Genomic DNA, 72,089 nt, shown 5'->3' with positions numbered 1-72,089 from the left:
AGGCATGCAAAAGACGAAATTGTTAGCCAAGGAGTAAAGGATTATTGAATGTGACAAGTGACTGTAGAGAGATTTTTTATAGATTTTCCAGATCTATTTAGCAGATTTAAGGGTACAAATCAAGGGCAGAGTGGGAGAGAATAATGTAGATTTTTGGAGATGTGAAATTCATAAATTTCAAATGGAAGCCATGTGTCATTTTGTAATTTATTTTAAGGCTTATCTAGGGTTTCTCACCTCTCTTTTTGTTCTCTTTTCTTCTCATTTTTAGGGGTTCTAGATTTTGGCTCCAAGTGAGCATTGTAATGTTCTGTGCAGGGTAGGTATAAGACTTAGTTTACTTAGAAATTTTAGTTTTAGAATGTTATAAGCAAGTTTTTGATAACGGTAGCAAGATAATTTGAAGCTTAAAAATATGTTGTAGTGTCTCCTGGGTATATTTGGTTTCCTTTTAAATCAGAAGAACCAAGGGTTTGTATGATTTTTAACATACATTTGTTGTGATAAGTATTTGATTTGGAGGCTCAAGGAGCATGTTAAATTTTGTTGTCAAGTAAATGTTGAAGATCACTGTAATATTTCTAGGATCAATAAGAATGTTCCAACATGTTCATTTGGGTCTACATTATTGTAAAGCAATGATGTTCTGAAGATTACTAGTTTTGTGTAACATGTTGTTGTCATGAATGTATGCTTCATTTTCTACAATTAATGATGGATAAGGGGATGTCCAAAACCTTACTCTTGTACACAACATAAAGGGGGCATATGCTAAATTTGAAAATCAAGTATTTCTTTTATTTCCTTTCTTGTTTGTTGTTTGTTTTTCCTTTCTCTCCACTTCATACCAATGATAAATGAAGACTAAAGGGATGTGTTAGTCAAAGAAGTATTTGTGTGAAGACCCAACCATATTGTATGAAGTGTATTTTTGTATCATTAGTATTTGTCATAGAAAATAGTTGAAAGTGGTATGAACATAGGTATACCCACATTGGTCCTCCAGAGCCTAAAGTGCAGAAGGCTTCCATAGCCTTGTTCGTTGGCCATTGAGTCTAGTCATTTGTGGATAGAAATAGGGTCATTCTTAGGATTTTCTAGAATGTCAGTTGGAAAAACCAACAAGAGGTTGGGAGACATGACACTTGTCATCCTTGGAAGGATAATTGGCAAAGGAATCTCCAACAAATTCCAACAAGAGGGAAAGTGGAAAGAAGGGGAAGGACACGTGGCAAGGATGACATGTGTCTTCAAGAGAGAAGGGATGATGAATAGTGATGAACTACTAAGGTCCTAACCGGTACTGAGAGGGGGGGGTGAATCAATACACACAAAAACTGCTTCAACACTTTGACAAATCAAAACACAGATAACCAGTTGTCTTCACCACTGTACTTAACCATAGAAATACCAGTTAAATAGAAATACTTCAGACAACTAAACCGGTTAAACAAAAATACTGCAGACAACATTCAACAGAACTCAAATCTTGATGACTACTTCACCGATTAGTCATGCATGAGTCGTATCAATAATACCACAACCATTTAACACTGCATGCATATCTAACTTAATCAGAATCACACAATCATCACATGAAAAACTCACAACCCACAACACACATATTTTTCACATGGAAACCCAAATGGGAAAAACCACGGTGGGAATGAATACCCACAAGCTTGTTTGTGAAGCATAGTCCGGTTAAAGATTTTACAATAAAGGTTCTGTTAGGAACCGATCTTGTTAGGGATCACCCGGTTAAATGATGGCTATATACCATGTTAAAGGTTGAAACCTTGTTAAGAGTTACCTCGCTAGAGGATTTAAATAACTCAATGAACTTGAGCCACTTGGTTAGAGGATTTACAACAAAGCCTGTTAAAGCTACCCGGTCAAGGGATTTACCTTCTATTGAAATGGTTAGAAGACAACAGGTAAAACACTTTGATCTAATAACAACACTTCTTGCTAAGGCAGATCCTTTTCAGTTCCTCTCTTCAGCAATCACACTTTGCAGATTCCTCACTCTGGTTTGGCAAGTATCAAAGCTCCAACATGCTAACACAAACACAATTTTTGCCAACAACTACAATAACAAAACTCATCGACCTTATAGACAACAATTAGGTCGATAGCATAAACCCTAAACCCTAAACATTTTAGGTTTATAATTACAAGTAGTCCAATCCTGACCGTCAAATACATTACATAGAATGAAACGATCTAAAACAGATCTCAAGTCATTCTGCATCGTCCAATCTTCATCACATCTAGAAAATAGTAACCCATCACACGCTTTTCACATACCGCTAAGAAAAACGCACATTCCTGAGGTAGAAATTCAATGCATTTGATCTTCATGTGCAAGATCCTCAAAGAAATCCTTCACGTGCACACAACTGATGTGGCATCTTGATCCTTGTCCTTGTTATTAACTAACTCATCACAAAACATCATCGGTTGCACCACACAAGCCAAACCGGAAACCCTAGAGTTGAATTGAGACTAAGAACCGGTAGTCACATTTAGTGAACCCCGACACTGGTCCACTCATCTGGTTGGCCATAATCACTTCCGATCTTCATTCCAGTGCATACTGATTCACCTACTTGAGCACTTATTAACATCAATGACAACATACATTATCACCGCTTCATCATATGCCAACAATCTCCCCCTTTGGCATTGATGGCAATACTCAGTGTATCATTGCTCAGTATCTGCACCATTCTCAATAACATATACCGATTCAACATTTAACAACATATACCGGTTCAACTTAAAATATCACCTACCACCACCTGGACTGGTCAATGTGCACTTTGCACAATCACTTCTCACACTTGCATATTGTCCTTCAAACATATATCTTCTCCCCCATATATCTTCATCATCAGATATCTTCTCCCCCTTTGACAGCAATGCCAAAGTGGAGGCACAAGCTTCCAAGCTCCACTATGTTGCTCCCCCTATGGAGTAGCATCCTTCAACACATCAATCCTATAATATCTGATATGGTAATACCTGACTGATGTGGAGCACACAACTTTAGTTTACTTCATGAAGGGGCAGAACCCCTAATTCACCTCTCAAATGGGTAAATGTAGTCTTCGGTAATGGCTTAGTGAATATGTCTACTAGCTGCTCCTTACTGGAAACATGTTCTAACACAACCTCTTTATTCTGAACCTTTTCTCTCAAGAAATGATGCTTAATCTCAATGTTCTTGGTCCTAGCATGCAATACCAAATTTTTGGAAATGTTTATTGCACTTGTATTATCGCAAAAAATACTCACCAGTTCAGATATAGTCACTTTGAAGCCATCCAGTACATGCTTCATCTAGATTGCTTGAGTGCGGTTCATAAATGCTGCCACATACTCTGCTTCAGTTGTAGACTAGGAAATATAGGTTTGCTTCTTGCTCGTCCATGAGACTAGCCTTCCACCAAGGAAGAACGCCCTACCGGTTGTGCTCTTCCGGTTGTCCACATTACCTCCCCAATTTGCATCGGTAAACACTTTGAGATCAAAGTCGCCATTGTATGGATACCACAATCCATAATCAACTGTTCCTTTCAAATATCTAAGTGGGATTCTCTTTACCACAACCAAGTGGGATTCTCTTGGACTCTTCTAAAAATGAGCCACTGTGCCCACTACATGAGCAATATTCGGTCTATTGTGCACCACATAGTGCAATTTACCAATCATTGACCGGTACTCCTTCTCATCCACCAACATTGTATCATCCTCCTTTGTTAGTTTGCAGTCGGTCACCATCAACGTTCCAACCAGTTTGCTTTCCTCCATGCCAAAGGTCTTCAATAGCTCTTTGATATACTTGGACTGGGTAATGAAGATACCCTCTTTCATCTGCTGAATTTGTAGACCAATGAAAAACTTCATCTCTCTAATTAGAGACATCTCAAACTCCTTTTTCATCACATCTGCAAACGCATGACTCATATCATCATCTCCACCGAAGATTATATCATCTACAAATACTTCACTTATCAGAATCTGATCACCTTCAGATTTCGGGTAGATGTTTCTATCCTCACTTGTTCTCTGAAATCCTATCTTCACAAGATGAGAGTGTAACCGTTCGTACCATGCCCTTGGTTCCTGTTTCAATCCTTACAGGGCCTTGTGTAATCTGCACACCATGTCACTATCTTCTGACAAAGAAAACCCATATGGTTGCTCAATATACACTTCTTCCTCTAGGATTCCATTATAGAAGCCAAACTTCACATCCATCTGGTATACCTTAAATCCCTTGAATTCTTCAAATGCCAATAGCATTCAGACACCTTTTAGTCTAGCCATTGGGGCAAAGGTTTCTCCATAGTCTTATCCTTCTTCCTGAGCATATCCCTTGCATACAAGTCTTGCCTTGTTCCTTACCATTGTGCCTTCTTCATTCAGCTTATTCCTGAAGACCCATTTGGTACCTATGACATTCATGTGTTCCGATTTGGGTACTAAGGACCATGTTGTATTCTTCTCTATCTGGTCCAACTCCTCTTCCATTGACTTTATCTAGTCTTCATTGGTAAGTGCCTCTCTAGTGGTCTTAGGCTCAAATTATGAAATCATGCAAGAATTTTCTTTCACCTTTCTTCTTGTAAGTATCCCTTCATCTTTGTCTCCTATGATCTGCTTCGGATCACGATGCAGTCTTACATACATAGGAATGACTGCAGCTGGTTTAGCTTGCTTTTCCTCTTGTTTTTCCGCTTCATCTTCTTATCCACTGAAGCTTCTACCGGTACAGAAATACTGAGGTCTTTCAAGTGTTTGTCACTTGTTTCTTTCTTAACCAGTTCCCAGAAGGCTAAATCCGGTTCATCTTCTGTTTGATTGCTGACGGTTTCCTCAGGCTTCTCAGGGGATTCATCAACCTTGACATTGATACTCTCAACAATCTTTCTAGTCCTCCTATTGTAGCACTTGAGAGCTTTGCTTTTAGTGGAATATCCCAGAAATATTCCTTCATCACACTTAGCATCAAACTTGCTCAGGTGCTCACCTCTCCTGATATAGCATTTACTCCCAAACACTTTGAAATAAATCACATTGGGAGTTCTCCCATTCTAGTACTCATAGAGAGTTTTATCTTTACCTTTCTTAATGAGTACCCAGTTCATGGTATAGACTGCAGTGCTTGCCGTTTCTCTCCAAAATGTGTGAGCGATATTTTCTTGGATCAACATAGTTCTAGCCGCTTCAACCACAGTCCTGTTGTTTCTTTCTGCTATGTCATTCTGTTGTGTTGTCCTTGGGGCAAACAATTGCCTCTTAATATCATTTTCCTCGTAGTACTTATTGAATTCATCAAAAGTGAATTCACCTCCCTAATCGGTTCTTAGGTATTATATCCTTCTCCACCAATACTCTAAAGGCTTTGAACTTTCCTAATGCCTCAAACTTGTCTTTCAAGAATGTGACCCACATCATTCTTGAGCAATCATCGGTAAGAATCATGAAGTATCGATCTCCCTGAATACTTCTAGTTTTCATCGGAACACACAGATCGGTGTACACTAGATCAAGTAAGTTCTCTGCTGAAAAGGACTTACCTTTGAATGTTGAGGAAGACATCTTCCCAAGTTGGCATTCTCTGCATGAGGCATTCTCCAGTTTGTTTAGCAAAGGCAATCCTCTTACTGCCTTGATCGTACTAGCCTTTACAATATTGTCAAAATTCATATGACAAAGTCTCCTATGCCATATCCAACTATCATCAAATTTCACCATCAGGCACTGACTAATCTTGGCATTCAGCTACAATAGGTTTCCTCTGGTCTTCTTATCGGTGGCAATAAGTTCACAACTCTTTCCAATTATTCTACAGACTCCACATTTGAATTCCAGTACGAGTCCTCTATCGTTCAATTGAGCAACACTCAAAAGATTATGCTTAAGGCCTTCCACCCAGTAGACATCATCTCCACTGCTCTTTCCATTTAGTGAGATGGATCCTTTTCCTTTCAACATGCAAGGTACATCATTGCCAAACCGGGCAACACCACCATCATATTCTTCAAGAGACATAAACTTTCTCTGGTCACCGTTCATGTGGTGAGAACACCTGCTATCAATGATCCACTCATTAGAGTTGTCAATATATAAGACATGAGCTTTTTGGTTAGACAACTCTTCCTTGACAGCCACAAACACTGTGTCCTCATTCTCTTCATCCTCAGATTGCTCATCGGTAACACCTTCATCCACTACAACAAGACAATTTCTCCTACCTACTCCTTTATACTTCCTAAACCTCTCTAATTTATCCTTATTGTCATTGTTAGGACAATTAACAACTATATGTCCTATCTTATTAGAGGAAAAACACTTCAGAGGAAGCTTACCTCTGTATTTTTTGGTGCCTTTTGGAATTCTCTTGGCAAGAATAGCTTCAAACTCCATCAGAATCTCCTCATCGTCCATATCTCTGCTTGGCTTGGATTCATAATTGGTACTGACCTCTTTTCCTTTCCTGGTCGGTGCGGAGGAAACAGATGCTCTAAAGGTTGACTCAGTCTTCTGAACACTACCATCATAGCTATTCAATTCATATGCAGTCAACTTTGCAATAACAAAGTCTAAAGATATCTTGGTTTTGTCGATAGACCTTAGCTCCTTAATAGCGGCAACCCTGATTGCATAGACTGGTAAAAGTGATCTCAGAACTTTACTGACAACAGTGGCATCATCAATTATTCCAACTGTTCTCTTGATCTCTCCAACCACTATCTTGATTCTTATGCCATACTTCTAAATGGTCTCTCCTTCAACCATCCTCATATCTTCAAACTTTCCTCTAAGGCTTTCTTCCTTAGCCTGCTTGACATGTTCATCACCGCCATAAATGGATTCCATTTTGTCCCATACTTCTTTCGGATTGTCCTTATGTTGTACATCAATGAACTCTACATCGAACAAGCTACTAATAAGGGCTTCCATGACTTGCCCATTTTCTTGTATCTCTCTTTTATGATCATCGGTTAGAGTGCCAGTGGGGATTACATAGGCATTCTCAACATAGCTCCAGTATTGTGCACCCAAACTCCTGATATATATCTTCATCATGTCCTTCCATATTGTAAAGTTGTCCCTGTTGAACTTAGGACCTTCCCTCTTCATCATTAAAACAAGATCTTTTGCCTCAAGCTGTTAAGCTTATATCACCGAGGACATGGATGTGCTCTAATACCGATTGATGAATAATGATGAACTACTAAGGTCCTAACTGGTACTGAGAGGGGGGGGGTGAATCAGTACACACAAAAACTGCTTCAACACTTTGACAAATCAAAATACAGATAACCAGTTGTCTTCACCATTGTACTTAACCAAAGCAATACCGGTTAAATAGAAATACTTCAAACAGTTAAATTGGTTAAACAAAAATACTTCAGACAACATTCAACAGATCTCAAATCTTGCTGACTACTTCATCGATTAATCATGCATGAGTTGTATCAATAATACCACAACCATTTAACACTGCATGCATATCTAACTTAATCAGAATCACACAATCATCACATGAAAAACTCACAACCCATAACACACATATTTTTCACGTGGAAATCCAAATGGGAAAAACCATGATGGGAATGAATACCCACAAGCTTGTTTGTGAAATATTTTGAAGTCCGCTCTATTAGGAGCCTAGTCCAATTAAAGACTTTACAATAAAGGTTTTGTTAGGAATTGATCCTGTTAGGGATCACCTGGGTAAGGGATGACTATATACCATGTTAAAGGTTGAAACCCTGTTAAGAGTTACCTCGCTAGAGGATTTAAATAACTCAATGAACTTGATCCACCTGGTTAGAGGATTTACAACAAATCCTGTTAAAGCTACCCAGTCAAGGGATTTACCTTCTGTTGAAATGGTTAGAAGACAACAGGTAAAACAATCCGATCTGATAACAACACTTCTTGCTAAGGAAAATCCTTTTCAGTTCCTCTATTCTGCAATCACACTCTGCAAATTCCTCAATCTGGTTTGGCAAGTATCAAATCTCCAACATGCGGACACAAACACAACTTTTGCCAACAACTACAATAATAAAACTCATTGACCTTATAGACAACAATTAGGTTGGTAGCATAAACCCTAAACCCTAAACATTTTAGGTTTATAATTACAAGCAGTCAAATCCTAACCATCAAATACATTACATAGAATGAAACGATATAAAATAGATCTCAAGTCATTCTGCATCATCCAATCTTCACTGCATCTGGAAAATAGTAACCCATCATGCACTTTTCACATACCACTAAGAAAAATGCACATTCCCAAGGTAGACATTCAATGCATTCGATCTTCACGCGCAAGATCCTCAAAGAAATCCTTCACGTGCACACAGTTGACGTGGCATCTTGATCCTTATCCTTGTTCTTAACTAACTCATCACAAAACATCATTGGTTGCACCACACAAGCCAAATCAGAAACCCTAGAGCTAAACTAAGACTACCAACCGATAGTCACACTTAGTGAACCCCAACACCGGTCCACTCATCCGGTTGACCATAACCGCTTCCGATCTTCATTCCAATGCATACCGGTTCACCTGCTTGAGCACTTATTGACATCAATGACAACATACATTATTACCACTTCATCATATACCAACAATCTCCCCCTTTAACATTGATGGCAATACTCAGTGTATCATTGCTCAGTATATGCACCATTCTCAATAACATATACCGATTCAACATTTAACAACATATACCGGTTCAACTTAAAATATCACCTACCACCACCTGGACTAGTCAGTGTGCACTTTGCACAATCACTTCTCACACTTGCATATTGTCCTTCAAACATATATCTTCTCCCCCATATATCTTCATCATCAGATATCTTTTCTCCCTTTGACAACAATGCCAAAGTGGAGGCACAAGCTTCCAAGCTCCACTATGCTACTTCCCCTATGGAGTAGAATCCTTCAACACATCAATCCTATAAGATATGGCATGGTAATACCCGACTAATGTGGAGCACACAACTTTAGTTTACTTCATAAGGGGCAGAACCCCTAATTCACCTCTCAAATAGGTAAATATAGTCTTTGGTAAAGGCTTAGTGAATATGTCTACTAGCTGCTCCTTACTAGAAACATGTTCTAACACAACCTCTTTATTATGAACCTTTTCTCTCAAGAAATGATACTTAAGCTCAGTGTACTTGGTCCTAGCATGCAATACCATATTTTTGGAAATGTTTATTGCACTAGTATTATCGCTGAAAATACTCACTAGTTCAGATATAGTCACTTTGAAGCCATCCAGTACATGCTTAATCTAGATTGCCTGAGTGCAGTTCATAAATGCTGCCACATACTCCGCTTCAACTGTAGACTGGAAAATACAGCTCTGCTTCTTGCTCATCCATGATTCTAGCCTTCCACCAAGGAAGAATGCCCCACTGGTTGTGCTCTTTCAGTCGTCCACATTACCTGCCCAATTTGCATTGGTAAACACTTTGAGATCAAAGTCGCCATTGTATTGATACCACAATCCATAATCAAATGTTCCTTTTAGATATCTAAGAATTCTCTTTACCGCAACCAAGTGGGATTCTGTTGGACTCTTCTAAAATGGGCCACTATGCCCACTGCATGAGAAATATTCGGTTTGTTGTGCACCACATAGTGCAATTTACCGATCATTGACCTGTACTCCTTCTCATCCACCAACGTTGTATCATCCTCCTTTGTTAGTTTGCAACTGATCACCATCGACCTTCCAACCAGTTTTCTCTCCTGCATGCCAAAGATCTTCAATACCTCTTTGATAAACTTGGACTGGGTAATGAAGATACCCTCTTTCATCTGTTGAATCTGTAGACCAAAGAAAAACTTTATCTCTCTAATTAGAGACATCTCAAACTCCATTTTCATCACATCTACAAATGCATGACTCGTATCATCATCTCCACCAAATATTATATCATCTACAAATACTTCACTTATCAGAATCTGATCACTTTCGGATTTCTGGTAGATGTTGCTATCCTTACTTGTTCTCTGAAATCCTATATTCACAAGATGAGAGTGTAACTGTTCATACCATGCCTTTGGTGCCTATTTCAATCCATACAGGGCCTTTTGTAATTTGCACACCATGTCACTATCTTCTGACAAAGCAAACCCATCTGGTTGCTCAATATACACTTCTTCCTCCAGGATTCCATTCAAGAAGGCAAACTTCACATCCATCTGGTATACAACTAATCCCTTCAATGTTGCAAATTCCAATAGCATTCAAACATCTTCCAGTCTAGCCACTGGGGCAAAGGTTTATCCATAGTCTTCTCCTTCTTCCTGAGCATATCCCTTGCATACAAGTCTTGCCTTGTTCCTTACCAATGTGCCTTCTTCATTCAACTTATTCCTGAAGACCCATTTGGTACCTGTGACATTCTTGTGTTCCGATCTGGGTACTAAGGACCTTGTTGCATTCTTCTCTATTTGGTCCAACACCTTTTCCATTGCATTTTTCCAGTCTTCATCAGTAAGTGCCTCTCTAGTGGTCTTAGGCTCAAATTTTGAAATCATGCAAGAATTTGCTTTCACCTTTCTTCTTGTAAGTATCCCTACATCTTTGTCTCCTATGATATGCTTCGGATCATTATGCATTTTTACTTACCTAGGAATGACCGTAGCTGGTTCAACTTGGTTTTCCTCTTCTTTTTCCGCTTCATCTTCTTCTTCATCCACTGAAGCTTCTACCAGTACATAAACACTAAGGTCTTTCGAGTGTTTGTCACTTGTTTCTTTCTTAATCGGTTCCCAGGAGGCTAAACCTGGTTCATCTTCTGTTTGATTGTTGATGGTTTCCTCAGGCTTCTCAAGGGATTCATCAACCCTTACATTGATACTCTCAACAATCTTCTGAGTCCTCTTGTTGTAGCACTTGATAGCGTTGCTTTTAGTGGAATATCCTAGAAATATTCCTTCATCACACTTAGTATCAAACTTGCTCAGGTGCTCACCTCTCCTAATATAGCATTTACTCGCAAACACTTTGAAATAAATCACATTGGGAGTTCTCCCATTCCAGTACTCATAGGGGGTTTTGTCTTTACCTTTCTGAATGAGTACCTAATTCATGGTATAGACTGCAGTGCTCACCACTTCTCTCCAAAATGTGTGAGTGACATTTCTTTGGATCAACATAGTTTTGGCCGCTTCAACTGCAGTCCTATTGTTTCTTTCTACTATGTCATTCTATTGTGGTGTCCTTGGGGTAGACAATTGCCTCTTAATACCGTTCTCCTTGCAGTACTTATTGAATTCATCAAAAGTGAATTCACCTCCCTAATTGATTCTTAAGCATTCTATCCTTCTGACACTCTCCTTCTCTACCAATGCTCTAAAGGCTTTAAACTTTCCAAATGCCTCAGACTTGTCTTTCAAGAATGTGACCCACATCATTCTTGAGCAATCATCGGCAAGAATCATGAAGTACTGATCTCCCTGAATTCTTATAGTTTTCATCAGACCACACAAATCGGCGTGCACTAGATCAAGTAATTTCTCTGCTGAAAAGGACTTACCTTTGAATGTTGCAGAAGACATCTATCCAAGTTGGCATTCTCTACACAAGGCATTCTTCGGTTTGTTCAACAAAGGCAATCCTCTTACTGCCTTGATCTTACTAGACTTTACAATATTGTCAAAATTCATATGACAAAGTCTCCTATGCCATATCCAACTATCATCAAATTTCGCCATCACGCACTAACTAATATTGGCATTCAGCTGAAATAGGTTTCCTTTGGTCTACTTACCAGTAGCAATAAGTTCACCACTCTTTCCAATTATTCTACAGACTCCACCATTGAATTCTTGTATGAGTCCTTTGTTGTTCAGTTGAGCAACACTCAAAAGATTATACTTAAGGCCTTCCACCCAGTAGACATCATCCGCATTTCGCTTTCCATTTAGTGAGATGGATCCTTTTCCTTTCATCATGCAAGGTGCATCGTTTCCAAACCGAACAACACCACCATCATATTCTTCAAGAGACAGAAACTTTCTTCGGTCACCGGTCATGTGGTGAGAAAACCCGCTATCAATGATCCACTCATTAGAGTTGTCAATATGTGAGACAAGAGCTTTCTGGTCAAACAACTCTTCCTTGACAGCCACAAACACTATGTCCTCATTCTCTTCATCCTTAGATTCCTCATCTGTAACACCTTCATCCACTACAACAAGACAATTTCTCCTACCTACTCCTTTATACTTCCTAAACCTCTCTGGTTTATACTTATTGTCATTGTTAGGACAGTTAACAACTATATGTCCTATCTTATTGTAGGAAATACAGTTCAGAGGAAGCTTACCTCTGTATTTTCCGGTGCCTTTTAGAAGTCTCTTGGTGATGGGATGGTGTAAGGGATAGACTAGCCTAGTCTATGCTCTTGGATCCTTCCCTTGGATCACCTGGTATTCTCTTCACACCCTAGGGTCTCTAGGACTTCCCTTTCTTAAGGAATCCCCTGACCTTTCCCAATCCACCCACCAATGAGTTGCAATGTTGCTCCTAAGGTCTCACCTACTCATGAGACTCAAATCCCCTTACTATGGCTAATAAGGGCTAGGCTTGTTCCACACCTTCCAAGGTCTTAGAAAGGATAGGTCAGGTCTATTTCATGGTTTTTCCACCCATTCATGTGCCCCCAAGAGGTTTCAAGACTCCAACCCCTTACCGATTTCACTATTTTGTGTTTTTGCCTACAAAATAGGGCTACAAGGATTTTGACCAATTAGGCCTCCTAACCAGTCCTTTAGGGCTCCCTCTCACAAGCGATGCACAAACTATCCAAACTCCCAAAATGGACTACCATTCATTTGGCAAGGGCTCAAGGATTTCTCTGGTTTTGGGCCTCCAAGTGGTCGTACAATGCCTTGGGCGAATTTTGGGGTTTTTAATGGTTTTGTGAGGGTTTTATGGTCTGCCTGGGTCACAGTGTATGTTTTGTGTTTTAGCCACCTTGTCTAGATTGGTGGAGGCTCCTCCTTCACACCAGTGGTGCTTCACACACTCCTCTACACCTCCTCCAAAGGGTGCACTCTCCTCTAACCAACCTTGCTCTTCAAGACCTCTGCAACTTGACCCTTCCTAGCTGGGCACTGTCCAGTCTCGCCTAGGAGTGGGTCTTTGTATGGCCTCCTTGCATTTTCAAGGGCCCTGCTTGCATTGAACTATATTATAGGTTCTCTACTCTCATTCCCCATGGTTTCATGGTGATTCCACAATGGGGAATGGAGTTATGAGCCCATTTATTCAAACCAGTCCAAAACTGGACAATGAGAAGACAACTTACAAAATATTTACAAGCACACCACACTTACAAACAAAAACCTAAAATAAATGCTCAAAATGAGAGTAATTACACCATACAAGACACTCCATAGAGTTTTGCACGCAAATCAATCCATTAATGATCTTTCTTTTCTCCTTTTGTGCCGACTGGCAACAAAATTGCAATCTCAGTTAGTCAGTTTGCTTGGGTCCTACAATGTCTGACATCCAACCCATTAACTTAGGGTTTATAAATACTTATACTACCCTCTCCTTGGTCTATGTGCCCATATTAGGGTTGTCCACGCCAAACTAAGAATTTTGGCCTCATGGTGGAAAAGTTGCTTGACAACTTTTAAAAGTTGTCATGCAACTTTTGAGCAACTTTCCCAATGTTGCTTTTCTTGACTCCTAGACCCACATTGGGCCAACCTAAGGACTCCACCATGCTATGAGGGACCCCTAAACACCTCAAATGCACACATACCCCCTATTACCAAGAAAATCTCAATTTTTGTCTCATGACCCTAAGACCTCAACTAGGACCCTAACTAGGACCAATGAGCACATGGCTCTTTATTTTATATACAATGGCTTCAAAAGAAGCATAACACCAACAAAAAAAAGGAGGAAGAGCTTGGAAGGGTGCTTCTACACCATACTCCCCCTCTGCACACAACTAAGAAATAGAAGAAGAGATGAGAGCCGGGTCTATGCCAAGTGTCTTGAACCTGCTCTCTTCAACCCAGGTAGCTTCAGACTCGGGCTAATCTGCCCACTTCACCAAGTATTCCATGTAGACCTGGTGTCTGGTGGACTTCTTTACTCTGGATTCCAATACCTCCTCTGCTATAGGCTTCTTCACCTGTGGTAAGACATTAACATCTAGGTCCTGCAGCACCTTGGCTTGGTTCTCCTTTTGCCCTGCTATTTCACCCTTGTACATGATCAGGTCAGCTACATTAAAGACTAGTGATATAGCCAAATTTGAAGGTAAGTCAACCTTGTAAGAATTCTCCCCATACTTTGACATAATTCTACAAGGTCCTATCCTCTTCATTTGCAGTTTGGTAGGCTTACCACTTTGCATCCTAGCCTTGCTCAAATGGACCATCACAAAGTCACCCACCTTGAACTGAACCTCTCTCCTTCTCTCATCCATTTTGGCCTTCAGTTTTTGAGTGGATTCAAGGATGGCTTTCTTAACCTGCTCTTGGACTTCTTTGATAGTTTGAGTGAAGTCCTTTGCTTGCCCACTCTTCATCTCCAAAGTACCAAGGTCTCTCAAATCACATACTCCCCTTGGATGTCTACCATAGACAACCTCAAAAGGACTTCTACCAGTGGTCCTATTCACACTGTCATTATATACATACTCTACTTGTAGAATGACTAGATCCCATGTCTTCCCATACTCCTTAGTTAAACACCTCAACAAGTTGCCTAGCACCCTATTGATGACTTCAGTCTGACCATCAGTTTGTGGATGGTAAGCTAAGCTAAATGAGAGATTAGTTCCAAGTCTCCTCCATAATGTCTGCCAAAAATGGCCCATGAACTTGTTGTCCCTATCTGAAACAATGCTTAAAGGGAGTCCATGAATCCTAACAATCTCCTTAAAGAAGAGATGTGCAACATAGCTAGCATCATGTGTAGTCCTACATGGAATGAAATTACTCATCTTGGAAAATCTATCTACTACCACATAGATGTTGTCCATACCTATCTTTGTCTTGGGAAGTCCTACTACAAAGTCCATGCTTATGCATTCCCAAGGTCTATTAGGGACCGGAAATGGTTGATAGAGACCAGCATTGCTTGATCCTCCTTTTTCTCTTTGGCACACACCACATTGTTCTACATATCTTTTCACATCTCTTGGCAACTTTGGCCAATAGTAGTACCTCTGTACTAAATCCAAGGTTTTGTTGATTCCAAAGTGTCCACTTAAACTACCATTGTGTTTCTCTTGGATGAGGTTTTCCCTCATGGATCCTCTTGGTACACACAACTAATTACCTTTGAACAAGAGACCATTTTGGAGTAATCTGCATACTCACCATGGAAATGATTCTCAAACTCCTTGCAAACCTTGTAAGCTAACAAGAAGTCTTCATCTCCTTCATAGAGGTCCTAGAAACCTTCTATTCCTATGCTCTGCAACTGTAGTTCTTGAACTATCAACAACTTCCTGCATAATGCATCTGCCACCTTGTTGAGTTGCCCCTTCTTATGCTTCATGGTGAAGCTGAAGGATTGGAGGTATTCCATCCATTTCAAATGCCTATTGCTGAGCTTCTCTTGAGTGTTAATGTAACTCAATGCCTGGTTGTTTGTGAACACCACAAATTCCTTTGGAAGTAGGTAATGCCTCCATTTTTTTAGAGACTGCACTAATGCATACAACTCTAGGTCATAGGCTGAGTACTTCTTCTTTGCTTCATTAAGCTTCTCACTAAAAAATGCCACAGGTCTTCCCTCTTGACTCAATACACCCCCTACTGCAATTCCACTTGCATCACACTCCAATGTGAATAGCTTTTCAAAATTAGGTAGGAGAAGGATAGGTTTTGTGGCTACTTCCTGCTTCAACAATTGAAATGCTTTGTCAGCCTACTCAATCCACCTAAACTTAGTTTTAAGGCCTCCTTTAATGGTGTCAAGGACTGGTGCACATATGCCACTGAAATTCCTCACAAACTTCCTATAGAATTGGGCTAAACCATGGAAAATCCTAACTTTAGTCCCTATTTTAGGTGCAGGCCAATTCAAGATTGCCTCCACTTTGCTTGGATCCATCTTCAAGGTTCCTTTAGACACCACAAATCCTAAGTAGACCAACTCTTTCTTCAAGAAGTCACACTTCTCTAGGTTGATGGATAACTTCTCGTCATGCAACCTCTCTAAGACTAACCTCAAATGCTCAAGGTGCTCCTCTTTGGTTCTGCTATAGATGAGTATGTCATCTAGGTACACCACCACAAATTTGCTTGTGAAATCTTTCAACACCTCATTCATCAACCTCATGAAGGTTCTTGGAGCATTTGTGAGTCCAAATGGCATCCCAAGCCATTCATACAACCCTTCTGTGGTCTTGAAAGCAGTCTTCCACTCATCACCCTCCTTGATCCTAATATGGTGATAACCACTTTTAAGGTCCAATTTGGTGAAATACATAGCACCTCCTAAACAGTCCATCAAATCCTCTATTCTAGGAATAGGAAACCTATAACTTATGGTGATCCTATTAATTGCTCTTGAGTCAGTGCAAAGCCTCCACTTGCCTCCCTGCTTTGATGCTAGCACTACCGGGACTGCACATGGGCTGATGCTCTTCTTAATCAGTCCTTGTTCCAATAACTCCTGTATTTGCCTTGCTACCTCCTTGTTTTGGTCAGGTGTGAGTTTATATGCATCTTTGGTAGGTAGGGATGCTCTGGGAACAAATTCTATTTGATGACTTATAGACCTTCTTGGTGGGAGTGTTGCAGGTGCTCCATCACTTGCTATGTCCTAATACTCTTGCAACATTTGCTTCACCTCCTTGGGTACTTCTGCCTGCAACTTGTCTTCTTCCTCCTTTGGTTTCACAAAGATGGCACACTTCACTATCTCCTCCTCATGTAGCAAGTTTAAGAACTCTTTACCAGTAGCCAATAGGACACTAGGTGTTCTTGAAGTTCCCTCTTCATTCTCTGTCAAGGACTGAATCTTGAAGGTCTTGCTATCCTTCTTGAATGATATGTAGTTCTCCTCTCCATCATAGATCACCTTCCTATCAAATTGCCAGGGTCTTCCTAGCAGCAGATGACAAGCATCCATAGGCAACACATCACAAAGGATCTTATCCTTATATCTTCTAATAGAAAACTCTACCCAAGTCTGTTCTTTGACAAGCACACTTTGTCCTTTGTTCAACCAAGTCACCTTGTAAGGGCTAGTGTGGGGTATTCTTGTGGGTTTCAACTTCCTAACTGCCTCTTCTGATATGATGTTGTCAGTTGAGCCTGAATCAACTATCACCTTGCACACTTTACCAAGAACTTTGCATCTCACCCTAAAGAATGCTCTCCTATGTTTGGGTTCCTCCTTAACCAGCTGTCTGATCAAAATCCTATTGAACATCAGATTCTCACCAATTTCTGATTCAATCTGATCCACATCTGGTGTCTTGCTGCTTGAAGAGTCTTCATGAGCATAAGAAACCCTCTTTCCACTGTTTGATGAGGTAGGCTTGTTAGGGCATCTATATGTCAGGTGTCCCAATTGTCCACAGTTGTAACACTTCATAGTTGCAAAGTAGGAGTTACCTCTGCCGGTACCTCTACCCCTACTTGGACCACCTTGTGCACCTCTTCCTCTAGAATGGCCCCCTCTAAGATTGGTTTCACTGCCATGTTCAGTCAACTTGGCTTTTCCTTGGTTCCTCTGCTCATTTGACTTGCTTTGGTAACCACCACGGTGATTCATTTGGTCTCTACCTCTGCCTCTACCCCTGTTATTGGAGTCTCCTTTCCTTTTGTTCCTCTCTTCTACCTTGACAGCAAGTTGATGACATTTTTGAACAGTAGTAGGAGTCCATAGGCTTATCTCCTCTTGAATGTTCCACTTTAGGCCGCTTAGATACCTAGCCACCTTAATAGATTCATCTTCTTGGACTTTGGATCTAAGACAAAGTTTTTGAAATTCTTCGGTGTAGGAGGTCACATCAAGGTCTTTTTTCTTCAAACCCTATCTCTTCTTATGAAGTTGGACTTCATAATCCTCTGGTAAGTAGTTCTCCTTGATCTTACTCATCGTGGCCTTCCAATTGGCAATAGGTAGCTTCCCCATGCTAACTCTCTCTTCTTGCAGGTACTTCCACCATGTCAAAGTTGCTCCCCTTAATCTTGATTTGGCAACTTTAACCTTTTGAGCCTCTGTCACTCCCTCACACTCAAAGTGGTTTTCCATGCCCTCAATCCATTCCATGACAGTGTCAATGTCCATCCTTCCACTGAAATGTGGCAATCCTTCAAAAGCTTTGGTGTTCAAAGCCTTGATAGCCTTTACAAATGGTTCTTCATTAAACAAGGGATCTAGTTCAGGTATAATGTCATCTATGTTAATGGTTTTCTTTCCCTTATCCTTGGTGTCTTCACCCCAAGGTCCTTGTGTCCTCTGATCTACCACTTCCTGCAGTTTATCCCTTATCTCACTCATAGCTTCTTCAAGGAGTCTATTCTTCTCCTTATGTTCTTCTACCTCTCTAGCCAGCTCTGCATTAGTGACCATTCTGCTCTCCCCTACTGATTCACCAGTATATAGAGACATACACAGTCCAACAAATCTTTAACTCGCTCTGATACCAATATGATGGGATGGTGTAAGGGATAGACTAGCCTAGTCTATGCTCTTGGATCCTTCCCTTGGATCACCTGGTGTTCTCTTCACACCCTAGGGTCTCTAGGACTTCCCTTGCTTGAGGAATCCCCTGACCTTGCCCAATCCACCCACCAATGAGTTGCAATGCTGCTCCTAATGTCTCACCTACTCATGAGACTCAAATCCCCTTACTATGGCTAATAAGGGCTAGGCTTGTTCCACACCTTCCAAGGTCTTAGAAAGGATAGGTCAGGTCTATTTCATGGTTTTTCCACCCATTCATGTGCCCCCAAGAGGTTTCAAGACTCCAACCCTTACCGATTTCACTATTTTGTGTTTTTGCCTACAAAATAGGGCTACAAGGATTTTGACCAATTAGGCCTCCTAACTGGTCCTTTAGGGCTCCCTCTCACAAGCGATGCACAAACTATCCAAACTCCCAAAATGGACTACCATTCATTTGGCAAGGGCTCAATGATTTCTCTGGTTTTGGGCCTCCAAGTGGTCGTACAATGTCTTGGGCGAATTTTGGGGTTTTTAAGGGTTTTGTGAGGGTTTTATGGTTTGCCTGGGTCACAGTGTATGTTTTGTGTTTTAGCCACCTTGTCTGGATTGGTGGAGGCTCCTCCTTCACACAAATGGTGCTTCACACACTCCTCTACACCTCCTCCAAAGGGTGCACTCTCCTCTGACCAACCTTGCTCTTCAAGACCTCTGCAACTTGACCCTTCCTAGCCAGGCACTATCTAGTCTCGCCTAGGAGTGGGTCTTTGTATGGCCTCCTTGCATTTTCAAGGGCCCTTCTTGCATTGAACTATAGTACAGGTTCTCTACTCTCATTCCCCATGGTTTCATGGTGCTTCCACAATGGGGAATGGAGTTATGAGCCCATTTATTCAAACCAGTCCAAAACTGGACAGTGAGAAGACAACTTACAAAATATTTACAAGCACACCACACTTACAAACCAAAACCTAAACTAAATGCTAAAAATGAGAGTAATTACACCATACAAGATACTCCATAGAGTTTTGCATGCAAATCAATCCATTAATGATCTTTCTTTTCTCCTTTTGTGCCGACTGGCAACAAAATTGCAGTCTCAGTCAGTCAGTTTGCTTGGGTCGTACAATGTCTGACATCCAACCCATTAACTTAGGGTTTGGAAATACTTATACTACCCTCTCCTCGGTTTGTGTGCCCATATTAGGGTTGTCCACGCCAAACTAAGAATTTTGGCCTCATGGTGGAAAAGTTGCTTGACAACTTTTAAAAGTTGTCATGCAACTTTTGAGCAACTTTCCCAATGTTGCTTTTCTTGACTCCTAGACCCACATTGGGCCAACCTAAGGACTCCACCATGCTATGAGGGACCCCTAAACATCTCAAATGCACACATACCCCCTATTACCAAGAAAATCTCAATTTTTGACTCATGACCCTAAGACCTCAACTAGGACCCTAACTAGGACCAATGAGCACATGGCTCTTTATTTTATATACAATGGCTTCAAAAGAAGCATAACACCAACAAAACAAAGAAGGAGGAAGAGCTTGGAAGGGTGCTCCTGTACCACTTGGCAAGAAGAGCTTCAAACTCCATTAGAATCTCCTCATCATCCATATCTCTGCTTGGCTTGGATTCATAACGGGTATTGACCTCTTTTCCTTTCCTGGTCGGTGCGAAGGAAACAGATGCTCTAAAGGTTGACTCGGTCTTCTGAACACTACCATCATAGCTATTCAATTCATATGCAGTCAACTTTGCAATAATAGAGTCTAAAGATACCTTGGTTTTGTCGATAGACCTTAGCTCCTGAATAGCGACAACCCTGATTGCATAGACTAGTAAAAGTGATCTCAAAACTTTACTGACAATAGTGGCATCATCAATTGTTCCACTAGTTCTCTTGATCTCTCCAATCACTCTCTTGATTCTTATGCCATAATGTTGAATGGTCTCTCCTTCAACCATCCTCATATCTTCAAACTTTCCTCTAAGGCTTTCTTCCTTAGCCTGCTTGACATGTTCATCACCGCCATAAATGGATTCCATTTTGTCCCATACTTCTTTCAGATTTTCCTTATCTTGTACAATGAACTCTACATCGGACAAGCTACTAATAAGAGCTTCCATGACTTGCCCATTTTATTGTATCTCTCTTTTTTGATCATCGGTTAGAGTGCTAGTGGGGATTACATAGGCATTCTCAACATAGCTCCAATGTTGTGCACCCAAACTCCTAATATATATCTTCATCCTGTCCTTCCATATTGTAAAGTTGTCCCTATTGGACTTAGGACCTTCCCTCTTCATCATTAAAACAAGATCTTTTGCCTCAAGTGGTTAAGCTTATATCACCGAGGACCTGGATGTGCTTTGATACCAATTGATGAATAATGATGAACTACTAAGGTCCTAAGCGGTACTGAGAGGGAGGGGGGGTGAATCAGTACACACAAAAACTGCTTCAACACTTTGACAAATCAAAACACAGATAACCGATTGTCTTCACCACTGTACTTAACCATAGCAATACCGGTTAAACAGAAATACTTCAGACAGCTAAACCAGTTAAACAAAAATACTTCAGACAACATTTAACAGATCTCAAATCTTGATGACTACTTCACCGATTAATCATGCATGAGTTGTATCAATAATACCACAACCATTTAACACTGCATGCATATCTAACTTAATCAAAATCACACAAACATCACATGAAAAAATCACAACCCATAGCACACATAGTTTTCATGTGGAAACCCAAATGGGAAAACCCACGGTGGGAATGAATACCCACAAGCTTGTTTGTGAACTCTTTTGAAGTCCACTCTGTTAGGAGCCTAGTCCGGTTAAAGACTTTACAATAAAGGTTCTATTAGGAACCAATCCTGTTAGGGATCACTCGGTTAAGGGATGGCTATATTCCCTGTTAAAGTTTGAAACCCTGTTAAGAGTTACCTCGCTAGAGGATTTAAATAACTCAATGAACTTGAGCCACCTGGTTAGAGGATTTACAACAAAGCCTGTTAAAGCTACCCGGTCAAGGGATTTACCTTCTATTGAAATGGTTAGAAGACAACAGGTAAAACACTCTGATCTGATAACAACACTTCTTGCTAAGTCAGATCCTTTTCAGTTCCTCTCTTCTACAATCACACTCTGCAGATTCCTCACTCTGGTTTCGCAAGTATCAAATCTCCAACATGCGGACACAAACACAACTTTTGCCAACAACTACAATAACAAAACTCATCGACCTTATAGACAACAATTAGGTCGGTAACATAAACCCTAAATCTGAAACATTTTATGTTTATAATTACAAGCAGTCCAATCCTGATCGTCAAATACATTACATAGAATGAAACGATCTAAAAGAGATCTCAATTCATTCTGCATTGTCCAATCTTCATCGCATCTGGAAAACAGTAACCCATCATGCGCTTTTCACATACTACTAAGAAAAATGCACATTCGTGAGGTAGACATTCAATGCATTTGATCTTCACGCACAAGATCCTCCAAGAAATCCTTCATGTGCACACAGTTGACGTGGCATCTTGATCCTTATCCTTTTTCTTAACTAACTCATCACAAAACATCATTGGTTGCACCGCACAAGCCAAACTGGAAACCCTAGAGTTGAACTGAGACTACCAACCAGTAGTCGCACTTAGTGAACCCCGACACCGGTCCACTCATCCAGTTGACCATAACCGCTTCCAGTCTTCATTCTAGTGCATACCGATTCTCCTGCTTGAGCACTTATTGACATCAATAACAACATACATTATCACCGCTTCATCATATGCCAACAAGGGACACTCCATAGGAGGTTAGGATAAGGAAGTTAGAGGGGATAGGGTTAGTTAAACCCAAGGTTAGATGGTAAGTTAGGCTAGAAGGGGGTTAAGTTAGGTGGTTTAGGATTAGGATTCATACGATAATATGAAAAATTCAAATTAATTAGAAAGGGATAATTAAATTAAATAAATTAATCGAATTTGTTTATTTAATTAGGAAAATGGAAGAAATGAATTATGATAGGAAGAATTAAGTAAAAGTGAACTCTATAAATAAATTTTTTAATTTATTTATAAGTAGCAGAATTAAAGGCTTATTAATTAAATAACTCATATTTAATTAATTCTCTCCAGGGCAATTTTTAGTGTATACATTTTGCCCCTCTTTGAAGGAATGTATTTATGACATGTTGGTTCAAAGGAAAAATCGCTCGATGCCCCATATATTAATTAAAAAATTTGATTTTTACCCCAGATCTCAATTTTTGCTTGATAATGAATGTATGCCCCCTTGGGAGATGAATCGAAGCATTTTTAGGATTTTTTGATGATTTTGAAATTTTTACGATTTTTTAAATTTTTGGAAGTTTTAAAGCTTTTTAAATTTTTAGGATTTTGAAATGATTCATCTCCCAATAAAAGAATGGTGCATATAAAATAAATTTGATAATTGGAAAATACAACCCCACTTAATTACCCCCCCCCTTTTCACCCATTAATAGGGTAAAAGGTGAAAAAGTTACCCATTTGATTTCATTTGCACCTTATGAGTTTAGAAATTGAGCTTTGAGGCAAAAATGGTGATCCCATACCACGAGCACAAATTTGAGCGAGTTCAGTGATTCTAGCAACCTCCAGTGCATGGCCCACCGGTACGTACCCCGAAAACCTCTTTGTTGTTAATTTTTTTTTTTAAAATAGCACGTTTTTGCAAAGTTTTAGCGATTTTTCTCACGTTTTAGCATATAAGATTTGTTTTTTAGCTCATTGATAGACTCTTTTAGTGAATTGAGGTTAGGGTTCCAGTTTAGCGCATAGGGCAAGTTTGTTAGCATATAGAGTCAATATTTTAACGTATTTATCAATGTAGTGCATAGGATGAATTTTTTAGCATATAGATAGTTTTAGCGCATAGATTATATTATGTAGCACATTGCATGCATATTATAGCACATTAATAGATTTAGCACATCTACACCAAAGAGGTATAATTTTGATTTTTTTGTCCTTTTATATATTTTTTGATCAGTTTTGATTTGGTTGACATTAATGTTGGATATGATAGATGATAATTGACCTCATGATGAATGAGAGTCAATGATAGGTTCCCAATGAGATTGATTGAAATCTCACATGAGCTGATTAAGTTGATAGATAGATAGATTAATTGAATGCTAATACGATTATGTGTCATGATTATAGAAGGATTTAGGCATACTGCAGTCTCGAGAGCGCTACCTGAAGACATGGCAGTTGATACCCTGTCTGGTGCAAGTGGATCTTGATATCATTGGCAGATGTGGATTGTCTTCATTGCTAGAGATGCCCCTATATAGGATAAATAGAGGTTTATTGACTGCATTAGCTAAGAAGTGGCATAGTGATCATAACTCCTTTCATCTACCGTTGAGCGAAATGACAGTCATCCCAGAGGACGTCTATCATATTTTGCGGATTCTAGTGATTGGAGACCTTTTGATGTACGATGTGACAGAGTAGGGAGCTACTGATGCTCTTAGGTGGATATTTGATGCTGATGAGATCTACGGCTATGACATTTCATGGCAGGATATACTTGATTTATATGTGTCATTACCTTCATTGATAGCCACATTTGTTGGAGTATTTTTATGTCCCTACCATAGGTCGAAGGGACTATGAGTTGGATGGGGACAAGTACTAGAGATCATGATTACATAGGGTATGTGATATGCATGGGGCTCTTATTCTAGCACATTTGTATCATAATTTGCATCAAGTCGTATACCTTGGTGACGCTATCTTATCAGCAAGATTGACACTACTACAAATTTGGGCATGTGAGCATCTAGTTGTGACTCGACCGTTGGCTGATAGGGATCGACTAGTCGGGAGGCCCTATGTGTATGGATTTTCAAGTGTTTCTTTCTAGCATAAGTTGGGCAAACTAGAGCACTAGAGATGGGTGTTAGATGACTTAGACATAGTGATCTAGATAGCTTACTTAGATTGTGAGTCGTGACTGGAGGATGCTCCAAAGATGCCATATATGTTTACTTCTCGATATCTGATTGTAGGTACTCCATTTGTCATTGAGAGATTTATTCACACTTGGGTGTTCAGATAGAACAAGTGAGTACAAGGATTCCCACATGGTGTTGCATTGTATGCACGACAACAACAAGATGTTGTAGACTGGGGGCCTAATATCTCCTATGGGACGACATGTACATAGTACTTTTCACTTGGTGCTTAGGACTGGGATTACCTACTATTGGCATTTTGGCACTAAGTTGTCATTGATGTCAACTGGCATGATGGAGATTGAGCATAAAGGATAAAAGTACAAACTGGTCTAAAGGATGGTTGCTTGTTTATGATGAAGAGGCAGAATGTTAAAAGTTATCTCAAACCATTGGAGGTGAAGATGTGTAACCGGTACAGGATGCTCTACCAGTTAATAGAAGAAGAACACTCTACTGGAAAAGGGTTTTACCGGTATGTATTTTCCAGACCGATTGAGTATTGGGAGGTCATGTCTTGATCGGTGTGATGCAATGTGGACCTAAGGTGGCAAGTGTGTTGTGGTTGGTGAAGCCTCATCGACAGGGTTGATGAAATAGATAATCACCATTAATAAAGTAGCCATAAATCATGGGATTGCATCTGACTGATTGCAGCTCAAGGAAGAAGGAATGACAGAGGAAGATCAGGGAGAAGTTGGCACCTGAATCAATGCAAAGGAAATCTGATTCATGACGTTCTCATAAAGGAAACTTCTGGAACACTTTATGTGTCGTCTGACTTCATGATAGAAGATCTGATTTGTGATTGCCACTTCAAGGAAAATGTGCATTGAATAATGGAAACCATGTGCAGGTGTAGTCTTCAAGGATAAGTGATTAATCCAAGATAGGCGGGATTGGATCTCATGAAGATTGTGTTGAAAAAAGGAAACCCTTATCGCTTAGGTTTTTGAATTGCATTTTGGCAGGAAATCACTGTATAAGTGATGAGAGCTACAGACAGAAAATGTTGTTGATGCTGAGAAGATTGTGGAGTGAAGAGAAGTGAGAGGGAGAAAGGAGAAAACTTCAGAAGGTGATCTAAGCAAGTTGCAGTGTGAGTGAGCAAGCAAACCAGTGAGAGGATTCTATCGACAGTATCATAGTCTGGCAGTTGAGCCTAACCGGTAAGGTGTGGTAGAGTAAGAAGCATCCTAGTGTGAAACAGTGTGTTGAAATACTATGTGTGAGAGGGAGAGAAAGATAACAAAGGTTGAGAAATAGAGACAACGAACTCACAACCGACAGTGTGAGTTCTAGTGGAGGAGAAAAGACTGTAAATCGACAGAGAGTTATTTGATTCAAGAGTTGCAGAATTCATTTGCAACAAGAAGCCTTAACTATATTCAAATAGTATTTCATTATAAATCACCAAGTTGAAGCTTGGTGCAGGGGTTGGTGCTCCTTGGGTTGGTGCCCAAAATATTTGTAAGTCTATGTTTTACCTGTGAGGCTGGATTGGAGTGGTAGTCTCCAACAACTCTTCTCACCAAGGTTTTTCCCATATTGGGTTTTCCTTGTAAATCTGGTGTTGTGAGTTTCTTGTGTGTGAATGATATCATTGGTTTTCTCTCTTGCATTACCAGTATGACAAATTGCAAAGGTTGTTTGAGGGAGATGCAAAGGTCAAGGAAGCCAAGCTGCAAACACTAAGGAGCCAACTTGAAAGCATCAAAATGAAAGATGATGAAAATATTGCAGACAATCTTCATAGATTTGATGAAACTGTGGATACTATTAGAGGACTTAGAGAAGAGATTGTAGATGAGATTCTTGTCAAAAAGATACTTAGATCTCTCACTCCGAAATATAATACTAAGGTGTTAGCCATAGAAGAAGCCAAGGATCTGAAGACTTTTACAATGGATGAACTATTTGGCTCCCTAACAGCCTATGAGATGAAAACAACTGGTGAGACTTCCTCAAGGAAAGAAGCAACTTTCAACATCACCAAAAAGGGAAAAGAATCTGTTACTCATAAACAATCTAGTGAAGACTCTGATGTTGAAGTAGCAAACTTTGTCAGGAAGCTCAAAAGAGGATCCTGTCGGTACAAAGGAAAGCTACCACTTAAATGTTTCAACTGTGGGAAGGTAGGACACTTCGCTGCAAGTTGTCCTCACAAAGAAACCAATGGAGATGAGTCAAGAGAGTTCAGAAGATTTGTTGGCAAAGACAGAGAAAGGAATGACTACCGATAGGGAAGAAGAGGCTACCGGAGCCTAAACAACCTCTATACCATTGAGGATGACACAACAGATGATGAAGATGCATCATAAGATGATGACCATGAAAATGACAGAAAAGTAAATATTTTCATGGCACTTGATAGACCTGCTGATGAAGATGAGGAAGAAGAGGATATTGAGGCTGAAGTGGATTTGGAGAGTGAACTTATCAGTGCACTTGAATAATTGAGTAAAATAAGAAGATAACTCAAGAGGGTTAAGCTTGTTGCAGTAGATGAACAAGATCTCTTGAAGCAGTCTCTAGAAGAGTCCGGTCAAATCATATATGACTTGAAGCTATAACTGGAAGAAACTAAGAGGATCGGTGAAGCTACAACCCTTGATCTGACAAAGAAAGAAAAGGAGCACCAAGAGTTGGAAGCAGAAATAATAAAGCTCAAAAAGGAGCTTGAAGAAAGCAAGGAAGAAATAAAAATAAGAAGTAAGTATGAAGGCAACACTGAGGCTTTGGATAAGATGTTGACCAAACAAAAGCAATCCAAAGACACTAGTGGCTTAGGCTTTGAAGTTGGTCAAGGTTCAACCCACAAAGGTAAATCCGACAAAGAGATAAAGTTCACTTCTTCAATTGAAGGTGAAGAAAAGAAGACATTCATTGTAGGCAAGGATACTGACAAAAAGACATATGCAGATTCTATTGGAAATTGACATCCAAACCAGTATGCAGAAATGAACCGGAGGCCACATTTCATGCATAAATATGCAGACCCAAGGAGGAATGCCAGAATTGACCGAGAAGGATTCACCAGATTCAACAACATGAATGGAAGACCCCCAATGAGGTAGTTCCATTCAAGACCAAGACAACCCAACCGGTATGTATCAGACTTTCATGGTAATTGTTACCGGTGTAATAAATTTGGGCACAAAATATCTGACTGTAGGTTAAACAATAAGCCTTCTATGAATTAGGAAAGTAGAAATTCATTTAATACACTTTGGGATATGAATGTTGTCTACTATTAGTGCAAGGATATGGACATAAGAGTTTTGATTGTAGGAAGAACAAACTGGTACCCTACAATAATTTTAAGGATGTTCCCTTTAATGAAAATATAAAATTGTATAACTGACAGGAATTTGGACATATAGCAAAATTATGCAAAAACAAGAAGATCAAGCAAATGAAGAAAAATCCAGATCAAGAACCGATAATTGAACCTGAGTTGAATATAGCAGCTGACAAGAAGAAGGAAATCAAACCAGTTTGGGTTGAGAAAGAAAAGGAAAAGGCAGAATCAAGTCTCATAGTGCAGACTACCTTGCATGCTGAAAGGAAAAATCTATGGGTGGTAGATAGTGGTTGCTCAAACCATATGACTGGTGACAAAAGGAAATTCATTAAATTTAAAGATTGAAATGGTGGATCGGTAAGGTTTGGAGACAATTCCTCCATAACCCCTACCATTCAATCCCAGCATGCCTACATAATTTGCCATATATCAGGAACTAATCAGTACTTATACGATCAAACCTATCAGTACTTAAAAGAGAATATCCTTCCTTCTGACCTATCCTGCAATCAGAGAAGAAATTTTATCTGTCAGTCATCCCGCTATACTATTATTGATGATACCTTATATAGGAGAGGTATAGATAACACTTTATTGAGATGTCTCGAACAAGAAGAATCTGAGAAAGTTCTTAATGAAGTTCACGCGGGTATTTGTGGCACACACTCAAGTGGATTAACACTGGCTAAGAAACTTCTTCGTATGGGTTACTATTGGCCTACTATGGAGAGAGATTCATTTAAATATGCCAAGAAATGCAAACAATGCCAGATCTATGGGAATATTATTCATGCATCAACACAAGAATTTTATCCTATGGCAGGATCATGGCCATTTTCTCAATGGGGTCTTGATTTGGTGGGTAAGATAAATCCTTCATCCTCTAATGGAAATAAGTTCATTTTGACTGCTATTGAATATTTCATTAAATGTATTGAAGCAGTACCCTTGACAAAAGTGACAGGAAAACAAATATCATCATTCAACTTGAATTATATAATCTGTTGCTATGGAGTTCCTATGACCATTATCACTGATAATGGACGACCATTTAAGAATCAAGATGTGAAGGAACTATGTGAGCAATTTCATATCCAACATAGGTTTTCTACTCCATATTATCCACAAGGAAATGGTCAAGTTGAGGCATCAAACAAAACTATCTTGAAAATCTTGAAGAAAACAATCAATGAAGTTGGGAAAGATTGGCACATTCAGCTAAATCCTGCTCTTTGGGCATACCAAACCAGCATCCGCACACCAATGGGGGAAACTCCATATTGCTTAGTTTATGGATCAGAAGCCATATTACCAATAGAAGTGGAGATACCTTCTCTACGAGTTTCCTTGAAAGGTCTTATACCAAAAGAAGAAGAACGAGTCTCTAGACTTCAAGAACTTGAGTTGATCCAGGAACGTCGTCAAAATGCAATAAATCATTTGAAGGTATATCAACAAAGAATGGAAAGAAGCTATAATCACAAATGAAAGCCACACATTTTTCAAATTGGACATATAGTTCTAAGGGAGAATCCAAGAAATCAGCAAGACCGAGAAAAGAAGGGTAAATTTGAACCAAATTGGCTAGGTCCTTTTGTCATAGTAGTAGCATATGGCTCAGGAGCATACAAGTTATCTACCCCTGAAGGTGATTGGTTTGATGAACCTATCAATTCTATCCATCTCAAGAAATTATATGCTTCAGATATAAAGCCCTGGAAAAATCAATAAAAAGCATATAAAGTCCTGAAGAAATCAGTAAAAATCAAAAGAGCAAAATCCCTAAAAAGCATAAAACAACAGAAAAGAAGAAAAAAATCAAAATATGAAAAAAAAATGCAATAAATTTAGATAGTGAAAACCTGGTAAACAGGCGCTATCTAAAAAGTGAGTTCTTCCATCTATGAGATCGCTTTGCGCACCTATCTATCCATTCTATCGCATCTACTGCTTCCATATATCCTAGCTTATCCATTTCATCTTTTTCATCCATTGCTTTGAACCATTTAGCAAGAAATATGCAGCTTACCAATAGTTATCAATCTTTGACATACTTGTTGTAGTCACTATCTTAGATTTTATCAAATTCAATCAATCTGCATTATATCCCACCATGATTTCGATCTTGATCAATTCATAAATCCATAATAAATTTTTATTTCCGTTGGGGGTAAAATTCTATTTCCTTTTGCTAAGGTGATCTTTTGAATATTTGAAAATACAAAACATTCGAAAAATTAGAAAAACCAAAAACATCTAGGATTTTGAAACAGATAACGAGCAACAAAGCAATAAAGATCAAGGCCTTTTATGACAATTGAATCATGAAACTCGGGATACAAACAATCAACCAACAACTAATAAAGGATTATCAATGATCATTCCTCAAGATGATTATATCAATTAATGACCATGAGAACATGTGAATGACATACGCGATTCAATATTTATATCTTGATTTTATTGCTAATCATGTACTCTATGCAACTCAAGGATGTCCATGACTAGAGAGGCTATGATGGGGCATGATTATTTTCTTTTTTTGTTATCTGTGGTTTATCTCTTATTAAGGTATGTACTTGTCTAAGGATATGATCGACAAAAGATCAAGGAGGACGTTTCGAGTCATGCATGAAAGGGGATAATCCTTGTTTATTCTGCAAGAAATACTAAGGTCAGCTTGATTCATTATATCAAGTTGCTTGTATAACCTTGCTATAGCAAAATCCATGTAAGAAATACTCAGGTTAGCTTGGATCATTATGTCAAGTTGCTTGTATTTTCTTACAACATTTTAAAGCTCAATGATGAAATCAAGCACTGTTACAAGACATCATATGAAGAACGGAAATATCATTTTAGATCATTTTTTTAGATTAGGTCATTATTCATCTACATTATAAACATTCATTATCGATTGCATTATAAGCATATCATTTCATTCATAGATCAATGGTCATAAATAAAGATTGAGTATACTTGGACAAACAAAACCAATTTGCATTTGATCATTGTAGGTGCATTAATTTTTAGAATCATTTAATAATCATCCATTTCATTTAGTTGCATTTTAATCATTGCATTAGTTTGCATTCCATTAAGTGCATTTCATTTAATCATGTAGTATATCATCATTATTTGCATTATCATTGAAGTTCTTTAAGATCATTTAGTTGCATTTTTGCACTTAGATTCATAATCATTGGAAGAATTACATATAAACATAAAAAATATATCATGTAGATCATTTGCATTTACATCATCCTACACATTAAAAATGCAATAAAAACACTCATTCATTTGCATTCCCATATAGATCATTGCATTTGCATCATTTAATTACAACATATCATTTAAGTTAGTAATCATTTTCATTTTCATTTTCAAAATCAAGAATCAAAAGCATTCATCATTGCATCATATAGAACATCATCATGAAAAAAAGAAAAAAAAAAAGATCATCATCCATGTAGTCAATGCATAAAGATCATCATCGTATAGAGTAACATGCATAATAAAAGATAATCATATAGAGTAACATGCATAACAAATCATCATAAAACAATAAAAAGTCCAAGTATAAAATGATATCGGATCAAAAGACAAGTGCCTCGTCAATATAAATCAAGTCAAGGCTACCCTGTGCCACTACCACCTGACTTTGTCTGTCTCTGTGGTTGTGGGTGAGAAGATCCTCCAGATGCATGTCTCACATGATCACCACTCCTCTAAGGAGGTCCCATCACTCCACCACTGCTAGTATCCATCTTCACAGTGGTCTGATAGCTACCTGCCCTCTGGCTGCTCTCTGTGACTAAATCCTCATATAAGCACTAATCTTTTTTACAAAAGCATTATTCTATTAAACACAGACGCTAAACCACACAAATGCGTGAATATTTTTCACAAAAGCGCTAAACCTTGCAACAAAAGTGTAAACAATCATAAGCACTACCCTATTCATCATATGCACAAACACTCAAAGCAAAAGCACTGACATAACAAATGCCCTAAGATACATCATCAAGACACTAACAAAATGAACATATGCACTAAAAATATCAAAGGCGCTAACATTCAATGTAAATGCGCTAAAAAACGAAATGAAAGCATTAAAACATGATGCCAAAAATCAAAAAATTCAAAATAGACTCACACACACTGAAAAACAAGCAAAATCGTACGGAAAATTGACAGGCAAGCTCAGGATAAGGTACATACCGGTTAACCATAGTCAGGAGGTCACTGATATCATCGAATGCGCTTAAATCGATGGTTCTCCAATGGGATCACCATTTTGCCACCTCACCAAAGACAATTCTATTCACAAGCTGACAAGGATGCAAATGAGATTAAAATTAACTTTGGTTAATTTTATATTTACCATTTGGAAGGGTAATTAATGCTTTTAAAATGGGGCATTTTTTTTTTTCACAAATAAATTTAATTGAAGGACCTTTTCAATTATCGTGAGATCAATCGCTTATCCAAATTTTTCAACAATTTCACGATCAATCTCCCGAGGGGGCACACAATCAGAATTTTTATCTCCATCAGGCACTATTGAGACTTGATTTAATCTTTGAAACAATGTTGTCTCGACATCATTTCAAAGAGGGGCAAAATGTATACACATAAAAATGGCCATGAGCAATTAAATAAATATTTTATATTTACGTAATAATTTTTCTTCTATTAAATAGTTAATTTGAAAAGATTAATTTATTTAATTCATTCCAAATCTTTCTATTAATTAATTTAATTGAACCATTTTATTAATTAATTCATTTGTCCTTTTCCTCTAATTAATTAATTAAATATCTAATATTTAATTATTCCTCAATCATTTAAAATATCTAATATTTAATGGTTATTCTTCTATCCCATAGTCTCAAATATTAAATGATTTCTAAATTATTTAATTTCATTTCCAACTCATCTCCCATCTCCACTTCATGACCAACTCATCTATCATGTGGCTAAATTAATTCAACAAAATTAAAATAAATAAAATATTTATTAGCCACTTATCTTCAACCTCCAAAATAAATGAAATATTGTGTACGTACACATATTTCCTAACCTTCTTCTATATTCTCTCTAACATCCCTATATCTTAGGAAGGACTTGAGTCCACTTGTCCTCTCATGCCTAAATCTTCTCCAACCATCCATAGATTCTCTCAGTCAGCAACCCAGTCAAGGTGAGATGAGTGACACTTGTCTTCTCCTTCCCCCTTTCTCTCAACCTTCACCTTTGCTCACAACCATCCAAATCTATAGATTTGATCTAGGCCACATCATCTTATCTTCTCAAAGTCTATAAATCAGGAGTTTGAGTTGAGAAAGAGTTAGTCTTCAAGTGAGTTTTCATGTTAACAATTTGAATAAACTTTTGCATCCGTGAGTTTAATCTTGAAGAAAATAGCATAATTATTTAGCTTTAAATCATTTGCATCACATATCATAGTATCTGTTAACTATCAGTTATCATTCCATTCTTCATATGCCATCTTGGAAGCTATCATTGCTTATCTGAGAGCACAACATCTGCAACCAGGAACAATAGAGTTAGGACACAATGAGACTTAAATCATGAAGGTAAAAATAATATGGTTTTTATTTTAATATCAATTTCATGTAGTTTCATTAGTTGAGTTTGGATTTCCTGTAGCATTTCCTTTGTATTTTGTGAAACTAACATGTTGCAGGTAGTATTCTGATGATGAAATTCAAGTCCACACACACACACACACACACACACACACACACACACACACACACACACACACACACACACACACACACACACACACACACACACACACACACACATAATAGACAAGAATCTCACAGATTTCTTAGGTAAGGATAATATATCGATTCTCTTACATGATCCAGAAAACACACAGATCTAAAAAATAATATTGATTTAAATCCCAAATTTCTAAAACAATTTAAAAATTACAAAACAAGATTAAGGAGAATTCTTTCTTTGATATCGATTTTAGACCCCAAAATAAATACCAAAATCTATAAACCCACAACAATGCCCTTTTATTTTCTCATTTCAGTAAAAACAACCCAATTGATTCTCATTCAAATTTAAGAAGAAATTTTGGCATGCAATGAAAGAAAAGAACCAGAATCTACCTCTTCTCACTATCTGGAAATCAACATAGACGAGGAAACAAAAATTTCCAAGATAATCCTCAGCTGCCAATCATTTAGGCAAGACACACGGATCCAGAAAACTTCAGCCAAAAACTATCACGTTCCTTCACTAAATCCCCAACAATCCCCAAACCAAACTTTTATTATCTCTCCAAATATCTTCTTTCAAAAATAGATTGTCCCCAAAATTTCCTCTTCAAATCCCCATAACCAGAGAATACATCCCCAGAGAAAACTTCACGGGAAGGAACTCCCTCAAAAAAGCAACCCATAAACATAATATACCTTTACACCAATATAATTCCCCAAATGCAGGCAAGATCCCATATTATTAAATTCTCATTAATAAGTTCATTTGTAACTCCCTTCATTATTTGCATGCAAAGAATCACAATTAAATAAATGACATTAATTAATTTATTTTATAACCCCCACATGTACATGCAAGAAATTAATCAAAATAATATTATTTTTTCTATTTGAATTAATTTTCAAAGGCACAAAAGAATTCAAAAGACTAATTTCCCTCTTCAATAATTATTTTCTAAACAATAAGTAATAATTGTATTTTAATAAATAATAACATGAGTAATGAAAATACTAAATTAAATATTTAAAATTTTCTATTTAATTAATCCTTCTAAATTAGATAATTAATTTAAGCCCTAAAGCTCCAAAATTAAATGAGTAAAATAAGGTAATTATAATAAATTTATTAATTAACTAATCTTAAAACACACAGATAGAAGTTATTATTAATTCTCTTAATAAATACTCTTTTCAAATCAATTAAATTAATTTAAATCCTTAAGTTCCACAATTTCAACTTATTAATAATCAAACAATGACACCCAAATATCATGAAAATATAATACTAATCTTTTTACAAAATATTAGATAATTATCATATTACACACAAGAGCAGCAAAATACATACACAGGGCTAATGACTGGCATGACCAGACAAAAACTGTACAAGGATACCTGACAAGGGACTCGTTCCATAGGAACGATGGTACAACGAGGTCTAACTAATAACTCCAATTTCCACGTTACCATTGGGTCAAAGAGCACGCTTAGACCTGTAGATTTAGGTGGAGTCATTGCTCGGTACTTGCAGTCCTGCATTACCTAGAAAACATACATACTTACATCTAACATATACAGACACATCGGTGGAGGAGAATCATGACATTTTGTGTCCCTCCAAAGTGGATGACAAAAGATCATCCCCTTGCACCCCATATAGACTCATACCCATTCACGTAGACAGACACAAGAAATATTTCATACATAAAGAAGATATGTCAGTTCAAGGTTAGTGCTTAATCATATAATCTAACATCTAAGCATCCATAGAGATAAAATGCATAACCAACGACATATCCTAGAATCACGATAAAAGTCATTACATTAAAGAGTATCACTCAGTCTCATAAACAATAGGAGAAGTAAACCAAAGTCAAACTAGGTTAAACAAAGTCTAATTGAGTGAGGGGCATTACAATTACATTTAATTAAGCATTGCATTAGTTATATTGCATATATTTGCATTCATTTAATTATTGCATTTAGTGTCATTCCATTTTCATTTTAGGTCATTAGATCATTATATCCTCTCATCATTCTACATCCATGCACTGCATACATCATTTCATGCATCATCACATTGTGTTGCATTTATCATTGCATCATCATAACATTGTACATTTCATGTATTTCACAATCATTCTCATTGTACATAATGAAATCATACATACACACATAAGCATCAAGTGATACTGAGCATCTCATATCATACATTCTATCACAATGTCATAAAATGCATCACATAGTATATCATCATCATCATTGCATATTCTATCATAATATAAGCCATTGCATCAGTCATAGCATAGATCATCATGATCATCATCATGCATCTCACAATAAAATAAATATTATATAAAGCATCATAAATAGCATGATCATTGCATATCATAATCCACAAACTCATAAGCAACACATCATATGATCATCTATTCATGTAAATAAATGCATACATTCATCACATAGATTAGATAAAGCATGTAAAATTAAATGCACCCCTCATGTAAATAATGCATAATCACATCATGAAGCATATAGATCAATAGTTTCCACTGCATTGCATATAATCAAGAAATAATCAATGTCCAATGTACAATGATATCATACCATATGAAAGATACATCAAATAAGGCAGGAATCATCCAATGTCTCTAGGGCATGTATACATCAAAATAGTAATATGACATATTAATCTAAGCTATGATCCTCCCTAAGGTGGTAGGTCTAGCTGCACCTCCTACTACTCTGCAGACAACCCAATATCTGGATCTCGGTGAAGTGGTCCTGTAACACCCCTTCTCTTTGTCCACGACTGATTGCATTCTGATCTTGTCACATATATTGTTACATAACTAGGGGCACACTGATCAATAGCTACAAGATCCTCATATAATTTCTAGTAATACTCAGCCTCCTTGGCTGAGTGTCAGATCTCTCTAATAGTGTCACCTATAATGCTCCCTGCAGTAGCTCTCTCTATCCTGTCAGCATAAGCCAAAGCGCATCCATAGCGCACAATCATTGAATCTCTCCCTACAGTCATAGAGACAATCTGTCCATGTACTTGTGTAAGTTGGACCTGCACATGTGTGAGCTACCCCTGTAGTTGTTGCACTAGAGACTACAACCCACTGATATGTTCCTACTACTAGTGAGAAGGAACTCTAATCTAAATTTGTCATGGCTACTAGGCTGGTTGCTACTGTGATGGATCCTACCTCAAGACATCTGCCCTACCTGTATCCTATCTTAGAAGTCTTATGGATCTCCTCCATCGCACTACCTTGGTCTCCCATCCACTAGGTATCTCTCTTTGATCTCTCTACCACCTAGAGATGCTAGCTTCCCCATCACCACCTCCCCCATCTCCTCCACCTCCCCCATCTCCACCATCACCTCCATCTCCTCCACCACCCTCGCCACCACCTCCACCATTTCCACCTCTCCTCCACCGAGGGCCCCTCCTTTGTGACCTATCCTCCTCATCATCAAAGGGAGGCACTGGCTCATCATGACAAGATAGCCTCTAAACTGGCCACAACTAAAAATGATGAGAATAATCTGGGGTCATCCCCCTATCTATAGTACCTGGTAGGTAATCCTAGTCCTGAGCACCAAGTGAAAAGTAGTCTGTACATGTCATCTCATAGGAGATATTGGGCCCCCAGTCTATAACATCTTGTTGTTGTTGTGCGTACAATGCAACACCATGTGGGAATCCCTGTACTTGCTTGTTCTATTCGAACACCCAAGTGTGACTGAATCTCTCAATGACAAATGGAGTACCTCCAATTAGATATCAAGAAGTAAACATATATGGCATCTCTAGAGCATCCTCCGGTCACGACTTACAGTCTAAGTAAGCTATCCAGATCACTATGTCTAAGTCATCTAACACCCATCTCTAGTGCTCTAGCTTGCCCAACTTACACTAGACAACAACACTTGCAAATCCATACACATAGAGCCTCCCAACTAGTTGATCCCTATCAACCAACGATCGAGTCACAACTAGATGCTCCCATGCCCATATTTATAGTAGTGTCACTCTTGCTGATAAGATAGCGTCGCCAAGGTATATGACTCGATGAAAATCATGATACAAATGTGCTAGAATACAAAAGCCCCATGCATATTGCATACCCTATGTAATCATTCTCTCTAGTACTCGTCCCCATCCAACTGATAGTCACTTTGACCTATGGTCGGGACATACAAATCCTCCAATAAATCCTGCTAGCACCAAAGGTAATGACATATATAAATCAAGTATATCCTACCATGAAATGTCATAGTCGTAGATCTGATCAGCGTCAAATATCCACCTAAGAGCATCAATACCTCCCTACTCTATCACATCATACATCAAAAGGTCTCCAATCACTAGAATTCGCAAAATTCGATAGATATCCTCTAGGATGACTGTCATCTCGCCCAACGGTAGATGAAAGGTGTTATGCTCACTATGCCACTTCTTAGTTAATGCAGTCAATAAACCTTTGTTTATCCCATACTGGGGCATCTCTAGCAATGAAGACAATCCACATCTGCCAATGATATCAAGATCAGCCTGCACCAAATAGGGTATCGGCTACCATGTCTTCAGGCAGCACTCCCGAGACTGCAGTATGCCTAAATCTTTCTATAATCATGACACATCATCGTATTAGTATTCGATTAATCAATCTATCTATCAACTTAATCAACTCATGTGAGATTTCAATCAATCTCATTGAGAACCTATCATTGACTCTCATTCATCAGGAGTTCGATTATCATCTATCCTATCCAACATTAATGTCCGCCAAATCAAAACTGATAAAAGAATATATAAAAGGAAAAAAATCAAAATTATACCTCGATGGTGTAGATGCGCTAAATCTACTAATGTGCTAGAATATTCATGCAATGTGCTACAAAATCTAATCTATGCGCTAAAACTATCTATGTGCTAAAAAATTCATTTTATGCGCTACATTGATCAATACACTAAAATATTGACTCTATGCGCTAACAAACTTGCCCTATGCGCTAAACTGGAACCCTAACCTCAATTCGCTAAAAGAGTCTATCAATGCGCTAAAAAACAAATCTTATATGCTAAAACGTGAGAAAAATCGCTAAAAATTTGCAAAAATGTGCTAAATGTTTTTAAAAAATTTAACAATAAAGAGGTTTTTGAGGTACGTACCGGTGGGCCATGCATCGCAGGTTGCTAGAATTCTTGAACTCGCTCAAATATGTTCTCGTGGTATGGGATCACCATTTTTGCCTCAGAGCTCAATTTCTAAACTCACAAAGTGCAAATGCAATCAAATGGGTAACTTTTTCACCTTTTACCCTATTAATGGGTGAAAAGAGAGGTAATTAATTGGGGTTGTATTTTCCACTTATCAAATTTATTTTCTATGCACCATTCTTTTATTGGGAGATGAATCATTCGAAAATCCTAAAAGATTTAAAAATCTTTAAAAATTCCAAAAATTTAAAAAATCATAAAAATTTCAAAATCATCAAAAAAACATTAAAATTCTCCAATTCATCTCCCAAGGGGGCATGCACACATTATCAAGCAACAATTGAGATTGGGGGTAAAAATCAAAATTTCTAATTAGTATATGGGGCATCGAGCGAATTTTTCTTTGAACCAACATGTCATAAATACATTGCTTCAAAGAGGAGCAAAATGTATACACTAAAAATTGGCCTGGAGAGAATTAATTAAATACGAGTTATTTAATTAATAAGCCTTTAATTCTACTACTTATAAATAAATTAAAAAATTATTTATATAGTTCACTTTTACTTAATTCTTCCTATCACAAGTCATTTCTTCCATTTTCCTAATTAAATAAACAAATTCAATTAATTTATTTTATTTAATTATCCCTTTCTAATTAATTTAAATTTTTCAAATTGTCATATGACTCCTAACCCTAAACCACCTAACCTAACCCCCTTCTAGACTAACTTACCATCTAACCTTGGGTTTAACTAACCATATCCCCTCCAACTTCTTTATCCTAACCTCCTATGGAGTGTCCCTTCACTCTTGAAGACACATGGCATCCTTGCCACATGTCCTTCCCCTTCTTTCCACTTGCCCTCTTGTTGGCATTTGTTGGAGATTCCTTTGCTACTTATCCTTCCAAGGATGACAAGTGTCATGTCTCCCAACCTCTTGTTGATTTTTCCAATTGACATTCTAGAAAATCCTAAGAATGACCCTATTTCTATCCACAAAAGACTAGACTCAATGACCAACAAACAATGCTACGGAAGCCTTCTGCACTTTAGGCTCTGCAGGACCCAGGGGGGTATACCTATGTTCACACCACTTTCAACTATTTTCTATGACAAATAGTAATGATACAACAAATACACTTCATACAATATGGTTGGGTCTTCACACAAATACTTCTTTGACTAACACATCCCTTTAGTCTTCATTTATCATTGGTATGAAGTGGAGAGAAAGGAAAAACAAACAACAAACAAGAAAGGAAATAAAAGAAATACTTGATTTTCAAATTTAGCATATGGTCCCTTTATGTTGTGCACAAGAGTAAGCTTTAGGACATCCCCTTATCCATCATTAGTTTTCAGAAAATGAAGCATACATTCATGACAACAACATGTTACACAAAACTAGTAATCTTCAGAACATCATTGCTTTACAATAATGTAGACCCAAATGAACATGTTGGAACATTCTTACTGATCCTAGAAATATTACAGTGATCTTCAACATTTACTTGAAAGCAAATTTTGACATGCTCCTTGAGCCTCCAAATCAAATACTTATCACAACAAATGTATGATAAAAATCATACAAACCCTTGGTTCTTCTGATTTAAAAGAAAACCAAATATATCTAGGAGACACTACAACATATTTCTAAGCTTTAAGCTTCAAATTAGCTTGCTACCGTTATCAAAAACTTTCTTATAACATTCTAAAACTTAAATTTCTAAGTAAACTAAGTCTTATACCTACCATGCATAGAATATTACAATGCTCACTTGGAACCAGAATCTAGAACCTCTAAAAATGAGAAGAAAAGAGAATAAAAAGAGAGGTGAGAAAACCTAGAGAAGCCTTAAAATAAATTACAAAATGACACATGGCTTCCATTTGAAATTTCTGAATTTCACATCTCCAAAAATCTGCATTATTCTCTACCACTCTGCCCTTGATTTGCACCCTTAAATCTACTAAAGAAATGTGGAAAATCTGAAAAAAATCTATTTGCAGTCACTAGTCACATTCAATAATCCTTTACTCCTTGACTAACAATTTCTTCTTTTGCATCCCTAGTTGTAGCTCACATTTTCTTGGTGTCCATAATTAGAAATTTTCCATTTGAAGAAGTGGTTGCCCTGTCTCAGTTTAAAAATTTCCTCATTTGGGTATTTCATTGTCTTTTTCTGCGGCCCCCTTTCTCTCTTTCATACTAAATAGAAAAATTTCCCTTTTGGTAATAGCTATCACTTTCTCCACATCCCACACTCAAAAGTATTTCAGCTTTGACAAAAAGTCATTGTTTGCTACTTTTACCTTTCATACAAATACTTTATTTGGCTCATGTTGAACAATTCATTTTCCATTTACAAATCAATTTCCTTTTGGCAACATGAATTTTCATGTGCCCTATTTTCAACCCTTGAAAATGCTCCAAATGATAGTAATGCCTCATTTACAACTTTTCCACTTGTTTATTTAGCAAGACAATACTCAGAAATTTGAATTATTCCCCTTGGCTAAAATCACATTCCATCTTTCATACTTTTACCTTACTGGTACATTTTTCTTCTTTTTACCCCATGCATACAAAAATTAATTTTCTCCCTCTTGCCTCTCCATAACTCAACATCACGCTCTTTATTTCTTGCAGATTTAACCGTGCCCACCAATGACAAATCAACAATACACTTGAACTGTAAAACCCTATGACCTAGACATAATATATTGCAAATCATGTCTATGATAATCCCTCCCCTAGATTAGGGAATAAAATAAAATGGATCCTCCATAAAATTATTGCATACTGGGCTGCCCTTCATGTCATGGTGTCACTAAGACAATACCCGTCTACCGTATTGCACAATGTGTAGCTTCTGAGTCTGGTTCACAACATTAATACTACACACCATACTTGTTCCTGCACCTTTATTAAAACAACTTAAGGCTCCCTTCAACACCTACGCTACTATCTCTATTTTTCTTTAAAAATATTGACATGACTGCAAATCCATTAAATACAGAAATCTCCATATAAAGTTCAATATTCAATCATACTCCTATGCTTTTATCCTTCTCTTCAATCTTACCTAAGCGACCTCCTCTTTTTTGTGCATCAAAATCATGTACAAAGTTTATAATGCCTAGGCATGCTGTCGATCTGAAAGCTTCTTGCAATATTCATACTATGCATATCGAGCTCTACAGTGCACAGTCACATCGTGCCTTTTCATTTAAATTTTTGCATGATATTATCACCTCTTCAAGGCACCCACAGAATAGTGGAATGCAGATTGAGAAGACCTTGAATATCTCTGGCATTTAGCACTCCATGATCCCATTCTCACTTTCACAAAGGGCCAAGTCAAGGTGCTAAGTTGTATATACGCATTAACCCCTACTATGCACAACTCCATGCTCAATCACTTCATGATCTTACTCAGTAGTGATTTGCATCCAAATTTGTAAAGTATGGGGAACAAAATATCTACACAGTGACCACAAAGGCTTCATTATTTACATTCAAAATACATACTCACACCATCATTGCATATCAAACATGGATTTTCATTGTAGCCTGAGGAATCAATAACTTTGAATCAACACAAAACCCCTTTGGATCACAGTCACAAGTCATGGCATCACTATCATTTCATCTTTGCAAAATACAGTTTGGAGATTTGAAACTAGGGAGGCAATAGATTGAAGGAAAATTTATTGCAAAAACATGAGCGATATTTCGAGCATTCGACTACAAGTGTGCCCTTGCCAAAATCCGCTACTTGGAAGCACTCAATATGAAGCAAAAAACCCTAAAGATCTACGTCTCCTTGTCTGTTTTATAAATTCGATTTAGCAAATGTGACAACTAAAGAATTTAGGAGCTCAAAAGATGCATTCATCAAGTTGTGTTTTATGCTATCTAGTATGATTTTCGTTGTATGACCTATAGGCATCGAGGAGACGTATTTGAATGTTCATGGCCTCAGCGCTCCCTTCCTAGATATTCATAGAGTGGCGACACGACAATTTTTTTTGAAGATTACCCTTTCTATAGGTTTTCACCCCTCTATGATCTGCATGGATTTATCATTTCTTTAAACATCACTCCAAAAATGCATAATTGAACCCACTGGAGGAACCCTAAAAATTTCTTTCTTTGACCAACACCTCTAAGTTGCCCTAATCTCAACCTTGCCCACATTACTACACGAGATGGCGGTAATTAAAATTCTGGTCCATTGGACTGACTTTCTAGTTGCCCCACGAACATTTTTTGAGCCTTTGGTTACCCCTGCGGGGTGGCGGGGGAGACCCAATCTCCACCCTTATCCACTGCCCCATGACCTATCTTCTACACTCACCTTCAAACCGTAAAGTGGCAAGGGAGACCTCCTTCCTTCCTCCCCGCCAACCTGCGAGTTTCCATTGCCTACTTGAGTCTTTGTGCAAGGTGAAAAGTAATAAGGCTTCTTTCAAATCCTTTCAAAAAGCACTCTTTTTTATCTTGAGTTTCTCGGCCCCACCACCATATTCACGGGATTAAGAAATAAAGGCCACTAAAATTGATTTTGAAGTATCAATGAAATACTTCTAAGATTACATTTCTCTGTGCCAATATTTTAAGCATATTTAAAGATATGTTTGAATCATTATTAAAATGACCTAAGGTGTTTAAATTCCAGTTGCCATTCCTCCAATCATCCAAATGAATTTGGATCAATCACTTTTAAACCAATTAAATGATTTTAAAACACCTCATTATTATTTTTACCTTAATTGACACTAACTATAATATTATTTAAATCAAAATGACTTAAATAATATATTTTTACTCAATGCACTTCGATTTATTTCACTGTGCCCCATCATTAGTTAGGCCAAGGTGAGCCCAGCTAAAAAAAAAATCGTTTTCAAACAACTAGCCTTTGAACATGATCTAATACCTTAGCTGGATGAAATCTGGGTTCGAGAATTTGAGCAGATGAAGTTTAAATTTGACGTTCAATAGCTCCAAATTTTGACCAAAATAATTTGAGTAACCTTCGGAACTGGCCTCTAAAATTGACCAAATCACCATCCTACGACCCGAGAGTTGGCACACTGGTAGAATGTCATGCAAGGAATCCAAAGCATCAAACAAATACTCATTATGATGCCAGAGGTCAAATATTTTAATCCTCGAAGCTACCTACTCAGGCTTTTCTGAAACTGCACTTTTCATAACACACTGAAAGCCATCCAAACCCTGAGCTGAAAAAATATCAAACTACAATTTATAGGGCTTCCACTTGGCACATTGGCACATCTAGATACCCTAAGCATGTGTGTAAGAGGGCTTGACTTAATTCCACTACATGTGTAAAAGTTTAATGCCCAAAGTTGACCTCTTTGAAAAATCTGGAAATGTTGATTGTGAAACCTTGAAAAAGTGCATCTGGAATGGGCCTTGAAAAAATATCAGATGATGAGTTGGGGCACTACCAATTGGCCAAGTTGCAGATAATTATATAGAAAATGCTGGGCAACACTCATTTTTGTATGTAGTTCAACAGGTGATGAAATAAAAATTCGAATGTGAGGCTACTTTCTACAGATTGTGCATAGTTCAGTTTGCAAATTGTTAACAGAATCAAGCCGAAAAACTTAGCAAATGGATTCATGGGGCTATGCCAACTAGCATTGGGCTTCATAAAGATGTGGAGAATAATGGAAAAATATTAGTTGGGCTTAATCTACATTAGGCACAAAAATATAGCTTCTCAAAGTTGGCCTACTCAGAAAGTTTAAACAACTGCAATTAACAAACCAACTTCTGGACCTCCAAACAAGGGCATCAAAAACACATCCAAGTTGATCATGGGAGACTGCAAATGGATATATGGCATCTTTGATAGATTCTCAACACTTCCTCAAAGGCGGTTTCGCATTAAAATTCATCGGTGCCAAAACACAATCTCTCAAAGTGAGCTACTTAGGCTTATTCAGTAGGGTACTTTCTGAGTACATTAGGCAAAATTTTGAACTTGGGCCCTCAAAACTTGGCAAATTTTTTGAGGTCCCAACACTTCCTCTCTAACTTCTTCATCTCTCACCGTCCATCTCTCCAAGCTAAATCTTGACCGTTGAATCCTGCCACCTAAGCTCTTGCCTTGGAAAATCTATAAATACTCTCAATTTTCATTCATGAGCCCCCCTTAGTTTTAATCTTGCATCCTTGATTCTGCAATTTAGCATACTTATTCTAGCATACTAGCATCCATTAGCATATTGGCATTTAGCACAACTTTAGCATCTTGCCCATTTAATCATAGCATAGCAACCATGCACTTTATTTAGATCATGTAGCCACTCATTCTTCAGGTTGTCATTTTGGAGGTCTATGTTGCTGAGAGCCAAATCAATAGACGCAAAATATCCCGAGATAGAGGACAATGGGACGTCATTGGGGAGTATTGCTTTGTTTTATTTGTTAATTAGTTTCCTCAATAATGTCTCAGTGATGCGTGTTTTATAATTGATTCACATATTTTTACACACATAAATTAAATTAAACTAAGGAATAGCCTAGATTTTAGAAATGATTTTCAATTAGATCACTCAACTCACCTCCAAACCTAGATTTTGGAATTTGATTTCTAATTTGACTAAAATGACTATTGGTTAGGTTTAACCCAATTATAAATCCATTAGCTCTTTAGATGACTTACGACTTTCCTCCATAGACAAATATATTTGAAAATATTTTACAAGTAAAATTTGACTAAACTAGATGGAAATACATTTTTATTAAATTTTTACATCATTTAAAGAAAAATAAAATGTCTCAAAATGATTTTTAATTGAATTACATTTTGACATATGATTCATAATTTGAATAAAAATACTATTAATTAAATTTAACTCAATTTTAATTCGTCTAGCTCTTTAGATGACTTTCCTCTAGGAGAAAAATATAAAATATAATAATAAAAATCTGATTAAATTAAATCCCTCAAATTGATTTTGTAAAACTTACCAAGAAATAAAGTCAAGCATATAATTACATCTGTTAATGGTTGGTTTACTCTGAATTCACATGGAGTGGAGTGGAGTGGAGCCGAGCCTGCCTCAACGACACTGAACTACAGCCATGGGATGATGGGAGCGTGCCTCAACGGTACTCAAATTATAAGTATGGGATAATGGAAGCGTGCCTCAACGGTACTGTTTTTTTTTTCCCTGTTACCGTTAGAAAAATCACCATTCCACACTCTTATAAATGGGCAGTTTATTTGAGTAGCATGGGCAGATTGTTCCCTGTTCAATTTTTTGTTTGTTTGTTTGTTTAGTTTGCTATGGCATGGCCATGCCTGCTCTTATTTTTGTTTTTTTTGGGTGTCTGGTTTTTTCCCTTTTTCAATTTTCATGATATTTTTTATATGTTGTGTCTGTGGATGGGGAATTTTGAATGGGGCACAGAGGAGAGCAATAGTGAGGAGAGCTATACATCCTAGCAAGTGGCTGATTGGAGTTGCACTGCTGCAGCGAAGAAAATACTGTCATGTAGGATTATATTTTGCAGTCGCATTTCTTTATGTTTTTCCTCTAATATGCAAGGAGGTATCAGCAGCACCATATGGAATTCAAAGAGGGGCTCAACAATATTTGGGGTCTCGGATAGCTCTCTGGCTTGACAGGCACTCAGGTAATTATTTGATTGTTTTAAGATCATTTTGCAACAGTTGATTGATATTGCTAAAATATTATTCTATTGGTTCAAGTCTTTAAAGACATACTGGAGTTAACACTATTCTATGTAATATTTTTGTGATACCTCATTTTTCTCACCTTTTTCCTTTTCTTCTTTAGATTTGTGGATATTTCTGTCAAATTTTTACTTGTCTTAGTGATGTTCTGTTCTTCTTCTTGATATATTTGTTAAATTACATAATCCTTTAGTTAAAAGGAAATAGCAAGTCTTTGTAAACATTGCCTGATTTCAGTTTCTTCTCACTTGGTCATGAAGCCACCAAGTGCAGAACAGAGGATAGCATGCATGATTGTAGGTTTATTTAACATTTTGTTGACCACATGTTCAGAATCATATTAGAAAGATTGGTTGTAACTGATCCATATCTATTGGTTTCTTTTGTCCGCTAATGCAATCAAGCTATATATGTGTATTTCATATCCTCTGCAAGCATTAGGTATGAATAAAATCATTCAACATTGTTTCAACCAAATAAAACTATAGCAAACAAGGAATTGACACTCCTCAACTTACTGAAATGGGGCAAACCAATGATGAAATTAAAATACATTTTGCCTCGCTTATTATCTTTATTTATTTACAAAACAGTATATGAACTCCATTCTGTATAGAGACAATAATACTGACTGTAAAACTATTTTTACGTAGCCTTGTATCTTTCTAGTATTCAGAGGCAGCAGTTCCAAAAACGCCTTTTCGATCAAATCCTGGTGCTCAGGAGGATTCATGCTGAAGTAGCGGTACTGTTGATGTCTATATTTCTTGCCAAAATTATCTCCATCATAGAATCCCTAAAGTCCTTGTAGGGATTGAATGAATGCTCAAGTAAGGCTACGCATAATTTATTTGTAATTCAAGACTTAGAGACCTTGTAATAGTAGTGACTCCATCAGGCAGAATAGTAACAGAGTTGACACTTATGACTCCATCAAGCAGAATAGTAACAGAGTTGATAATAGGCAAATGAAGCCAAACCAAGGACCGTAGTGACTCTACCTATAGATATTCTCTTGAAGTCAAATTGGGGCAGTTCACAAACACATCAGAGCATGTCGCGTCACCCCTTCCGGGTCGAAAACTAGCAGCAGAGCCTGTGAAGGTAGCATACATAGGAAGGAGAGGTAGAAGCTAGAGGGGCAGCAGGGGCCCTTCCTTCATATTATTGCGAGAGATTCACCCACACCAGTTTATGAACCATCTATGTAAGTAGGTAGAACGGAGGGATCTGAACTAGTAGGCCCTACTATTCTATAGGGTGGCGTTGGGTTGGATGGCTTGATTGATTGGCATATAGAAAAGAGAGAGAGAGTCCACTTGGGCTAATCAATCGTTCGTACAGGATTCTCACGTGGGTGGGTATTTCGCAACAGGGGTAATAAGGCTATGGTCCAGTGTTTTACCTAACTTCTCAGTGGAGGGAAGCTGTTTTATGCTGGACCTATTCTATTGTCTACGGGCAAGTGGATAGATGAAAGGGTACAAAAAAGGAAGGAATGAAGTCACGTAAACCTATGTTAGCATAGGTCAGGCATCCCTTGGCAGGGGAAGAGGACTAATAATGAGACTGTGGCATACTTCTCCAGCCGCCCCTCGCACGGTAAAAGAGAAAGTCCCTATATAGAGGCGGTTGATCACCCACCCAGTGAGAGCAACAGGGGGAAAGGCAGTTGATCTTGATTTAGATCCATCCATTCCATTCATCGCAGATCAAGAGCCATCACCTCCAGTCTTCACGCCTAGATCCATATCCAGTTGTTGTAGATTGAGTTTCGATTCGTTTCCCTGGTCGAGACCTAGAAGCATCCATAGCAAAGCATGGGCATAAGCAGCTAATAGAGCAGAGATAGAAGCAGCACATGTTTATTTTATCGTTGACCAGTGTCACCTTCGAGTGACAGATCCAATTCCACGTGCATAGTCCCCTGGCAAAGATCCAAATCCGGTGCCAGAAGCGGGTTAAGTGCAAAATACATATACATATACATATCCTGTTCAAATGAAGCCAAACCAAGGACCGTAGTGACTCTACCTATAGATATTCTCTTGAAGTCAAATTGGGGCAGTTCACAAACACATCAACACAAAACGTTCACCTACTGTAACTTATCAATTATATTCCAATAATTAAGCCATGGTTTGGCCCAAGTTATTGGCCAAAAAGATTAGACAACAATTCCTCGAGGCCCCTTAAAATAATATGTAGGACATAGGGTAGTTAAAATAATCTAGAAAACGTACAAATAAAATGCCTTCTGGTCCATTTATATTCACGAACACACCTGACTATATATCATTCAGATTTAAATATGAATGGAATATGTGTGGAGGCTCTGCTGTTACTCTAAAAAATATCCTTGAATGTAGGTCACAGATTCATGCTTGTCTAGTGATGTTTCCTACAATGAAGAGATTGTGAGTATAAGGGCGTTGAAAATGTTTTCATTCCCTTCAACTTACCTTATCCTGTAAATACTAACATACCTTTGTATTAATGTGTAGTTACAGTTTAAACTGAGTTTGCAAACTTAGCTATATGTAATTATAATTTGTATGTTAGCGTATATCATTGTTCCTTGGGGACTTGTCATTTATGTGTCTTTACCAAAACAAAGGGAAATCTTGAGGAACAATTAATTTTTGAATATTTGTAATACATATATGGGCTATACAATTATGTAGTTGTATACAACTACATATTGAATGCAGTTTATGAATAATATTTTTTAAGCTTTTAATGTATATATGTAAGCATATGTCTGCACAATTTACTTAAATACAATTGTATATCTACTTTTGTTTACCTATAACTGTGAGTTTGTCAATTTGCATGCAAAGAAATGTATGTTTGTAGTGTTTGCATACATTCATTTGTATGTTAGCAGCTATTCAAATGCACCTCTTATATAAGTGGTTTATTTAATTAAAAGTTTAGTAACTCATATTTGAAAATTGAAATTGAAAGTTATGTCCATGCAATTATATCTGTAAATTTTGTAGGCATACAACAATATTTGTAAATTTAGCCCTTTCAAGTAGAACAATAATCATGAACTTAGAAAAGTAGATTCTGTTTTGATGGATTTATGATACTGACTATGTGGTACTATTTTAATGGGGTTTATGATATCGACATAAACTGCAAACACATTCAATATGTAGTTGTATACAACCATATAAATGCATATATGTATTACAAATATTAAAAAATAAATTATTCCTGACATTACAAAATGTATACATGTGTTACAAAATTTGCAGATGTAACTGCATGCACATAAATGTTGCAGACATACAATTTTATATATACAAAAATTGTACACAGACAATTGCATGGATATAAAATTTGTATACATGCACTTACATAACAAGTGACGTAATAAACCAAAGTGTGTATAATTAGAGTGATAATTAGGATTAAAAAATGTACAAGTGTGAGGGCTTATAAATTATATTCTATTCATATTCTACTGATAAATTTTGCACCAATGTTATTGAAAAATGGGTTATTAAACTTTTTATTTAAAACTTTAGGAGGTGTCTCTGTATAGCTGTTGACATACACTTGCATGTATGCAAACTCTACAGACATACATTTCTTTGCAAGCAAATTGGCAGACATACAATTATAGGTAAACAAAAAGTAGATTTACAATTATATGTAAGTTGGTTTATGGATTATGGATGCAATTTTTCCAGAACAATGAGAAAGGTTGGTGGAACTCAAACTAATGATATACCTAAACTTATATAATCCATTGTTGGTTTATGAGTGCATGTTTTATTTAGTTTTCAAGAAGTCAATGCATAAATAGAACATATAGAAATGCAAAGTATTGCATTCAATTCATCTTTCAGCTAACAAAAATTTTCTCAAAGCATTTTCCTTCCCATTCTATGGTCGAACAGAATAACCTGATCAATGCCAATTATAGATACTGATTGTGATTTTTCAAGAATTTTTTGTGAATTGATTTCTTTACAAGAGTACAACTGCTCAATCAATATACAAATAGATCAACGCATATAATAGTAATACATAAGACCGTTGCCAAACAATCATCCGGATCCTTCCCTTACAGTTTTTTTCCCAATAATCAATCCTAGCAACATTCATAAAAGAACCAAGGTCTAAAATACAATCTCCTAGAATATTCTTATTCAATATGCATAGTTTATATCTGAAAGTGCAATATGTCAACATTCAAATCCTTATCCGATAACAATATATTTAAGCATGACTGAGTAGTAACTGAGTTGATTGTTGATAATAGGCAAATGAATCCAAACCAAGGACTGTTAGTGACCCTATATATAGATATTGATCTGTTGCCAAACAATCATTGGGATCCTTCCCTTACAGTTTTTTTTCCCAATAATCAATCCTAGCAACATTCATAAAAGAACCAAGGTCTAAAATTCAATCTCCTAGAATATTCTTATTCAATATACATAGTTTATATCTGAAACTGCAATATGTCAACATTCAAATCCTTATCAGATAACAATATATTTAAGCATGACTGAGTAGTAACTGAGTTGATTGTTGATAATAGGCAAATGAATCCAAACCAAGGACTGTTAGTGACCCTATATATAGATATTGGTGAAAAGTCAATACATATCAGAACATGGTATCGACACAAAATATTCATGTCCTGCAACTTATTGTTTGAATGTAAATCTGTCTGATCATCCACTTATTGTTTGAATGTAACTTTGTTTGATCATATAAATCACGATCTATATGATTTCAGTGAAACAAGAGGCCATTATTCAGCCCAGTCAATATTGGTCGTACTTTATCTGAGATTTAATTTGGAAACAAATGATTAAACTTTCTATCTTGGCTTGGACTTTTCTGGACTGTTGATATCTTTTATTGCTAAATCTATGTGGCACAATTAAAATGCTCTAAACTCGTAGCAATATCGTCAGAGTACTCACATCATTTTTTTAATTACATATCCAGTGGTTGAGCACATGTTCAGAATTATATTAGAAAGATTGGTTGTAATTAATCCATATCCATTGGATTGGATTGTCTAGTCCGCTAATGCAATCAAGCTATATATCTGTATTTCATATCATCTACAAGCAATAGGTATGAATAAAATCATTTGACATTGATTCAACCAAATAAAATAATAGAAAACAAGGAATTGACACTCCTCAACTTATTGAACTGGGGCAAACCAATGAAGAAATTGATATACATTTAGCCTCACTTATTATCTTTGCTAGTCCCTCCCTTTTAAGGTCAAGACTAATGTTTTCTCTTCACTTTTTGCAATTAGTATGCAGGTTGGAAACTGTGTCATCGAAGAAGAAATGCAGATGCTGCAGTCTCATTTTCAAATTTTATTTGGCTGGCTTTTCCTTTTTCCTGATTGGAAGCTCATATTTTTTCCTATGATTTTTTATTTTTCTATTTGAAAATAAATGAAAACTATGTGGCCCAATCCCTTAAAATTTTAGACAGTACACAATGCTGGATAGGAACTATCATGGTAAGCCTTTTGACTTTCTCCCACTAGATCTAAGATTCTAAAGCATATTAAGAAGTAATTTTCTAATTTTTGTCAAGTTTCCAATTGGAAACTAAAGTCCAATCCACCCCTACTAGAGGATACAAATCTTGTCAATCAAGCAATGTAAGATTCTATTGTTGCTCCAAAGAAACACTGGAGGCTAACTTGCACTCACCACAGCATGAGCTGAAGGGGATAGAGAAAATTCACCCAGCAAAGGAGCCATCTCATTTAATTTCTTAGAAGAAAATGAAAGAATTTAAGGAGTCTTCACAGCATGAACTAAAAGGGATGTGGGATCATCTTCATCCATTAATGGAGCCTTCTCATTTAACATCTCAGAAGACAAAGAAGGATTTTGATGAGCCGCAAAAGAGGGCTCTGTAATAGCATCAGCTACCTGAGAGGGTTTTTAATACATGTAGATTCCTACAAAGAACCTAGGACAATTAAATGGTGGGGAAGAACATCTCTCTACCAAGATGCTTGGCTAGCAGATTTCTGTGAGGCTAGAACAGTCTACAGCAACATGCCCCATTTGATAGCACCCGCAAGTGCAACAAGATAAAGCAAGACCTTCATAATCCAAGAGCTGAGCACAATATATGCTGTTAGGTCTTTCAAAATGTCTAGCTCAACAGCTGTTCTTTTTGGACTTTTAGTACCATATTCGGCACTAGTGTCTTGTCTGTAATCTTTTGCTCGTATTGCTGATCTAGTTGTATCAGCCGGACTTGGTGCATAGCACCATATATCGTACCTGCTCTATTGGTTTTCTTGGTAATCGATCTCTAATTAAAAAAAAAAACCTAGATCAACCTGAATCTTCCTAGGGAGTTTTCAATCGGTGCCAAGCAAGAGTCAATCCAATTTACTGAGCATCAACTGAGAAACATACACAACTAAATTGAGACTATCTTATACGAAGATGATGGACAAACCCTGTTTCATTATATGTTGATTAAACTCTACCATAAACTTATCTTGTTCCGTTTAGAATTCATTTTTGTTTTCTAATGTGGAGATGCATAATATTTTTCATATCAAAGGCTTTTAGGATGTTACAGAAGGGCATTAATAACACTGCGTAAAAACTGATTTGCAGGTTGAGAAAGCATTAGGGAAAATTTGAGAGTTCTATGTAACTAATTTATACTAATTTAAGCGGTAATCTGAAATACCATGAATGCAGTAAGTGTCAATAGTAAATTCACTACAAAGTTAATGGAATTAAATAAAACGCAGTATTCAAAGGTTCCATCAATAATAATACTGTTCAAGATGTGAAATTCTTACAATTATTCTAATTTATGAGGCTGATTTGGGCGGAGTATAATTACATTTGACTCAGTAGAAACAATAGAGACATAGGTGGAAGCAATCATCAGTGGAAGTAGATCTATTGGGTTCAAGTTTGTCCAAATTCATATCCATATTTCTTCTTTGATGCCATGGTTTCCAACATGCATACTAATTGCAAAATTAGATTGAAAAGAGCTATGCTTCTGTGGATGTTGGAACTTCCTGAGCGTGATGCTGTTTTAGCACACAAAGGCATTAAAAAGTGGAGTTCAAAAGACTGTTCTGGTAGAAATTTTCTGCTCTCGATCTCCAAGTGAACTGTTGCTGGTGAGAAAAGCATATCATCTGAAGTATAAAAAATCTTTGGAAGAGGACATTGCTTCACATACAAGTGGGGATTTCGAGAAGGTATCCTAGTACCATGTTGCCATTAATTCTTCATGTCAAACCTAACTTCCATTAATGAAATTGAACATGAAGAGTTTCTAAGGCTTAAGAAAGATATAACTCTTATGGTAATGTTATTTGGCAGAAATGAGTTGGATTTTGTATATGTTTGTAAACATTATGGATTGTGGAGGCTTGAATTCTTTACTTTTGTATATGTTTGTCAATATAATATTTTAATGATATCAGTTTTCCACAATCCTTAATGTTCCATGCTGCTGTTTCTAGATTTGATCATAGTAACATGTTGTCATAACTTTATTCCTGAACGGTTATATAGCTGTGATGGTCTAAGTTGTATAATAAATATATGATGCATTTGACATCTTGAAAATCCTAGCATGATACAAATTCCACAAGTGTCTGTAAATATATATTATCTAATCTCTCAGTTAAAATCATAAGCACTTGTACTATTTGCTGATGCAATTAAGACTGCAGGTCTGAAGCCCATAAAGTTTAAATACAAAGTGAGAAAACTAATCAGCAAATGTTGTTGGCCAGTGTAAATCCACAAGCCTGAATGTGTTTATTGTTATACTTATGCAGCTCTATATTTCAGTATATAATTAATGCGGACAGGAATTTCATTAGAGTTTGTAATTGCAACTGTCTTTATAGATATAAGTTTATAAACAAGGGTTATATTTCAGCATCAATCTGTGACATAAATCAACTCAATTTTTGTTACTGTTTGGCATGTTTATTGCATTTGGCAGGTATTGTAACAGCAAAGTTCTTCATATGATGATAATCCCATGACCAAAGCTATATTCCACTTGTTTCTTTAGAATATTATTTAAATCCTCTTTCAAATTATGTGCTTGATATTGACACACAGCAGTCACAATCTTGTGAGCTTAGATTTCAACTATCACTTTATTTGATGCAAATTGCAATTAAGGTGTAGAGGCTATTTTCCTGGCTTAGGATGACATTTTAGATGTATCATGGTCTCATCTGGTTGTTTACATTTGATATTCATATGGTTGTCTCTATTGTGCTTTGCTTTCTTACGCAGTATTTATTATAATATATATACTTTTCTACCATTTTTCCTGTATATGAGATGCTACTTTACCCTAACGCATCATATTTTCTGCTGGTGTAACGTTGTTTCTGGACTCTTTATTTGTCATGCTTTCATTCAAGTAAGGTTTTGAGGGCATGGTATGATTTTTCCTTGAAATAGATTCTCGGTATACATTCATGTGATAAGTTTGAAATGGATCTCACTCCAAGGGAAACAAACTTTCAAAGTTTACTTTCATTTATTGTATATGATTAAAAATTAGTATTCTAGGACGATGTCTGAGCACTGCCCTTTGTTGGTATCTCAGGATCTTTACTCTGCTATACACCCTGGATTCATAGTTTTAAGCCTATTTACTGGATGTGGATATGAGTTCAAATGTTTAACTTCCTGGCTAACACATCTTGAGGGCATATGTTCCCCTAGCTGAGATGTGGATGCTGCAAGATATGAATCAGGTAGAATTTCCACTTAACATCATATACTGATATCATTGCTACTGACAATAAAGTTAAGTGCCATAACTAATAGAAAATTGAAATTTAAGTCCCCTAAGTGTGAGGAGGTTCACCAGTCTTTGAAGAAAGCTTCATGTGAGTCAGTGTTTCTTTTATCAAACTGATCTAAAATTTTCTTTGTCCTTTTCTCTTTTGTTATGAGGTTGCCTTCACAAACAAAATACAACAGTGAAGGGTAACACTTTATTTCTTATCGGATGCAAATAGTACAAATGCAGAGAAATCAACTGCTAATCTCTGCATAATTAAATTGATCATTTTTTCAGAACATGCAAGTTAAAAGTTCTTGCAACAACTTTCCTATTCCTATTAATATTCAAATAATTTTAGAGCTGTACTAAAGATGAAAGCGGAGCTGTTCACAAACATATCAGAGCATGGTATCCACACAAAACACCTACTACAACTTAGCAACTATATTCCAAGAATTTAAGCCATGGTTTGACTCAAGATATTGGCCAAAGAGATCAGACCACAATTTCTAGAGGCCCCTTATTACGATATGTAGGAGACAGGGTAGTTTAAAAAATCTAGAAAATGTTCAAATAAAATGTCTTCCGCCCCATTTATGTTCTTGAACACACCTGACTACAGATTATTAATGGAAAATGTGTAACTCTAGGTAAATCCTTGAATGGTGGTCTGATAGTTGGAGAAATGGTGATGTTGTAATAGAAGAATAAGTGATCATTTTAAAGAGAGAGGACGGCATTGATATTGGGATTATTAGATCTCCATTGGGATCATCAATTGCTTGAAATCAAGTGTTAAATCGAATGTGAGCGATCCTGAAATTAACATGTAAAAAAATTGTCAGCGGTTATGAAAGACAAGCTTAAACCAGACAATGCGCTATTGAATCCCATTGCAAGTTTGAAAAAACCTATTATAGAATCTAATAATTAAATTCCCATATTTAAGTTCACAATACATAAAGTAGAAATTGAAAAAGCAAACAGAACACTCGATCATTTTATTAACTATGTAGTACACATATAAATAGTTACAAATAATCTTAACTGAATCTTACAAATTTGCTAACTGGTTCTTAAAGTTATAGTGGTTTTTACAGCAACTATAGTTGATCAACAGCTAATTGGTATTGTGTGACAGCAAATTGAACTTAACTAAACATATTGGACACCAAAATAATATTTGATGACACACACAAAACACTCGATGAATTATTCATTTATGTTGGAGCATTTATTCCAACAACATATCTAGAATTCCATCCTTAGTGCCAACCTCACAATTCCTTTTCTTCTTTGAGAGTACCATGAAGGCAGTGAAGGATCCTCCTAGATTCTTTGAACCAATGTAGCTCATGAGCTTCTTGGGTGAATCTTGAAACCATGCCTACTACATATAAAGTATCAGGCTTGGTATGAGTCAATGATGCAGAGGCTTGGGTCCATGACTAAAAACATCCCTACATATCAGGTTCAAAACACACATCAATTTCTTTTGTAGCAACACTCACCTAAAGAAAACTCGAACACATAGGTTCTCTCAAGCCACTAGGCTACACAAACCACCAAAAGTGAACATCAACTTCACAAACTCAATCCAATCCTTGGAATACATTTCATTAGGTCTATTACACGTCTAAGGCCAACTTGGAACTCACAAACACGCAGACTTCACCAAACCCTTATATCCTACTCACACAAGCCACTTCCCTATGATAACCCAACTTGTCCATAAACTCATCTCACAATGATAAAAGGTATTTACCAACCAAGGAATTCACATCAACACTATGGAGTCTCCTCAACATGGGTTAACAACCATTCTCTACCCTCCCATCCAACCCAAGAGGTCATAACAATGCTCAATGTGGATTCATTGTTTTTGGGACAGTCATACAAATGGTGGGGACAGTCATATTTACATAATTCATTCCTCATTTTAAGGACTCCAAACATTTGTCTTATGGTGAAGGGCTTCTCTACCTTCCTCTTAGACACCAAACTCATCAACATGACCACTTTTCAACCGTACAAGAGTAATGATTTAAGACACTGTCAAATTGTGACAGTCAACATGAAATTTAGGACAATCATGAACTATGGTAATTTTAATTGATTCCTTTGGTTTCCAACACTTGGTTTGTATGTGGGACACTTTACCACACCCCTCAACTCCTTCACCAACCTTCCTAAGCCCTCTTTGCACTTGAACCACGTTCAAAACATCAACAACTTGTTGTTCATGATAGTTTGATTTTCAGTATGAAATGCAGAAAAACAGTCATTCATAACTTTCCAAAGAATAATCATTAAGAGAATCCCTCTGGTCAGATCTTAGAATGCCTAGTTAAAAAACTTTTCCCCAAGTTATAGCCCGATCCAATGGTTGAAACATAAGTTACAAGGGTTTTACCAAAACGGGTAACCCTTGGCAAGGTTTTGACAGTTTTTACAAAAAAATGAAGATCTCTCTCAAAAATTAATGAAAGGAAATGAAACAAAGATCAAACTCTTGAGAACTCACCCTTCTATCATTACCAAATTCCTTAGAATGCAAATGAATGAGTTTCCAATGAGAAAACAAGAGAAATCAGTTGTCACATCTGAAACATACAACAAAAGTGCAGGAAATCACAAACTTTTATTGATGTTCTTCTTCAATACATTGAACAACCAACCACACTCAAAGTGGGAAGGACCTCTTTAAACATTCTCTTGGCCTCTCATCAGTTGTAACTACCTTTACAAATTTATTTGAACAACCAACACATAATTACCTCCAAAGTGCAAATTTTGCTTGACAACTTTTTTGTCAACTTTGTCAATTTTTGCTCAAATGGAACCTAGACCTAATCAAAGACTTCCATGACCCAAAAATGACTCAAATAGGTCCAAATAGGTTTAAAACACCTTGATACATCATAGAACTCCATACGACCCATTTACACACATTTGTGATATCTTGACAATTTTTGACAATCTTGTCAATATGACCTCATTATGACTCAAAACCCTATCTAATGACCTCAAATACACTTATTACATCACGAATGGTCATGATTGACCTTATTACATAAAATGAACTCAAAATCCTTAGGATATTGCATCATGGCCTCATTAAGGCATGGCGACCTCTACTATATTGATCTTCTGAATTTATGGCCTAATAGATAAGGCACTAATCTCTTGATAGAGATTCTAGATTCTTTCTATTCTTACAAAGTTCTTATCCCTAATTATAGCCAAATGTTATCCTCATTATTTACCTTGCAAAAATTTAATCTTTTTTATGTTCATTAAAATGAAGTGCCATGTCACATATCAAGATTCTTCATCATGTTAGGTTTCTCAAATTGAATGTATTCATGTCTGTGTTGATAAGCCTTGGACACAAATGTTTATAATTATTTAAAATGTTGAATCGCTTATCAAGTCAAACTTATCAACATGTGGTCACAGTCACAAGACTTTTAAAATTGATTTTGATCTTCTCAAAGTGTCACAAGTTCATCTAATTCAAGTAATAAAGTCTTATCAACCTAATAATATATGCAATATTATAAATTATCTCAATGGCAATAATACAAGTTTTCAATACAATGTGCTAGGTATATCAGCATATGATACACTTTTGGCATTGTTATTCCCTCATAATTCATAGTTTCATAAAGTCAAAAAAATGGCTCAAAAAGTTAATAAGAGGTTCTAAAGAGTTCATTCAAGTTCAAACATGTCAATTCTAGAATATATTAAGTTTGAACATAATCAATTATTAAATTGTGGGTGTAAATTTGTAGTTTTGACACATGGTTGTGACGTATCACATAATCTAGTGTCTTATTAGAAAGTTTAAGAGTTGGTTTGTGGTTATGTTTTAACTTATTTTTGCTAATTCATAAGTAAATTAAGTCACAAGTTTTAAGTGTGATTTACATTTTCCCTTAGAACTCACGATTCAAACTTTGCACTTCACACATGTTTGCAAGTTGATTGATAGTGCGAGTTAATTAAAATAAATAAAATTTTACTTGTGCAATTTATGAAATCATTGAATTAGTGAAAGCATGAGATCTAACTATTTATTCACATTTGTAATTGTATTAAAAGAGTGTTCTTGCAAAGGCATTAACAAACTTCAAAGTAGTTCACACATAAAAAATCACAGGTGTGAAATTACAATAATCAACTTGGAATTTACCTTATTTTTGTTTTGGAAAATATTAATGAAAGTAAAAATGAAATATTAGAACCTACATGGGAGTTAGAAAGGTTACATGCAAATATGCAAAAATTGCATTATTTGTGTACAATTGTGTTATGGTGTAAAAAGGGCAAAGGTTCAAAGTTTTAAAATGCATTCACAAACTTTAATTTCTGCATAGTTTGTAGATTCGAAGAGGGCAAGCCCAAATTTTTTAACTTGGCAAAAATTCACAAAATATTGGACAAAAACTTTGTAACTTAAAAAGTATTAAAAAAATAAAATTTCTTCAAAAAACATATTTCTTTTGTAAAATTCAATTACAAAATGTATTAAATTAAAAATTATTGACATCTTGATAAACAAAACACATGGCTTTATAGCAAAACAAAATGTAAAAAATATTTTTTAACCCATGTCTTACTGGTATTGGCATTTTTACTAATGTTTTCTTGAGTTTGTAAAAACTCGGGAGCTAAACTTGTAAAATCTTGTGCAATAAAAAAAAGAGAATACTCGACAACTTAGAGAGTACTTGCAATGTTTGTGAACTGTGGCACTTTGTAATAAAGACCCTCTTCACCATGCCTCCCCCATACAATAGGAAACAATAGAAGTCATATGATTTTCATAAAATGGAGCTGAATATTCTCTTGGCATGTTTGCACATGTACATATGTAATAAAAAAAGATAATACATGACAACTCACTACAGAGTTTGTGAACTATGACACTTTGTAATAAAGACCCTACCTCTTGGATATATTAGGAAAAGATGGAAGTCATATGATTTTCATAAAGTAGAGTTGCCTATTCCTTTGACATGTTTGCACATATACATATGCACACAAAACCACAATAATGCATGTAAGGATGAAATTGAATGTGCAAACAATTTTTTTTGTAAGTTGTGCTCATGCTCTCACTTTCTCAAATCCTACCAGGAAAAGAAAAGAAGGAAGAAACACATCCACTTCAAAGGGGAAATGTAGAATCATGAGGCTTGCATGCACCTTAGAAAAAAAAAGGTGTGAATTGCTCATTAAAACCCCTCTTGCAAGTCAAAGGAATGCATGTCAAACTTAGTGTTCTAAGTTAGGAATGAATGTCAAACTTAATGTTCTAAGTTATGCGATTACAAAGTCTTGCAACGACCCTGCAACATTGCAAAGTGGAAGGGAAGTTCCACTTCCTGCAACTTCGCCTATCTATGCCCTCCTCTATCCATGGACACCATTGTTGTAGGTTGAACACAAGGTGAATTTGTTCAATCAGTGATAGAAACTTTCAAACATCATTTGTTACAACATGGATTTGTTGATAAGTGTTTAAAAACTTACAAGAAAATGCAATTGGCAGATATAAAACTGAATTCCATAGCTACTGTGACCTTCCTCCATTCCTATAACAAAATAACAGCTTTGAAAACAAGGTATAGACAACTATCTAAGCATAATTGGAGGAATATTTTTAATGTTGCAGTCACAAGTACACTAGTAAACATGTATGCAAAGTGTTGAAGTGCAAACAAGGCACATGAACTATTTGACATAACACCTTGAAGGAATTTGTTGACCTGGGCTGAGCAACACTGCACATTAAACACACCCCAATCACAACTATAAATTACCATTGTAGTTTATTACTCATCTCTATTCCACAAGAATGTGTAGAGAGGGAAAAATGAAGGAGATTTTGCACATTTTACTTGCTGCACACAAACACCCAACAACTTTTCTATATATCTTTACATTATTGTAGACCAACATTGTCAAGGTTACATTATTGCAAACCAACATTGGCAAAGTAAGCAAAATTAGCAAATGTAAAATTTGATTCCACAATCTTTGCTAGCACTCTTTTCTTGCATCCTTGCGATCGAAAATTGGAAATTTGAATTGGGTATCAACATTCATCAAGGTGTAATATTAGATTTTTTGGATTTGACCGTGTGAATATTTTTTGTTACCAATGTTTCGGATCAAATACCATGGTCTATCATCAGGGTAAGATAGCAAGAGAAAAGAGAAAATCATGGTGTTTGATCTGAAACATTGGTAACAAAAAATATTCACATAGTCAAATCCCAAAAATACTGCAACAATCAATATAAACTGTGAAAATTGCATTTTTTTAAGATTAGATTTTCTTGCTTCCATTGATATTGAAAAACATCTCTATACAAAATTATGTTAGTGAGAACAATGATACATCAATTATAGCTAAAGAAATAGAAGACTCTGCAAAGGAAAAGAACATACCAAAAGTAATGGAGGCACAAAAAAATGATGAAAATGTCTTGCACAAAGAAGAGAAAGTAGATGACAATCCAATCGTGTCTATGAGATAGTGAAAAATAAATAAAGGATGTCACCAAAAGTATGGACAAAGATATAATGGGAAAATGAGAGAACTAGCAACGAGATACGCAACAATGATTACCAAAGAAGCAAAAAGCAATGAGGAGGAACACGATTAATATAGGGCAGTTGATCATATTCAATAATTCGACTAATCTAAGTTGAGATTGTTTGCTAAGTTCAAAGCAAGTTATCATAAAATATGTCTAAAGTATTTTACTCCCAATAAAGTGTAGTATCCAAATCACTCCCCATCCTAGAAGTCTTGCAGAATTTGAGACCCTAGTTTTTCATTACTTAGATATGCTTCAGAGAAGAATTGTGGCCTTGTCAGACTTAATGTGGCTCTTGATGATTGTGTTGTGCAACCCTTTTCACCCTATTAGGTTTTAATGTTGGATATTCAAATTACTGGTAAGGAAAATGCTACATCTACAACTCACTCAAATATAATCAATAAGAGGCTTGGCTCTTAGTGCATTATAGAGTTTGGTGTGATTGACAATAGATATATTTGTGAAATGTTTGGCATAATGCTGTGATAACTAGACATCCATCAAGTTTAAATAATAAGTTAGTATTTACTTAGAAACTTAGTTCTATTGTTGCTTGGAATATATTTATTTTAAATGAGTAATTAAATATATGTTCATTTTGGGATTTTGGGATTGATTTACAATTTTTTTAGTTCAAAAGAAAAATAAAATGGTTAGAGAATATAGAGAATTCAATAGGACTTTGAGCTTGTTTAAAAAGAAAGTGAAGACTTATACAAAACTTTGTGTCTCCAACTCTTCCTAGTGTTTTATTGCCATTTCGATGTCTAGTTTGAAATTCATTTTTAATTACTCTCTCTATTTTACACACACAACAAGACTATCTTCAATTTTGAAGGAATGTGAAGAATGCTCTATAGATTGTCATCTTTCTCGTTCTTCATAAAATTTTACACCATTCTTAACTCTTGTATGAAAATGCATTTCTTCATGCTTTCTATTGTGTTTCGTGAAAAGTATCCAATGGTTAAAAATTTATACTTCATATCATAGGTGTGAGTCTAGAGTTAAACTCTTCTTTCTATTTAATTGTACATACTCTCCCATTTTTGTCAATTGTTTTCCTCATTTTTATTGGAATCTACAAATGATTTTATTACATTTCTCATCTAAGGTTTCTCTATTTGTATTTTTCATTCACAATTCAATAAAAGTTACGTGAAAATCCTAAAATACCCCCATTTATGAGGGAGTTATGCCTCTCAAACACAGAAAAATTATATGTTCAATTGTAAATTATCCAACTATTATAACTCTAGACACTACCCATTGGTTGAGTGACACTAAATGTTATGAATCACCACAATGAGAAATCTATTTATCAACAACATGTAAAAGCCTCCATACTCTAATAATCAACATCCTTAAATATAACAATACAACTACCAAGCCAACCAAGGTTAAAGTCCTTTTAGGGTAGTCATATTTATCAATAAAGGCTGATTTTTTAGTAACTTAAAGCACTTCTCCAACCAGAAAACCCATTGGTTATTGCAGTGGTGCCCTTAAAAAAACTCTTTAACCACAATAGAGAGTTGATTTTTGTGTAAAATTATTAACAAAGGATCCTAACTTGTTTTTTTTTATGCTTGTTTAACACATCACACTCCCATTGCATGCCCTAACAGCTTTTAATCACAAGTAAACCCTCCTTCCTTTTGAACTCACAAGAACAAATAAAACACTTAAGTACATGATGTCTTGACAAGATCAAAATCATCTACCTAGAAATTTTTTGTGATGTGAGAATTGTAAAACATATGCATTGATAGAGGATGGAGCTTACTGTGAAGAGGATTGTCGAGCAAAACTTCCAGATCCTTAAGGCCACTGTTGACCATATTAACATCCTGATTAACAAATTTGAACAAATTAAAGGCAAGGAGGGTGATAAGGATCAGATGGAGAGGAAGGGTCACGAAAAAAGAACAAGGGCCAACACTCGGAAACAGGTTGATATCAAGGAAAAAGAGTTGGAAGAAATGAAAAATTCTATGATCAATGTGAAGCAGATGGTTGTAATAACCCACCATAATTAACTCGACAAAATTGACCATTCTTTTTTTTTTTTGTTTAATTTAATCATTATGTTTGATTCAAGTGCATAATCTGGGCATCCATCCATTTGGATTAGGCATTCATCCATCCGGGATGAGCATCTAACCATACGGGTTAGGCATTTGTCCATATGGGACATAAGATTTCATCTATCCAATATGGGATAGGCATCTACCCATACGGGGTAGGCATCTATCCAATCGGGATAGGAGGTGCTCTGGCCAGCGACTTAGACTCATCGGGACCATTCGGGTCCTGAGCCACTCACTAAGTACTACACTCTTCTAACAGAAGTGCACCGATGTCACCGTCCTTAGGAGTAATTAAATAACATAATACAAGCTTGAATTCCGCCTCGGAATTTGGCTTAAAGCCTCGGAATTTGGCTTAAAGCCTCAGGAAGTCAAGCAAATCCATACGGGATTCCTTCCGAGTATGCATTGAATTACTTTTTTTTTTTCCATTTTAATTATCTTTCAAATTAGGATTCTATTCAATCCTTCTATACCAAGCCTAGACCCCACCCACGAACGCCTGAGTATGAGGGACAACTCCGTCCCAAGACTGCCTACATACCCGCTTCGGCACAGGATCAAGGCGTAAAGTATGTAGTTCTATTTTCTACTCTATGGTTTGATGTAAACTGATTAGTGGGTATGCAACCCTTTCTAGGGTCAATGTCCTAGACAATTTCTCTGCGGTTGCTACCCACGGAGGTAGCGCTTAAGCAAAGGCTCAAGATGGCCTATTGCTTGTGGCCTAAAAACACTAGATCCTAATTCTTATCATAAGCGTCACCCTTAACCAATTGTCAATTGACAACAAATCTTCGAGATTAAATCAATTTCATAAAGCATTTCACTCAACATCCCTATAGGGGTTTACTATAGTTTAACTCAGTAGATGAAAGATCGTTTTAGAATTATCTTATTAAATTATCAATCCAAGGGGGATTACCCGCCCCTTGGATTTTAATTTCCAAGTGTCCCTTATTACTCCCCGACGATTTATAGGGACGATGCCACAGACGTCGTTGATGTAGCTTTATTAGGCGTTAAGTGCAGTAGTTCAACACGACGACATTACCCGTAAGCATGACCCAGAGGCACCGTATATACCTACCACTACTAGGTTTTGGTTTCCATCTTCCTTTATTTAATTTTCTAACTAAGAAGCTATGAAAACATCATGCTTGAAAATAATCACGAAGTGAATGTACATAATTAGACATTTCGAAGTTTAATTATTTGAATAACTACTTCGATAGCAACCAAGCACCACTTGATAAAAAGAAATACCATTCTTCTACAACTAAACTAAAATATATAATGGTATGATAATGACAATTATGAACTCAAACATGTAACTTGCATGAAGATAATGGGAAGGTAACTTGCTCATCAATGAATGTAATTTAACATATAAGCAATGTGCATGATACAAAAATAGTGACATTTACATACGACATTAAGTAATGTTTAATTTGATTGTGAGAATATTTAAATTTAGAGTTGCTAGTTCCAATTGAGTAATTAGTTTATACCTTTGGAAATTTTTGGATCAAATCATGTTAATAAGACTTATTTGTTTTTAAGTGAGCCTAAAATCACCAATCAAGTAATCCAATAAATCCTTAAAGGGATTGAGAGAATAATTTAAATTTCAACCCTCTTCACAATAATCCTAATTTATTAACTTAAAATTTTACTAAAACAATTAATATCAATTAACTAAAATTTTACTAAAACAATTATTAGCAATTAATTTAAAATTTAACTAAAACATTTATTAGCAAATAACTTAAAATTTAACCCAAGGTAATTACTAAAAATTCCAAATTGCAATTTAAAAAGAATATATAAAAAAAAAAACTAAAAAAAATAAAATAAGTGAATTTTTTTTGTTTTAATAGTAAATAGGAGGGGGGGTGGGGACCATGGGTCCCAACACCCCTGCGGTCCTGCATGCGCAGACCCATAGGGTTGAGGGGACACCGCGGGCCCCCCAACTCCCCTGCGGCCACTGCCGTGATAGTGACTGCAGGGGTAGTGGAGGGTACCACTGCCCCCTCCGGCGGTTACAATAACCGTCCCCCTGTATGCCATGCGTTATGTGGAATTTTTTTTTTTTTGAGGTCGTGTCAAATTAATCTCTTTGTAACATTAATATATCTTTAGCATTCGAAATAAATTTAATATATATAGTTTACATTTTCAATATATATATATATATAGTTTACATTTTCAAAAACTATATATATATATATATATATATATATATATATATATATATATATATATATATATATATATATATATATATATATATATATATATATATATATATATATATATATGTATGTATGTATATAGTATTCATTTATGAAAATAAGAACATGAATAAAACAGATAATCAAACAATTGTTTTGGATTGATTTTACAGTAACAGGAGGTTAATATTTCCAGTATTCACAGGGGGATAGAGAGTTTATTTCCAGTTTTCATAGGGAGATTGTTTATTTCCAGCATTTTTCCAGTTTTCACAGGGAGATTGTTTATTTCCAGCATTCATAGGAATATTGTTTATTTCCAATTTTCACAGGGAGATTGTTTATTTCCAACATTCATAGGAAGATTGTTTATTTCCAGTTTTCACAGGGAGATTGTTTATTTCCAGCATTCACAGGAAGATTGTTTATTTCCAGCATTCACAGGAAGATTGTTTATTTCCAGTTTTCACAGGGAGATTGTTTATTTCCAGCATTCACAGGAAGATTGTTTATTTCCAGTATTCACAAGAAGATTGTTTATTCCCAGTATTCACAGGAAGATCATTTATTTCCAGTATTCATAGGAAGATTGTTTATTTCCAGTATTCATAGGGAGATTTTACTCAACTAATATTCATAGAGAGATCTATTTAACTAATAATCACAGAGAGATTTAAAATACTCACATAGAGATTTAAAATAATCACAGAGAGATTTAAAAATAATCACAGAGAGATTTAAAATACTCACAGAGAGATTTAAAATACTCACAGAGAGATTTAAAAATAATCACAGAGAGATTTAAAATACTCACAGAGAGATTTAAAATAATCACAGAGAGATTTAAAAATAATCACAAAGAGATTTAAAATAATCCTAGAGAGATTTAAAATAATCCCAAAGAGATTTAAAATAATCACAGAGAGATTAAAGAATGAGATTCAGATTTCCATTCGAAGAACCAGGGAAATGAATTAGAGGGAAGAAATAAAGACTCAAATCACACAGGGAAGAATTTTAATCTCAGAAAAAAAGATTTTAAACAAATAAAAGAATATGATTTTCTTTTTGCTAAAATCTTTGGAAAAAACAAAAAGCAAGATCATGTGCATATTTTCTTAAAGGGAAATAAAATAAATAAATAAACTATCTTTTACATGCACTATATGAAAGCATTATCATTATTATTTATCCCTAAATAAGAGATTTACAATCTAATATAAAAAAAATTTCTTTATATAAAGGAAGATCTATAACTATATTTTTGATATTACGAATTCCTCATAAGTGAATGTAAAAAAAAAATGAGAGAACCTGGTTTATCGAGCTTGATGTTGAATCCACTAGCTATCCTTATGATCCTTCCTTGCAACTTGAGAGAAATCCTTCAAACAACTTAAAATTCCTGCAACGAAAATGAGACTACCAAAGAAGATCTACTTCTAAAACTTGGGAAATTTCCTTCAAAACATAATCAACCCCCTTCTTTGAAACTTGCATACAATTTTATAAGAAAATTCCCTCCATTCCACTATCTAGAAAATTTAATTAAAAAGGAGATTCTTTTCCAATATTGGACTCATGCAAATTGATTAAACTTAGTGGGGGAGTTACATGCAAGGTGGTGGAGATTCATCTAGAAGCTTCTTATTCTTCCTACAACATGTGCCATAATTGGGAGTGGAAAATAAATAAATAAATAAAAATAATTACATTCTCCAAGTGTGTGTGTGTATTCATTTTTTTTTTTTTTAATTTTTTTTATAACATTCATTCAATCATTTTAAATAGCTTAACCAAAATATAATAGAATTGTACTTAAATCAAAAAGTGATAAAGGAGGGTTGTGACAATGGTGGTTCATGCTGAAGAACTTATGAGAAACATTTAGTTGTCCTTGTGTTGTCTTTGTGCTTTCCTTTGGTTGTCTAGTGTTGCTTCCTTTGTCTTGTGTTCCCTTTTTGTTTTGGCTGGGAACTGTTTTATGTGTGGGTGATCAAGCACTGTTGTTTTCTGCCTCTTTTATGATTTATCTTTCTCCTACTTTGTAACAAGGTTCTGGGTTCCTTTCAAAAACCTGTTTTTAATTCATCAAAACATATGCATTGATAGACAACCTTAACTTTTGGTAAACAACAAATTTAATTAAAATACCTCACTAAATCAAAGAAGAGAGCAACAAAAGAACAAGACCAAGCAAAAGAAATTCACTCCAACTACTCAAAAAGGAAATGAAATTCCACCTTCTTGTGTATAGACTACTTGTACTCGCAAACCATCATTTCTAATTAGTGCTAAAATCAATGATATCGAAACAACCAAACTGCTAAAGGCTCCTCCAAAATAGAATCAAACAATATCTTCCTTAATCGAGAGGCCAAGAATTCATTGGGCATCTAATGTGGAACAACAATTTAATATGTCAATTCATTCAACATTGTTGATCAATTAAAGAAATGCATGATCAATGAATTGCTTTGGTAAGTTCTCTTAATCCTTAGCTAGATGAAGATTATTAAGGATTCTCTAAATAAGTAAAAGATGTTAGGAGAGAAAAATCATCAAGTTATAGATAAACTATAGATACATAGCAATAATCCAATTACTATTTCATAGATTACAAAAAGTGACATAAATAAAAATATTTAAACTCGTTCTATTTAACCCTCTTTTACAAAGATAAATTGAATCTTAGTTGTATGATAAGTACAATAACACTTATCAAATCAATATCACATCTACAATAGAAAATATGGTGATAAAAAGCCTTAAGCTAAGAAGAACCTATCACATTTCATCACTTAGAAGTCTTCCTAAAGATCCATGATTGGCTAAGGAATATTACCTACATGTTCATGATTTGCAAGATGTTTTTTTTCTAATGACGATTGGACACAAGGGATTGAAACCCTAGATCTTTCTCAATATTTATTTGAGCGAAAATAATGAATAATTGTTTGAATTCCTAATGAACTAGCATTCATAGAATTTAATTTGGTCACTAAAATGTTGTGGGGATTTGAGTAATAGAAATATGTCATTGATTTTACATGGTAAACAAGTCAAGATTCTACAAAATCTACCAAAATGACAACTTAAATATGGTATCAAGGTTACATGAATAGAAAATTCCAACCATTGCATTCATGGTTGCATGTGTTCTTCATCATCCACTATGAAATTTGGAAAATATTTGATGCCCTTGGGATAAGAAACATTTTCTAGGAAAGGCCAATGGTAGTTACAAGAGTCAAATCAAGCATTAATTTTAATTTTGAATAGTTGTGGAAGTGGTTGGAGTGAACAAGAGGTGATATGAAAGAAATGTAGAAAATCGGTAAAGTACAAGATGTGAGAAAGGGATACAATATTCCAATATTGAATAAGATATTAGATTTGGAATTTTATAAGAAGTCTAGATGGACCTTGAAATGCTACAAAATGGGAAAACAAAAGGGATGGAATGCTTGAGAGAGGATGATGGGAAAAGCGTGTTGAATTGAACATCAAGATAGGATGTCCAAATGAGGGGAACATATATAGAGGTCATTTTGAATTCGACATAAGAGGAAATGCAATATAAAAGGCAGTTGGAAATTTTGTAAGATGTGGGTGCAAATGTGGATGAGGAGGCATAAATGTTTGTAATATGCAAGATAATCTTATGCAAGGGAAGAAATAGAAGACTTGTGGTAAAATGGGAAGTTATGGAGGTAGAAGTGAATGTGATATTTCTAAATGGGCATCAAAATTATATAATATTATAAGGGGAGAGGAAGATATACCTAGATCCACTTCAAAATTTTGCACGAACAAGGAAAATGAAGGATTAGGAGGTTTGGGAATGAAAGTAGACATGAGAATGACACGATATATGAAAATTTGTATCCTAATTGAGTTACCATAAATAATTGAAAATATGGACTTCAAATAGAAAGATATCTTGATTTGGAATCATGTAAGGAAGAGAAAATCAAGTGTAGAAGAAATGTCTAGATCCACATTGAAAACCCATAGATGAGGTGGAACAAAGAGAAATGAATGGAATGGAAGGAGAGATGGACATGGTAGGAGTTTTATGAAAAATAGGATGTAAGATCAAGATATTGGTCAAACCCAAAAAAACTAGTTCCACTCCAAAAGTCTACAAAATTGAGAAACAAATGGAGAGAGAGAGAGAGAGAGAGAGAGAGAGAGAGAGAGAGAGAGAGAGAGAGAGAGAGAGAGAGAGAGAGAGAGAGAGAGAGAGATGATAACTTCTTAGGTTCAATCCTACTAATTTGGAAAGTATCAAATTCTCTTCCAAGGGGCGCAAAGATCCTCTCTCAACTAGAGCAATCAAATTTTGGGTGAGCCATTTCTAGGTGTCTTATAGCTTCACCCCTATTTAATTGATATTGATGTTCTTTTTGGTATTTATTTTAAAAATCTATATACTCTTCCTAGAATTTCTTCCCTATCTTTCTTAGATCTTGGGGTCAATAGGCAACATCCTAAATGTCTTCTTTATATATTGAAGAGGATCCTTCATCCAATATCTTCATGAATCTTCCTGTTGGCATCTTGAATGTAAATGATACATATTCAATAATCATTAGCATTGTGATTCTAATATTAGACTCAATAAGAACCCTCCCTTTACCTTGGAACACATTCTCATTCCTTCTCTTCCAAAGAAACCAAAGAATTTCAATAGACAGTAAAATCCAAAAATAGTTAGACTTTTTACTCAGATTGCGGACATACCCAACAATAATTTCAAACCATGAGAAATTATCAACAATATTCCCACCTAAAATGTTATAACGATTGACCAAATATGAATGGAAAATTTACATTTAAAAAATATGTGAAAACAATCCTTAATACAACCACAAACCAAATAGTTAACATGTTTTAAATTGATTACCAACTTCTGTAGAGTCAATTGCCATCTAAAACATTATTTTTTAGGCTCAATACTATTAGACCAGGCACCAATAAGTATTTTAGTCCATTCTTTGTTATTAAGATTCATGTTCCAACACTTATTTACATGATCAAGTACCCAATAATCATGGGCGAGGATCTTGTATAGGGAGTGGGATTTAATATTAGGGAAGGGGTTTCCATCACTTCACTTAAACTGCATCAAATCAATATCATCATGTTCAACATCTTAGCCAATTGTTTTAACTTTTTCAATGCATTCGTTAGAATAGAGTATGATCTTTTATTACTATCCTCAAGTTTAAATTCTACTTTCATGGTTTCCTAATTCTTAACACTATTATTAGTAAATAGATTGTTCAATTGAGTAATACCATTTTAGTTCCATCTTTTGGCAGAGCATCCTTGTAGGAGTGCCAAGCACTTACCTTTGCACTCAATGTTCCACCAAGGAGATCTAAAATTGTAGACCTTATTCTCAATAGCATTCACTACCACCATGCCATGTACCTTTCCTTTACACATTTCCCGGGCCCTCCAAATATTGTTGAATAGATCATATCCTAAAGGGGTAGCACTAAACTTAACAAAGAGGATGTCATGAGGATACA

At 36.2% G+C, this 72,089-nt stretch overlaps 1 protein-coding gene across 6 annotated transcripts; it reads left to right on the top strand.

Annotated features, from left to right (window-relative positions):
• Positions 1–46,095: 46,095 nt before the first annotated feature.
• Positions 46,096–55,672, top strand: LOC131060380 (uncharacterized). Of its 6 annotated transcripts, none has more exons than XR_009110343.2 (3): positions 46,098–46,255; positions 46,514–46,739; positions 55,423–55,672. XR_009110343.2 is itself a non-coding variant. In XM_059219906.1 (2 exons), exons 1-2 carry the CDS (start codon positions 46,460–46,462, stop codon positions 54,828–54,830), a joined length of 309 nt encoding a protein of 102 aa, XP_059075889.1. In that variant the 5' UTR covers positions 46,266–46,459; the 3' UTR covers positions 54,831–55,134. The 6 variants fall into 6 exon arrangements, 1 of the variants encoding a protein (XP_059075889.1); XR_009372345.1 differs by lacking the exon at positions 55,423–55,672 and adding an exon at positions 54,524–54,781; XR_009372346.1 differs by lacking the exon at positions 55,423–55,672 and adding an exon at positions 52,100–54,517.
• Positions 55,673–72,089: the final 16,417 nt, after the last annotated feature.

This window comes from Cryptomeria japonica, chromosome 4 (assembly GCF_030272615.1).
Source record: "Cryptomeria japonica chromosome 4, Sugi_1.0, whole genome shotgun sequence".
NCBI lineage: Eukaryota > Viridiplantae > Streptophyta > Pinopsida > Cupressales > Cupressaceae > Cryptomeria > Cryptomeria japonica.
This window is presented reverse-complemented; position numbering and strand designations above follow the sequence as displayed.

Coding starts and splice junctions, on each gene's coding strand:
- LOC131060380 (XM_059219906.1), top strand. CDS start 46,460: ATGATATTTTTTATATGTTGTGTCTGTGGATGGGGAATTTTGAATGGG. Junction 46,740..54,801: donor CTGGCTTGACAGGCACTCAG/GTAATTATTTGA, acceptor TGCATTTGGCAG/GTATTGTAACAGCAAAGTTC.